At 41.9% G+C, this 72,089-nt stretch overlaps 2 protein-coding genes across 3 annotated transcripts in view; both read right to left on the bottom strand.

Annotated features, from left to right (window-relative positions):
- LOC136452751 (lipid phosphate phosphatase 2-like) overlaps positions 1-4,804 on the bottom strand; it is a 6,469-nt gene extending 1,665 nt beyond the window's left edge. The window contains exons 1-8 of one of the 2 annotated variants that reach the window (XM_066453350.1): positions 4,480-4,804; positions 4,193-4,398; positions 3,438-3,684; positions 3,267-3,354; positions 3,077-3,186; positions 2,871-2,964; positions 742-930; positions 544-603 (exon numbers count right to left, since the gene is read on the bottom strand). In XM_066453350.1, coding sequence (XP_066309447.1) covers positions 544-603; positions 742-930; positions 2,871-2,964; positions 3,077-3,186; positions 3,267-3,354; positions 3,438-3,671 — 775 coding nt within the window. In that variant the 5' untranslated portion in view covers positions 3,672-3,684; positions 4,193-4,398; positions 4,480-4,804. The remainder of the gene's footprint in view (positions 1-543; positions 604-741; positions 931-2,870; positions 2,965-3,076; positions 3,187-3,266; positions 3,355-3,437; positions 3,685-4,192; positions 4,399-4,479) is intronic. The other variant, XM_066453351.1, reaches the window with a different exon arrangement.
- A 29,332-nt stretch (positions 4,805-34,136) lies between these two features.
- On the bottom strand, positions 34,137-35,062 carry LOC136452749 (uncharacterized). Its single transcript, XM_066453349.1, has one exon. The coding sequence runs from the start codon at positions 35,060-35,062 to the stop codon at positions 34,325-34,327; it is 738 nt and encodes a 245-aa protein (XP_066309446.1). The 3' UTR covers positions 34,137-34,324.
- Positions 35,063-72,089: the final 37,027 nt, after the last annotated feature.

Here is a 72,089-nt window from a genome sequence, read left to right as displayed (position 1 = left end):
CTGCCAAAGCAGGAGAATGCTAGATGCTACACACAAGTGTCCAATTCAGGAAGAGTTAAAAAGATCAAGGGACAGAAGAAAGACCCTAGGTGCAAGTTTTCCTGCAGGCAGAGTGGCAGGTTAAGAATAACTTCCATAAGTATTGTTACAACTGTTGAAATTGAAAATATCTATCAACGATACCCCCAATTATTTAGTTAAAAACATTCTTCAGGGATGTTAGTCCAGCTGCAGTAGGTTTATATCAAAAGGGGATTGTCATTTGATTAAAAATGAAACTCTTCCTTTCATAAACATTTGATCATTAGTTCACAGCATGATTGCCATCATTCACCAAACGTATGGCACCTCACAAATTATACATAAACATTGGGTGATTATTTATCTTTCAAGTCCAAGCTTGATTGTTTTTTCATTACTTGGAGACAACCTCAAGTAAACCCAGGATAGACACCCCCAACCAAGTATTCACTATAATTTGAGATCAGCAAATATGGACAGAACATTGAGCACAATTTATCAAGGACAGAGTTAGAAGCATACCTTTTTCATCAGATGGTAGTGGAAAAAACTGCAGGTAGCAAATGGAAGCAACCGTCAACCCTGCACATTGAAACAATAACTTAAACTTTGAGAATCGTATGTACATACATTTCATAAAAGAATCATATGTACATTAACGTTTCCATTTCTTTGTGGTGCCTGTGGAGGGAATGGGAGGGGGTATTACTTAAGACTTACCAAGTAATCCACCAGTACATACATCTTGCCAGTGATGCCAATAGTCATCAACTCGAGAAACTGCCACTAAGGCTGCAAGAAGCAGAGGGGAAAGGACAATGCATAGTTTTGCAACATGCCCTTTACGATCGAATACTTTGATTTTACCAGCCAGATACCATGAAAGGAAGCCAAGGCCAGCAAAAGACCCTAAGATAAACATAAATCTTTGAGTAATCCACCAAACAATAACAGCTGGAATGAAAAGCTCATATGACTCGAGAGAGAAGAATAACTTGTGCTATGAAATGTTAATGAACCTCCATGAGATTTTGAAACAGTTAGCAGGTAAATATGAACTGAGAACGAGATTGAGGCCACTGTATGGCTTGAGGGAATCAAATGGAACAGCATTACTACCACCAACGCGAACTAGCATGCCATAATATTTCAAGGTGGGGCCGGAAATAGTAAAGTACATTGAGCAGCCAAGTATAAACAAATAAACTGCTAATCTTACAATTACTAGGAACAGGACGCACAACACACTGGTACAAAACAGCTTGAGGGGAAGTACGACTCTGGAGACCAATTGGGTCCTCGGCGGTTGAGCTAGCCACTAACGCGGAGATGGAGCCTACCGGTCCTAGGGCCCCGGCTATGTGTGGAAATGATAGTTTAGCTTTTGTTTTACTGTCTCTTCTAGCAAGTGTTAATCTTATTATTACCAATTACTTATTCCTTTTTGAACCCCCATGTTAATTCTTACAAGACACGCTAGAAAATAAGATAAATCCTAGAAATTCTCACAAAAAATAGAAACAACTAGCCATCAATTCTATAGACTCCAATTATCATTGATAATAATAGACATTGGATCTATTTTGTTTTCTAAATAACTACTCATCTCCACCATTTTGAAAAATAGTGTAAAGTAACCCCTATAAAGGGCGTACCCAGTGCAGAGAGCTCCCGCTCTGTGCGGGGTCTGGGGAAGGGTGTCAGTGGCAAGCCTTACCCTCGCCTGTGCAATGCGAGGAGACCGCGACTTGAAAAATAGTGAAAAATAGTGTAAAGTAACCCCTATAGCTATATCTAAATTATCCACCTCTTTTCTTTCATTATGAAAAAATAACCTAAAATAACCCTCTAAATCTTCATCTTATGAGAAATAATCTAGTTCATATATAAAATAACTTTCTAAATCTGTTTCTAAATTACTTACCTTTGGCATTACTCACTTCTTCAATTGTTGATATAAAAAAACAAACACAAGGTATACTGCATAATGTGTGTCACAATGCAGACCGCGTATACATGTATGCAAGAAGCGATGAGTATAATTGATTTCCATGTTAAACACATAGCTCAAGCTAAGGATTTAACTAACCACATGTCAAATATGCATGGAAGTGCAATCCAAAGGGCAACGACTATGAATGGGGACAGAAAAACATATAGAGTAATTGGTAATTTTAGTTTATCACAATCACATAAAGATTACGAAGCACCTATACGAGTATTGATTTAGAATACGAGAATAAACGAGGGATAACAAAGATAAGCAACTTTTATTAGTCGTAGGTCCTAAATTTATCCACAAACTTGTAACACTTATGTTTATTAAAATTAATATCCATGCAAGAGCACGGGTTGATGGGCTACTTTGTCAATATATGTAGATTATGCTTATACAGCAAATTATCAGCATCACATTTTTATATTATCAAGATAATTCGTACTATCATTTGCAGCAGCAATCTTTTGTGTCGACTGACTTCAACTTTTAATTTGTACACTCAATGGAAGAGTGAAAGAAGAATGCAATATTTGACATAAAGGGCTAAGAGGATCACATGGACAGATAGAAATGGAAAAAACATCAATATATTTGTTTCTTGAGAACTCTATTAAAGAGACATTGTATACAAAACATATGAAACATCTTGTCCAATACTATTAGCTGATTAAGAAATATTCAGCAGTAGCTAAAACAAAGATTGGAACCTAGAAAAAGAGGCATCAATTATTATGTTCACTAAACTGCTGAGAAGGTAGTTAGCGCAATCATAAAATAGGACATTTCCCAAACCGTTAATTCTAGTAACATGGGGCTAATCCCTATATTTGTAAAGAATAATGTCACTTACATGAAGTATGACCACTTGGAAAGCTCTTATGACCTTCTTTAATAACACTCGCCTCGCCATGGCATATGGCGCCTATAGTAAAGTTGTTATAATCCTAAAGGCCAAGTAAATTCATAAGCTCTCTTATACAATTCACATGCAATGTAATTGCACAAGGGCTTCAAGCGAGTAATTATTAAGGTCTGGCTAGAAGTTATGAATCTTACAGGTATTCCATCAGGGAAGCAACGCCAGAAGAAATCTGGGCGTGGTCGCCCAACACCATCCTTGATCGCATCAGTTAAAACAGCAGTGATAAGCACTGAAAATAGGAGACCTGCCAGGACAAGCTAGATTTGAGAATAAGTAATAAATGGATAAACTAGCACGACGAATCAGGCAAGAAAGTGGGTGTACCTAGTATGGCATGATGCAGATCATATACATTTCTCTTCTTAAAGTATATCGCTGTTATGATAATGATAGGCCCAATGATACCAATTATCTGAATAAGTGTGATTGAAGAAAAGGTATTCAAGAGGTTCATCGGAATTGACAAGGTAACACTACAAGAGAACAGTATGTTACCGGCACAGCCCAAAATGGTACTGTATTGTCCTTCATGGGGTATCTGAGGTCTGTCATCATTTCTGATCCGACAAAGCGATGGAATGGCTCTATTATATTAAGAACTCCATCCAATACAGCTAGAAGAACTAGCACAATCCAGTCATACATGTGTAGGCGTGCAACTTTGGATCCATGAGATGTTATATAGGGAGTTGGAGCTCCCAGACTAATTGGTGGGGCTGGTGCTGGCATTGCCTCTTGAGTCCTGAAATTGTTAACCAACTGAATAAATTTACGAAATCCACTTGATAAATTAGAAATTCAATACACGATTTGTCACACACAACATGTATACTGTCAACTGTAAGGATTTCAGTTTCCTCATATCTAAGAGGTATTAAGGACTACTATAAACTAGCAGACAAGAGCTATTTGTGCCTTTATTTTCCTATAAACTAGCAGACAAGAGCTAAGGCTTTATTATCGTCTAGAGAGTAGTGCAATTTTAATTCATGGGAAAACAGTTGTGCAGTTTAACTAAATTCTTGTTAGATGCAGTAAGTATATTACTTATTATTTCACCCAAAACTTCATAATTGATATGCAATTCATCAAATACTCCTGAGGCATGTTCAGAAGCATTAACCAATTAAGAGTCTGTGATGGAAGCACGAAGCAGAGCAACATATCAAAACCAGAATGCCTAGACGGAAGCACATTAAGCAGCCGTTTAAAGAAGCAAGAGGAAGAGCAGGAAACTAATTATTGCCAACCTGTTCCACCAAAACGAGGACAAAGCTATCTATCCGGTGGCACCGAGACGCTAGCGCGTGCTCGATAGTCTGCCGCCGCCGAGGTCTTGCCGTCTTGGGCTCTTGGCAATTCGCGTGGAAGTTAATCACGACAACTCCACAAGATGCTTGGGCCCTTTGGCTCCGCGTGCTCTCCCCGGCCTCTTCTCCCGCAGCGCGGCTGCAGTCTGCAGATGACACAACCATGAGGAATCGACAGCAAGCGCAAACAAAAACAGCAATACCACAAATACGAATACATAAAGTACCAGCGTATGGCAACCTTTGCTTCCTCCGTCTCTCCTTCGGTCCTTGCCCTTCTCTTTTCTAGCCTCCTCCTCTTGGCTTGTGCAATGGCGCTATTGATACCATGAGAGAAACCGAGTATGCGACGCCATAGAGGAAACCGTCCACGCCGGGCAAAGAAAGTCGCATCTGGCAGGAGTTTCCCTGCGCTGTACGCATGCGAAAATTTTGCCGGGCCAGATGACCCCGCCCGGCCATCACCGGCGGCGCCGCCGGTAGAAGAATGGCCAAATATTCGGGCACGCGGGCACGCGGCCGTTGAAATATGACCGTGTCTGGTCCTGATCGAGGGGGATTTCGGCATTTCGCGGCTGCCTGGGGAAGGAGGTATCTGGACTGGGAGTTGGGACTTGGAGTTGGGAGGACTCACGCTCTCTGGCTACATCCCGATTTTTATTTCTTGCCTTTTTAAATGTAAGGCTGTAAAGTTTCGAAGTGTCACGTTAGTACGTATGATGTGTCGTACGAGGTGTTTGAATATTAATAAAAAAATAAATTATAGAATTCATCGATAATTTGTGAGACAAATTTATTAAACCTAATTAATCTGTTATTAGCATATGTGTTAATGTAGCACCACATTGTCAAATCACATACTAATTAGGCTTAAAAGATTCGTCTCGCAAATTAGTCGTAAACTGTACAATTAGTTATTTTTAGTCTATATTTAATACTCCATATATATATATCAAATATTCAATGAGATAGGAAATAAACTTTAGAAGCATAAATTAAGGGTGTGTTTAGTTGAGCTGTGGCTGTAGGGAAAAACTGCTATAGGCTGTGAGCTGTGGGAAAGCTGTTGTGGGTTGTAAACTATAGAAAAGCTAAAAGCTGTTTGGTTAAACAAGTATAAAATATACCTTCTATCTTTATCTCTCTTGAAACAACTATAGAAAAGTTTTTTATTCCACCAATTTTGAAAAGTAGAAAGCAAAAAACTAAAAGCAGGATCAAACTAGTTTTCAAAAATATACTATGAAAAAACAGTTGTTTCTAAAAAAACAGCCTCAAAAAATAGCCCCTTTAATTAAGCTTTTGACTTTTGAAACAAAAAAAAAAACCAAAGCCAAAAACAAGGCCTTCTTCTTCTTTTTAACGAGGGGAGAGGATATACCGATGTAGTGTTGGCGTCAGCTACTCTGGACCAAGGGGTTCGATCTGGCATTGGGCCGTGGTATGCATGGTTTGGGTACGCCCAGCTAGGTGCTAAAAAAAATCCATATTATCTCTCTTAACTTTTATGAAAATATGCTTTGAACCATCTCCTGAATTTTTAAAACCGTTCGTTTTACCTCCCCGACCGGTTATAAGCGGTTTTCAAAGATAGTTTTGTCTTTTTATTTATTATTTTTGGCTGAATCTTTGAAAAATCATAGTAAGTCACAAAAAATCATAAAATAAAAATCTATTTTTTTGGACTTCACATGAGTATATCTACACAGTGAACACATAATATGGTATGCTTTAGTACAATTTTTTTGCTGTAGCTTTATATCTATGCTTTTCTGTAATTAATTCATAGCTGTAGTTTCTATGGTCTGATTGGTGAAATTTTTATGATGGGCTAATTATTATCTCCCAGCTCTCCATTGAATGTTTAAAATGACCTACAAAACCTAGGGTGATTATCATTGGTCTCTGAAAGTGCATTTGCCCCCTATGTGGGTTTTGGTGTATTGATGACATCCAAATTAGGGACTAATGTGATCTTAATGAGATATGTTGCAGCTATTAGTCCCATGAAAGATTCAAAGAGTTGATAAAAATGAAATGGTATCCCTCAATTCTTGAAGTTGTAAAGGCGGACGAATTCAAAACGATCTCCAAAGGTTTTAATTTTGTTTTTGAGTTTAGGATCCGCCGCACTATAAAGAGGGATGCAAGTTTAGTTGGTCTGAGGAAGATAGAGTGCTCAAGCATTTAAATAAAATCAATAGTGTGTCACTCTAGCACTTCACGAGCACATAGAATATTTTTCTGTGACTTTCGGTGTCGGAAGTCCTGACGTAAGTCGGAACTCCCGACAGTCGGAAGTCCCGACCTAAGCCAGGAGTCCCGGCACCTGTGCTTCTGACTGCTCGCTGTCTGTGCACGTCGGAAGTCCCGACATTCGCCGGGAGTTCCGACCGTCGGAAGTCCCGACGTCCGCCGGAAGTTCCGACACTGACCTGACCCAAGCCGGGAGTCCTGGCCTCAGCAGTGCTGGCTGTTTGTTTAACTGTGCACGTCGGAAGTCCCGACGATCGTCGGGAGTTCCGACCGTCGGAAGTCCCGATGTTTGCCGGGAGTTCCGACACTGACTTTCACCCGTGGACTTCTGACTCGATGTGAACAGTGTTTTCTGTTGTAGTCGGAACTCCCGGGATCTGCGTCGGGACTTCCGACGTAGATCTGAACGGTTGGATTTTCACTCGGAGTATAAATACTCCTCTCTTCACTTCTAACCGTTACGGACTCATTTTACAGTTGACTCACTTCGTGCTGAACAGCTCCCAAGCAACTAAAGCACCCCTCTCCTTCCCCCTTTGCTCCAATCTTCGATTCCCTTAGTTTTTGAGTAAAAGGAGAGTGGATTAAGTGAGAGCATCACTTTGGAAAGCTTGAGCACTTGATTTCTTCGTCAAGCCGGTTGATTTTGCGTCTATTACTCTTGGGGCTTTGCCCCTAGCCGGCTAGGCGTTGCCCTAGAGCTTCCATCTTGTGGAAGAGCCTTGGGAAGTTTATATCACCCTTCGATTTCTTAGTGGAAAGCTCAAGTGACCTTTGTGGTCGCTTTGAGAGAGGCAAGGAGGTGGAAAAGACTCCGACCTTAGTGGTCACCTCAACAACGAGGACGTAGGAGCTCCTTTGTGGGGTTGCCGAACCTCGGGATAAATCCTTGTGTCCCGCGTGCTTGTTGTTGTTGTGATTGCTTGAGATTACTTGTTTGTGTTTGTCTCCTTGTCTCCAAAATCTCCATTTTAGGGTTTGGACTCGATCTACGGTTTGGAGGCTTTACGGCGTCAAGGGAGTGACCCAATATCTTCACCAAACCACTAGGAAGTGAGGTTGTAAGTTTATTTATCCGCAAAGTTAAATTTGGCACTGCTTTTGTAGTTCACATAGGCGTCGGAACTGCTGACGTTTGCGCCGGAACTTCTGACAACGTCGGGAGTTCCGACCCAAATGTCGGGACTTCCGACAGTGGCTGACAGATTTGAACTTAGCGTTTGCAGTAAATTTTTAGATACGCCTATTCACCCCCCCTCTAGGCATTGTTAGATCCTTTCAATTGGTATCGGAGCGAGGTCTTCTCTTTGTGTTTCACCACGTGAGAAGAAATAATGTCGGAGACCGACAAGATGCAAGCTGTTGCCGTCGAAATGGCCAAGAAGATAGCTGAAGAGTTGATGAGTACTCAAGTCAAGCTCTTTCAAGATGAAATGAAAAAGATGCAAGATGAGATGAGCAAGTTGAAGGAAGAATTAAGCAAGAAGGTTGATGATGCAATAAGTGGCAAGAATGATATTAGTGACAAGATGCCGCTAGTGATATTGGAGCCGGTGAGCATGCTCATGGAAAAGGTATATATTCACACATGAGTTTTGACTATGGACAAATCATGAAAAATTCAACACTCCATACTCCGTCCGTCAATATTGGCAAGCCACCTCACTTTGATGGAACAAGATACACCGATTGGTCTTACAAGATGAAGATGCATCTAATAGCCGCAAGACTTTGGGAAGTTGTGGATGTTGGTGTGATGATTCCTACCGATGAAGATAGAGAGATAACTCCGGAAGAAGTGCACAACCTTCATCAAAATGCACAAGCCGTAGCATTGCTTGTGTCAAGCTTAGCTCCAGATGAGTTTAGAAAAGTAAATGGAATGGAAAGTGCAAAGCAAATTTGGGATACTTTGAAAGTATCATTTGAAGGAGATATAAGTGTGAGGAAAGGCAACATAGAGTTACTTCATGGTGAATTGGAAAGATTTGTATTCTTGCAAAATGAAACAACACAATCCATGTTTGATAGGCTCATGGCATTGGTCAACCGCATAAGAGCTCTTGGTAGCAACGAATGGGATGACAACAAAGTTGCTAGAAAGATGTTGAGAACCTATAGAGCCAAGAACAACATGCTAGCGTCCGTGATCATGGAAAGGCCCGGTTATGATGAGATGACACCTCAAGAAGTTCTTTCAAAGCTCAAGCATCATGAGTGTCTAGATGAAGATGCAATCAATGCTCACAATCAAAATCCTAATGCAATGGGATTCAACAAGAGTGTCGCCCTTAAAGCAACTCAACAACATGAAAGTCAAGTTTCAAGTCAAGAAAAGAAGAAGAAAGTGAAGGATGATTCCTCAAGTGGAGAAGAAGATTCCGATGCGGAGGTTGCATTTGTGATTAGAAATCTTAGAAAGTTTATGAAGAAGAAAAGCAATCGCAAGACCTATGGTGATGGTAAGAGAAGGTTCAAAAAGAGATTTTGCTATGGATGTGGTCAAGTTGGTCACTTCATAGCCGATTGTCCTAATGAGAAAAAGAAGCACAAGCATGACAAGGATGAAGATAAGAAGAACAAAAGCAAGAAGAGAGGTGAAGCTCATATTGGGGAAGAATGGGAGTCAAGTGATAGTAACTCAAGTGATGATGAGAAGAAGAAGAAGGGAGCCGCAAACATCGCCATCCACCACTCTTCTTCACCGACCATGATCCTCCCCGACTCAACTTCACCACCAAAGCTCTTCGCCAACCTATCTTCACCACCGAGGCTCTTCTCCAACCTCATTGACAACGACTACTACACTCCAACTTGTCTCATGGCAAAAGGGGAGAAGGTACATACTACACCCGTTTCCTCTAGTGATGAGTATGATAGTTGTGATGATAACATAGAAGAAATTGAAGCAACCATGATAAAGAAATTTGGTAAAAAGGCATTCACTAAAATAAAAATGCTAATGAAGAAATTAGAGAAGAGGGATAGATGCTTAGAGTTGCAAGGAGATATAATTACTCAAGAGAGAGAGAAAAACCTTGCACTTGAAGCATCTATCGCCGAGGAAAAGATGAAGGTTGAGAAGTTAACCGTTGAATTGTCTTTAGCCAATGACTCAATTGGGAAATTGACTAAGGAACATTCCTCGGTTAATGATCAAATAGCTAGCCTTAAGAATGAAAAGCGTATAGCTCAAGAAAGCCTCACAAGCTTGAAAGAAAAATATCAAAATCTTGAGCTAAACTATAGTACTCTTTGGGCTAGCACTTCAACTTCTCCTAAGGCAACCAAAGTCTCTAATGTCTCCACTAGTGATGGTTGTAAAAGATGCTATAAAATTGATGTAAATGCATATGCAACTAACCTTGTTGAGTTAGAGAAGAAAAACAAGGAGATTCATAGGTTGGAGATGATATTGAAGAATGGGTGTAAGTGTCAAGAGCAATCTAACAAGACTATATACAAGTCATCAAGGCACCCATCAATCAAGGAAGGCATTGGCTACAATAGGTATGATGGAAAGGCAAATGGAAGGAATATAATAAATGGTGTGCCTTGTGTGAAGTTCAACAAGGGCGTTGCTCTTGATGAGCTTATATGCAAGGCCAACAACAAGGTATACATTCCAAAGATTCAACCTACAAATACCAAGACAATCAAGACAAAGCAATCCTATGTCCTCAAGCCACAAGCACCACTTCCACGGTGCTATGCTAGTGACTATATGTGTTGTTGGGGCATGGATGGCAAGATTGTGGTTAAGTATGTTGGTGCCCAAAAGAGAAAGGAAATTATGAGAAGTGTTTGAGTGCCCAAGTTTTATGTGACTAACCCCTTAGGACCCAAATCTTTTTGGGTACCTAAAACAAAAGCATAATTTGTTTTTGTAGGAATATTCCTCCGGTGGAACAAGTTGGGTGTTGGATAGTGGATGCACCAATCATATGACCGGAGAGAAGGACATGTTCACATCATTTCAACCAAGTCATGATCAAAGTGGAAATATTGTGTTTGGTGACAATGGAAAAGGTGAAGTACTCGGTTTGGGTAAAATTGCAATATCAAATGATAATTCCATTTCCAATGTCTTACTTGTGAATTCGTTGAGATACAATTTGTTGTCCGTTTCACAACTTTGTGAGATGGGTTACAATTGTCTCTTTACGGATAAGGGTGTGGAAGTCTATAGAAGGGAGGATTCCTCTATTGCATTTACGGGTCATTTAAAGGGGAAACTCTATCTAGTTGATTTCACATCAAATAGAGTAAATCCCGAGACTTGTTTAATGGCAAAATCTAGCATGGGTTGGTTATGGCATCGCTGACTTGCCCATGTTGGGATGAGGAACTTGGCCAAACTTCAAAAAGGCGAACACATCCTTGGACTAACAAATGTTTCTTTTGAGAAAGATAGGATTTGTAGCGCATGCCAAGCGGGAAAACAAGTTGGAGCTAAACATCCCGCCAAGAATGTTGTGACAACCGAAAGGCCATTGGAATTGCTTCACATGGACATATTTGGACCCGTCGCTTATATAAGCATTGGTGGTAACAAATATGGTTTTGTAATTGTTGATGATTATTCTCGTTTCACTTGGGTATTCTTTTTGCGTGAAAAGAGTGAAGTCCAAGGAATCTTCAAGAAGTTTGCTAAAAGAGCCCAAAATGAGTTTGATGTCAAAATCAAGAGAGTTAGAAGTGACAACAGGACGGAGTTCAAGAACACCAACATTGAAGAGTTTCTTGATGTAGAAGGAGTCAAGCATGAGTTTTCGGTTCCATACACTCCACAACAAAATGGTGTTGTGGAGAGGAAGAACCGAACGCTCATAGAAGCCGCAAGAGCAATGTTGGATGAGTACAAGACCCCAACTAATTATTGGGCGGAAGCGGTCAACACGGCATGTCATGCCATCAACCGCTTATATCTTCACAAGATAAGAGAAAAGACCGCCTACGAACTTCTAACCGGTAAAAAGCCTAAGGTGCACTACTTTAGAGTTTTTGGATCCAAGTGTTTCATACTTAACAAGAAATCCAAAAGTTCTAAGTTTGCACCAAAGGTTGATGAAGGTTTCATGCTTGGTTATGGTACTAACGAACATGGATATCGTGTTTTCAATAAAACCACCGGTTTGATTGAAATTGTGGTAGACGTGACTTTTGATGAAACCGACGGCTCTCAAAAAGAGCAAGTCAATGTTGAGAATGTAGGTAATGAAGAAGCCCCACATGAAGCAATCAAGAAGCTTGCTATTGGTGAAGTGAAGCCCGTTGAAGACGAAGATGAAGACCATGTTGTGCGTAATGATCTTGATCCAACCATTCATCATGTTTCATCAAATGAACATGGTGAAGCCTTCGCAACAAGAAATAATCAAGATGGCAGATCAAATGAAGCACAAGGTCAATCTCATGAAGATGGTGTCAACAATGAGCGAGCTCAACCACAGCTCAACAATGAAGAAAGAAGTGAAGTCAACCCTCCGCAAGCTCATGATTGTGATCTTCCAATCAATCATGACCGTGATGATGATGATGATGATGGCCCTATCCAAAGATCAACTCAAGTGCCACATCCTAGAGTGCATCAATCCATTCAACGGGATCATCCCGTTGATAACATATTAGGGAGCATTCGACGAGGGGTAACTACACGTTCCCGTTTAGCAAGTTTTTGTGAATATTACTCGTTTGTTTCTCCTTTGGAACCTCGTAGGGTGGAAGAGGCACTTGATGATCTGGATTGGATGATAGCCATGCAAGAGGAGTTAAATAACTTCACTCGGAATGAAGTCTGGTCCTTGGTGGAAAGACCCAAGAAAAATGTGATTGGAACCAAGTGGGTTTTCCGCAACAAGCAAGATGAGCATGGCGTGGTAACAAGGAACAAGGCAAGGTTGGTGGCTCAAGGATTCACTCAAATTGAAGGCTTGGATTTTGGGGAGACCTATGCACCGGTGGCTAGGCTAGAATCAATTCGTATTCTACTTGCCTATGCCGCCCATCATGATTTCAAGTTATATCAAATGGACGTGAAGAGTGCATTTCTCAATGGCCCCCTATCCGAGTTGGTGTATGTGGAGCAACCACCGGGCTTTGAAGACCCCAAGTATCCAAACCACGTCTACAAGCTCGACAAGGCGCTCTATGGGCTCAAACAAGCCCCTAGAGCTTGGTATGATTGTTTAAAGGATTTCCTACTCAAACAAGGTTTTGAGATAGGAAAGGCCGATGCTACTTTGTTTACTCGCAAAGTCAATAATGATATCTTTGTTTGCCAAATATATGTCGATGACATAATATTTGGTAGTACTAATGTGGCTTTTTGTGAGGAATTTAGTAGGATTATGACAAATAGGTTCGAGATGTCCATGATGGGAGAGTTGAAGTTCTTTCTTGGATTTCAAATCAAGCAACTCAAGGATGGCACGTTCATAAGTCAAACCAAGTACACCAGTGACATGTTGAACAAGTTTAACTTGGACAAGGCCAAGCCCATCAAGACACCCATGCCAACCAATGGACATCTTGATCTTGATCAAGGAGGAAAGGACGTCGATCAAAAGGTATATCGCTCCATGATTGGATCACTCCTTTACCTTTGTGCATCTAGGCCCGATATTATGCTTAGCGTGTGCATGTGTGCAAGATTTCAAGCTAATCCGAAAGAATGTCATTTGATGGCCGTTAAGAGAATTTTTCGGTATTTAGTGCACACTCCTAATCTTGGCTTGTGGTATCCTAAGGGCTCCACTTTTGAGTTACTTGGCTATTCCGATTCGGATTATGCCGGTTGCAAAGTAACCCGAAAGAGTACTACCGGAACTTGCCAATTTATTGGTCGTTCCTTGGTGTCTTGGAGCTCTAAGAAGCAAAATTCCATTGCTTTGTCCACCGCCGAAGCCGAGTATGTGGCGGCCGGCGCTTGCTGTGCCCAACTACTTTGGATGAAGCAAACACTAAAGGACTTTGGATGTGAGTTAACCAAGATTCCACTTTTGTGTGACAACGAGAGTGCCATTAAGTTGGCAAACAACCCCGTAAACCACTCTCAAACAAAGCACATAGACATCCGGCATCATTTTTTGAGAGACCACGAAGCCAAAGGAGATATCGCCATTCATCATGTGAGCACCGAAAAATAATTAGCCGATATCTTCACCAAGCCTCTAGATGAGTCAAGATTTTGTGCTTTGAGGAGTGAACTAAATATCATTGATTCTCGTAACGTGGCTTGATTCCTTGCACACACATTTTGTTTCATCTAGTTAGGCGAAAAGACTTAGAAAACATTGTGTGTCATTTTCAAAATCTATTTTTGTAATTTTCATAAGTGACTATTGCTTTGTGATGGTTGAATGAAATCTAGTCCCTTATGAAAATGTGTGTGTCCATCGTATTTTTGCCCCACATAGCAGTGTGAGTGCAGGCTGAGGGTTTTTCTGTTTCTCCTGCGTCGGAAGTCCCGACATTCGCCGGAAGTCCCGACGGCCGGAAGTCCCGGCTAACGCCGGAAGTCCCGACCTCCGGAAGTCCCGACGTAAGCCAGGAGTTCCGACGCCGAGCAGATCTGCGTTTTTGACCACGCCTGTTGGTTGCCCGTTTCCTTTTTACCCGGCCCAGTCACTTATCCTCTCATTCACCCCGTCGCCCTCTTTCACCGCCGCCATCACTCCTCGCACCGCCGCCATCGCACCATCGCCCTCGCTCCTCCCCGCTCTGCCCTGCCGGTCCTCCTACCGGTAGTCCCGTCCGCCCCCTGTCCCGCTCCGCTCTCCACCCGCCCCTACCCCTCTCCACCGCCCTGTGCCCTTGTGTTTCCTCAGATCGGCTGTGGACTTGAAGTTGGTGTGGAGAAGATTCCCTTGGTGGAGGTGTTTGCGCTTGTGGATTGGTTCCTCGCCTGCGATTTCGTTCTTTTGCGTCTCCTCCGTTCTCGATCAAAGGTACTACCGTGGCGTCGAACCCTAACTCCAATGTACCTCTTGTTTTGCCTCTATTCTTTCTTCCTCTCTACTCCTCTATCTCCCTTGTTTGGATGTGTGTTGTGCTTTGAAGCCTCATGAATGGGATGGTCAATTTGGGCGTCGGAGGTCCCGGTGGCCGTCGGCGGTTCTGACCGTCGGTACTCCCGATGTCAGGCCGGGACTTCCGACTGTCGGAAGTCCCGACCTTAGCCGGAACTCCCGACCCTAGGATGACCTCTCCATTCATGTTTCTTCACTTCTCAATGCTCGTTCGCGTCTCCGTGTATTGTTTCTTAGTTCCCCTTCATATTCTTCGCAGCCATGGAGGGTGGTGGCAGTCCCTCGCGCCATCGGGAAAAGCGTTCCAAGAAGACTCAAGATCGTGCCGCTGTTCCCAAGCCGCCTGGCCGCACTAAGGCGTCTTACTCGCGTGGTGGTGCTGGTGTTTCCCGTGGCCGTGGCCGTGGCCGTGGTGACCAGGGGTCATCGGCTGCCGCTCCTCCTCCTGTAGCTGCCCCTCCTCCAGCTCCTGCTCCTGTTGGGGCTGAGCCGATGGTTGATGAAGAAGAGGAAGCGCTGGATCGTGCCAGACGCACCATTGCTGTTCCACCGCTTCGCACCCCGACTCGTGGTCCGCCGGGGACATTTCAGCTTGTTCCATTCACCGATGTGTCGCCGGTCATGAGGGAGCCCTCCATGGCTCCAAATCCGGCTGATGGATGGACGCCTCCCCTTCCAGTGGATTATCGTCACCGAGTCAAGGACATCCGGTACAATAGGGCAAGGAATCTATATGCAGAGGATGAGAAAGATCTCCGCCTTGAGTATCGTTTCTGGCACCCCTTCCATTATGATTTCTATGATTCCATTCTTTATCGGAAGTTTTTGAAGAAGAAGGAGCCACTTGTTCTTCAGATGAAGTGCATTGATGCATATTATCTTGGCAAGTACAAGGAACCCGAGCTGGAGCAGATGGTTCGAGATATACAATCAATGGGGCTGTCTTACCTACTAGCGTTTCGGAAGAATTGGAACAATGAGCTGATTTGTCAGTTTTATGCTTCTTATCATCATGAGAGAGACCAGACCGGTGCTGTGGACATTATTCACTGGACCACGGAAGGCAAGCACTATAAGGTGGACTTTGTCAATTTCTCTCGCCTTCTTGGTTTGGGTCACAGTGACCGGACTGCAAATCAGTTGACTGAGTATGAGGATCTTGCTTTGGAGGAATATCAACATATGTATCTTGAGGGCCACAGGGCTGATGGACAGACTGCTTTTCTAAAGCCATATTACTATGTTCTGAACAACATCCTAAGACAGATATTGTATCCGAAGGTAGGTGACTCCACCTTTCTTCGTGATGATTCACAGAAGGTGCTTCAGTGATTTGGAGATGAGTTTGAGAAGTTCTCCATCAGCCGCTATATATGGTATAAGATTCATGATGCTTCTGAGGATCCGGTGAAGCACCTGCCCTATGCACCGTACATCATGCATATCATAGAGCATGTATCTGGCATCCGTTTTCCCTATGATTCTGAGCATAAGGTCCTCAAGATATCCAACAAGACCTCTATCATTGCTGCTAGAGAACTAAAAGAAAAAGCTGAGGCAGCCTGTGCCCCAGGGAAAGGTCCTTCGGGCTCTCGCTCTCGCCGTGGTGCTGCCACCACTGCTGCTGCTGCTGCTGCTCGGTCATCCAGTGACGAGCCCCTCTCTTCGTCCTCCTTCGGAAAGAAGCCCAGCAAGTTCAAGTTTCTAATGACCTACATGTTTGGACAGTGTTGTGCTAGTGCTCAGCATGAGCATGACATGCAAGAGAGGCTATATCGATTGGAGCAACAAGCAGGAATTGTATCTTCTCCTCCGCCGCCATTTGTGCCTCCTCGTGATCCGTTGGCTTTATATGATGAGGCTTGTGCGGCGTACGACGATGATGCTTCTTCTCGCCCACATGGCAAGGGGAAAGCAACTGAAGACGATGAGGAATATCAAGAGGAAGAAGATGATGAAGACGACGACGATGGTGAGGAAGGTGACGAAGGCGATGATGATGACTACGATGATGAGTAGTTGGCTTCTCATGCGGCCTACCCCTTTTGGCACTTGTTGACAAAGGGGGAGTGTTAGGCTTTGATTTTTATTGTAATAAGTTAGTTGGTCTTTATGTTTTGGAACTTTAAAACCTTTAGCGTGTATGAACTATGTCGTGTGGTGGCAACCGTGTGATGGACAACTATCTATTTATATGTGTGTGATGGATGATTGTAGGATAAGTTATGTTTTAATCTATCTTATTTGCTTGTGCTTATCTCTACTTGTCATGATGAATGTTTTTTTTGTATGGCCATATGTTGCTTCAAGTTTCTACTTTGAAATCTTGGCCATCATACTTCTTTTTACTTGTTGTGTGAAATAACATGTCATATTGCATCTCCTTTCACCGATACTTATTTGTTCACACACACTTGTTGCACCCCACGGATTGCAAAATTTAGGGGGAGCTTTCGTCTCGGTGTATGCAAATCATGTATAGATGATTCTAATTGAAATTCAAATTCATGCATACATCAAGGGGGAGCTCTCCATAAATTTTGGGGTTCAAAAAGCTTTAAATTCTTTCATTCCTATAAATGCCTAAGTTGGTTGTAATCAATTACCAAAAAGGGGGAGATTGAAAGTGCATTTGCCCCCTATGTGGGTTTTGGTGTATTGATGACATCCAAATTAGGGACTAATGTGATCTTAATGAGATATGTTGCAGCTATTAGTCCCATGAAAGATTCAAAGAGTTGATAAAAATGAAATAGTATCCCTCAATTCTTGAAGTTGTAAAGGCGGACGAATTCAAAACGATCTCCAAAGGTTTTAATTTTGTTTTTGAGTTTAGGATCCGCCGCACTATAAAGAGGGATGCAAGTTTAGTTGGTCTGAGGAAGATAGAGTGCTCAAGCATTTAAATAAAATCAATAGTGTGTCACTCTAGCACTTCACGAGCACATAGAATATTTTTCTGTGACTTTCGGTGTCGGAAGTCCCGACGTAAGTCGGAACTCCCGACAGTCGGAAGTCCCGACCTAAGCCAGGAGTCCCGGCACCTGTGCTTCTGACTGCTCGCTGTCTGTGCACGTCGGAAGTCCCGACATTCACCGGGAGTTCCGACCGTCGGAAGTCCCGACGTCCGCCGGAAGTTCCGACACTGACCTGACCCAAGCCGGGAGTCCTAGCCTCAGCAGTGCTGGCTGTTTGTTTAACTGTGCACGTCGGAAGTCCCGACGATCGTCGGGAGTTCCGACCGTCGGAAGTCCCGATGTTTGCCGGGAGTTCCGACACTGACTTTCACCCGTGGACTTCTGACTCGATGTGAACAGTGTTTTCTATTGTAGTCGGAACTCCCGGGATCTGCGTCGGGACTTCCGACGTAGATCTGAACGGTTGGATTTTCACTCGGAGTATAAATACTCCTCTCTTCACTTCTAACCGTTACGGACTCATTTCACAGTTGACTCACTTCGTGCTGAACAGCTCCCAAGCAACTAAAGCACCCCTCTCCTTCCCCCTTTGCTCCAATCTTCGATTCCCTTAGTTTTTGAGTAAAAGGAGAGTGGATTAAGTGAGAGCATCACTTTGGAAAGCTTGAGCACTTGATTTCTTCGTCAAGCCGGTTGATTTTGCGTCTATTACTCTTGGGGCTTTGCCCCTAGCCGGCTAGGCGTTGCCCTAGAGCTTCCATCTTGTGGAAGAGCCTTGGGAAGTTTGTATCACCCTTCGATTTCTTAGTGGAAAGCTCAAGTGACCTTTGTGGTCGCTTTGAGAGAGGCAAGGAGGTGGAAAAGACTCCGACCTTAGTGGTCACCTCAACAACGAGGACGTAGGAGCTCCTTTGTGGGGTTGCCGAACCTCGGGATAAATCCTTGTGTCCCGCGTGCTTGTTGTTGTTGTGATTGCTTGAGATTACTTGTTTGTGTTTGTCTCCTTGTCTCCAAAATCTCCATTTTAGGGTTTGGACTCGATCTACGGTTTGGAGGCTTTACGGCGTCAAGGGAGTGACCCAACATCTTCACCAAACCACTAGGAAGTGAGGTTGTAAGTTTATTTATCCGCAAAGTTAAATTTGGCACTGCTTTTGTAGTTCACGTAGGCGTCGGAACTGCTGACGTTTGCGCCGGAACTTCTGACAACGTCGGGAGTTCCGACCCAAACGTCGGGACTTCCGACAGTGGCTGACAGATTTGAACTTAGCGTTTGCAGTAAATTTTTAGATACGCCTATTCACCCCCCCCTCTAGGCATTGTTAGATCCTTTCAGTCCCAAAAGGCAACTTTTCAATGCTCTACAAATATCTTCAAATTCTTTCAAAATTGCTATGAGACAATGAAGAGTTAGTTATTTATTTATCATCTGTTTGCAAAATATAAATGAAATAGAAAATACTTTTGAATTTGTAATGAAGAATTTTTCATAATATTTCTTCATCTTTCACCGAAACCATGTCAATTAAATAGACATGCAACTGTAGACGCAAGCTTCAAATTTTCATTTATTTTTTAACCATAGAGCATGATCTTAATGCAACTATTTCATAAGGCCACATCTTTATAACTGAAATATTTCCCACGAGGCCACGACAATTTATGTGAATTTCGTATAGAAAAACTTTGAGCGCTGTGAAATTTTAAGGAAACAAATCGATAAAATCAAGGATAAAAGAAAATAAAGCAACCAGAGGAAACATATATATACAGTGACATAAAAACATGCTCACTGCAGAGCATATACGAAGACCAACGAATAGTAAACATTACAACCAAGTGTAACAATAATGAAGCAAAAACTACGTTTTGTTATCATAGCATCTAGTCTCTTTTTCAACTGAAACTACTGGATCAACAAAACAACATACAACCTAGATCAAAATATATCGGATTGCTCACTGATGGAGAATAGAATTGGATTTCAATAGATTAGGTAGTTAAGTGAAGGAACATGTGTCTATTACACTCTACCTTAATTATTTTGTGAATGTCTAGAATACAATATTTCAGGATGGAGGGAGTAGATTTCAACTTCTATTGAGTGGATGAAAATTGCGGTATTTGTTGAATGTGATTAAGTTTTCACTAAATGGATGGTTTTTGAGCTTTGCATATGCTCTCGCAACAAGAATAACCAAGATTTGAGTAAATATCATATGAACTAATTGTTTTTTTAATAACAAAAAAGATGTCTCCTAGCTCTTCGTTGAATGTTTAAAATGACCTACAGAACCTAGGGTGATGATCATTGGTCCCAAAAAGCAACTTTTCCATGCTCTACAACAAATGTTTTCAAATACTTCAAAATTGCTATAAAACAATGAAGAGTTAGCTATTTATTTATCATTTGTTTGTGAAATAACAATGAAATAGAAAATACTTTCAAATTTATAACGAGACATCAAAGAATTTTTTTCATAATATTTTATCATCATTTTTACCAAAAGCATGTCCATTAAATAGACGCAAGCTTCAAGTTTTCATTTTTTAACCATGGAGCATGATCTTAATGCAACTACAATCTCCGTTCCAAATTATAAGTCACTTTGACTTTTTTGGTACATTTTCATTTTGTTATGCATCTAGATATAATAATATGTCTAGATACAAAGCAAAATGAATGAACCAAAAAAAGTCAAAACGACTTATAATTTGGAATGGAGGTATTTCATAATGCTACATCTTTATAACTAAAATATTTCCCTTGGCTATTTATGTGAAAAACTTTTGCTATGAAATTTTATGGAAACAAATCGATAAAATAAAGGATAAAAGAAAATAAAGCAACCGGAGGAAACATATATATACAGTGACATAAAAACATGCTCACCGCGGAGCATATATGAAGACCAACGAATAGTAAACATTACAACCAAGTGTAACAATAATGAAGCAAAAACTACGTTTTGTTATCATAGCATCTAGTCTCTTTTTCAACTGAAACTACTAGATCAACAAAACAACATACAACCTAGATCAAACTAAGGAGTTAGCCACGCTGGTCATGCAGTGACCGGACGCTGGGGTCCTGCGTCCGGTCAGTTGAAGCAGTGAAGACGTTGGCGTCGGTCTTCGATCGGACGCTAGGTCACTTAGTGACCGAACGCTGATGGGGTGCGTCCGGTCCTACTGACATGGCAGCACACAGTGAAGAGGGTGACTGACCGGACGCTAGGTGAGCCCGGTCAAGGTTGATTGGACGTGTCTAATCGTGAAAAAATGTCTTTGGATGCTTACTGGAAACGACCGGACACTGAGGTCATGCGTCCGGTCACTTCGAAGCAACACGTCCGGTCACAACTTAAATGTACTGATGAGCGTTGAGATTGGGCGATCAACGTTTGAAGCAGGGGCCATGTGGCGTGCATCACACGACCGGACGTTGAGGTCCAGCGTCCGGTCGATCTGACTGGCGTGTCCGGTCGCCCCGTATTCAGTGCAGTGAGGAGCCCAACGGCTCTATTCATGGAGGCTCTCTATTTAAGCCCCATGGCTGGCTCTAGCTCACTCTCTTGGTCATTTGCATTGACATAGCAACCTTGTGAGCTTAGCCAAAGCCCTCTCACTCATCTCCATCATAGATTCAACATCTTTGTGAGATTGGGAGTGAATCCAAGTGCATTGCTTGAGTGTTTGCATCTAGAGGTACTTGGTGTTTGTGTTTCGCTATGGGATTCGCTTGTTACTCTTAGTGGTTGCCACCACCTAGATGGCTTGGAGCAACAAGGATCATCAAGCAGAGGTTGGTGATTGTCTCCGGCTCTGATCGTGGTAATTGTGAGGGGTACTTGACCTTTCCCCGGCGGAGAATCAAAAGGTACTCTAGTGGATTGCTCGTGGCTTGTGTGATCCTCATCTTGTGTTAGTTGTGTGGCACCCTATTGAGAGTTTGGCGTGTGATGCCAATTAGCACGTGAACCTCCAAGTAAGTGAATCGCCACAACGAGGACTAGCTTACCGACAAGTAAGTGAACCTCGGTAAAAAATCATTATGTTATCATTTGATTCTGAGGTGATTGGTCTTCATTGTTATTCATTCTTGTGATTGATTGGCTCCTTCCTCGACATGGTGGTATAACCATCTTGCTCACTCTCTTTACATTACCGCATACTAGTTGTCAAGCTCTTTAGTGTAGCTAGTTGTGAAAGCTTGTTAGTTTGGTTAGTGTAGCTCTTTAGTTAGCTTTTGAGAGCATAATAACTTAGTGTAGTGACATAGCTATTGTGTGAATAGAAACTATATAAACTAGAATTATGGTAGGTAGCTTGCAATTTTAGTAGGCTAGCGCAACACATGCTTCGCCTCATAATTGTCTAATCGGTTTGTTAAGTGTTATTGTAGATTTTTTTAATAGGCTATTCACCCTCCCCCTAGCCATTAGGACCTTTCAAGTGGTATTAGAGCCGAGGTCACCGTGATTTGAGGATTAACAACCTTTGGTGTAAAAATAGCTCAAATTAACAACACCAAGAAACTACCCCAATTTGATAGCTCAAATTATCCCTATGGGAAAGCTAAGATGACAACTTATATCAAGTCAATCAATAGGAAGGTTTGGAATGCGGTAGAGATAAAGATTGAGATTGAAGATGAAGAGGCTCCCACCACCGCTGAAGAAATGCTGCTCCAAAATAATAACATTGCTCTTAGTGCCATCCATGATGATTTGGATGAAAGAACATTTGAGAAAATCAAGAACATTGAGAGAGCTCATGAGGCATGGAAGAAGTTGGAAGAATCATTTGAGGGCACTCAAGCTGTGAAGGGTGCAAAGGCATACATTCTTAAAGAAAAGTTTACAAGCTTCAAGATGAAGAAGGATGAGAATGTGCTGGAGATGTTTTATAGGCTTCAAGTGCTTGTCAATGATCTTAAAGCACTTGGAGAGGAGGTGAAGGATAATGACTTCTCCCATAAGTTTTTGGGATGTTTGCCTTCAAAATTTGGCACATTGGTCACTATTCTAGTGAGGAGTGGTTTGGATACCATGACATCAAACCAAGTGTTAGGAGATATAATGACCGATGATACATATAGAGATGATGATGAGAAGGAAGAAAAGAAGGAGAAGAAGGATGAGAAGAAGAAGAGCATGGCATTCAAGGCCACATCAACTAAGGGCAAGGCAAAGCAAGAAACATCAAGTAAAGATGATAGTTCATTTGATAAGATGGATGATGAAAAGATGGCTCTCTTTGTTAAAAGATTTGGCAAGTTCATGATAAAGAAGGGCTACCGTACTAGAACAAAGAAGTCTTCATCTAAGAACAAGAAAGAGTCAAGAAGGTGCTTCAATTGTGGAAGCAAAGATCATCTTATTGCTCAATGCCCATACAATAGCGATAAAGATTATGATAAGAAGAACAAGAAGGACAAGAAGGAAAAGAAATAGAAGAATGACAAGATGACATTCAAGAAGAAGAAGGATATGTAGTCACTTGGGATAGTGATGCTTCCTCAAGTGATGATGACAAGACCACCAAGAAGAAGGCACTTGCAAGCATTGCTATCAATGAGAAACCTTCTCTCTTCAACACTCCATCATGCTTCATGGCTAAGGCCACTAAGGTACAAATTTGTGATGATAGAAGTGATGAGGAACATGTTAATAAAAATGAAAATGAAAATGAAAGTGATGATAATAAACCTACTAAGGATAAACTATTTAACATGCTAGAAGATGCTAAAGAATACTTTGGCATTAAGAGAAGGGAATACAAAAGCTTGCGTAAGGAACTAAAAGCCCTTAAGCAAGCCTTTGATGAGCTCAATTCATCTCATGAGAGGCTAGAGGAAGCCTATGAAAAGTTTGGCAAGGCTCATTCCTCTTTGCTTGATAAGCAAAATAAAAAGAAGCATGTTAAGACTTGTAATATAGGCTTAACTTGTGATATAATTGATGAATCATTATCTATGCCTATCATTGTTGCTCCCGCTAACCCTTCTTGTAGTACTTCTACTTCCACCTCATCTAGTAGTGATGGTCTCACTTGTGATGCCTCACTAATGGTTGAGAACGGGAACCTCAAGAAGAAGGTCAATAAGCTCACTCACACCTTGGCTAAGACCAATGGTGGTGAGGACCGCTTACTTATGTGCTTGGGTAGCCAAAGAGCTTCTCTCTATAAAGAGGAATTGGGATATACCCCTAAGAAAGGTAAGGCGGCCTTTGCTCCTCACAAGACTAGTTTTGTGAAGAACAATGGTCGGTTTTGCACTAGTTGCAAGCAAGTTGGTCATAAAGAGCATGAATGCAACAGCAAGAGCAAAAATGCTAATATATCCTCCATTAAGCTTGATTCTTTCTATATGCTTACTAAGGGTATAAATGGTGTAAAGGCTAAGTTCATTGGTAAACCATGGATGGGCTCAAGGAAGAAAGCCATTTGGGTGCCAAAGAGCTTGGTCACTAACCTTCAAGGACCCAAGCAAATTTAGGTACCTAAAAAGAATTGATCTTCTTTTGTAGGTCAATTACAAAGCCGGAGGAAGGCATTGGGTTCTTGATAGTGGGTGCACTCAACACATGATCGGTGATGCAAGAATGTTTAACTCAATCAACACCAATGGTAATGATGGTTATGATAGTATCACATTTGGTGACAATGACAAAGGCAAGGTCAAGGAGCTTAATACGATTGCAATATCTAATGACATGAGCATTTCTAATGTATTGTTAGTAGAGAGTTTGAACTTAAATTTGCTATCCGTAGCTCAATTATGTGATCTTGGATTCAAATGCATATTTAGGGTAGATGATGTAGAGATCATAAGTGTAGATGGCTCTAATTTGATCTTCAAAGGCTTTAGATATGAGAATTTATACTTGGTTAATTTCAATGCTAGTGAAGCTAAATTATCTACATGTTTGTTCACTAAGTCTAGCATGGGTTGGTTATGGTATAGAAGGTTTGGTCATGTTATAATGAAACAATTGAATAGATTGGTTAAGTATGACTTGGTTAGAGGCTTTAAAGATGTGTTTGAAAAGGATAAGCTTTGTAGCTCTTGTCAAGCAGGCAAACAAGTTAGAAACACCCATCCTAAGAAAAACATGATGAGCACTAGTAAAGCATTTAAGTTATTGCACATGGACTTGTTTGGGCCCACACAATACACTAGCATCGGTGGTAATAAATATGGCTTTGTGATAGTGGATGATTACTAGATACACTTGGATATTCTTTCTAGTGGATAAAAGTGATATGTTTGCAATATTCAAAACATTTGTCAAGGGCATTCACAATGAGTTTGAAACAACCATCAAGAGAGTTAGAAGTGACAATGATAGTGAGTTCAAGAACACTAGAATTGATGAGTTGTGTGATAAATTTGGAATTAGACATCAATTCTTGGCCAAGTACACTACACAATTAAATGGGCTTGTTGAGAGGAAGAATAGAACACTCATTGATATGGCAAGGTCTATGCTTAGTGAGTACAATGTGAGTCAATTTTTTTGGGCTGAAGCTATCAACATGGCTTGCTATTATAGCAACCGCCTCTATTGTCACCCATTGAATAAGAAGACACCATATGAGCTAATGAATGGTAGAAAGCCCAACATTGCATATTTTTGGGTCTTTGGCACTGTTCGCCTACACGGCCGTGTAGCCCGTGTACACGCCGTGTACACGCTATACAGTGGTGCGCCGTTTCTGTTTAATCGTCCGTTTACCCCGTTTAATTGACTGTTTAGCCCGTTTAGTGGACCGTTTAGCCCGAATAATGGCTAAACGGTAGGTGACCGACTGTTTAGCGTTTAGGAAAACACTGGTCTTTGGTTGCAAATGCTATATCTTGAAGAAATATGCTAGATTGAGCAAGTTTGACAAGAAATATGATAAAGGATTCCTACTTGGTTATTCCACTACAAGCAAAGCATATAGAGTTTGGAATTTAGATAGTGATACTCTTAAGGAAGTTCATGATGTTGAATTTGATGAAACCAATGGTTCACAAGAAGAAAATGAGAACTTGGAAGATGTTAGAGGCATTCAACTTTCAAATGCCATGATGAACATGAATGTTGGTGAATTGAGGCCTAGGCAAGTGAATGATGATGAAGATGATCAAGTACAAGTGCTATCTAACTCAAATGTGCAAGATGATACAAATCAAGCTATTATAAGTGGATCTCATAATAATGAACAAGATCAAGTGGCTAGTACATCATCTCAAACCAATGATCAAGTAAATACAACCAATCAAGTTCCAATGCTCTAACCAACTAATATTGCAAGGGATCATTCATTGGACACTATCATTAGTGATATTTCAAGAGGTGTGCAAACTAGATCAAGATTGACTTCATTTTGTGCGCATTTCTCATTTGTGTCATCCATTGAACCAAAGAAGATAGGTGAAGCATTGAAGGATGTTGATTGGGTGAATGCTATGCATGAAGAATTGAATAATTTCAAAAGAAATCAAGTATGGGAATTAGTAGAGAGACCAAAGGGACACAATATGATTGGAACCAAATGGGTCTTTAGAAACAAGCAAGATCAAGATGGGATAGTAGTAAGGAACAAAGCAAGATTGGTAGCACAAGGATATACACAAGTTGAAGGTCTTGACTTTAGAGAAACATATGCCCCTGTTACTAGATTGGAAGCAATTAGAATCTTGCTAGCCTATGCTTGTGCCCACAACATCAAGCTCTATCAAATGGTTGTTAAGAGTATATTTCTCACTGGTTACATCAATGAAGAAGTATATGTTGAGCAACCTCCTGGTTTTGAAGATGACAAGAAGCCTGACCATATGTACAAGTTGAAGAAGGCATTGTATGGCTTGAAGCAAGCACCTAGAGCATTATATGATAGATTGAGGGACTTCCTACTCTCTAAAGGGTTCATGATGGGCAAAGTTGACACCACTTTTTCATCAAGAAGATTGAAAAAGATTTATTTGTGTTACAAATTTATGTTGATGATATCATATTTGGATCAACCAATCAAGACTTTTATGAAGAGTTTGAAAAGATGATGGCTAATGAGTTTGAGATGTCCATGATTAGAGAGTTGAGTTACTTCCTTGGTCTTCAAATCAAGCAATTGAAGAATGGTACATTTGTGAGTCAAGGCAAGTATATTAAGGATATGATTAAGAAGTTTGGCATGAGTGATAGCAAAGCCATTAGTACACCAATAGGAACAAATGGAAACTTGGATAGTGATGCAAGTAGAAATATGGTTGATAAAAAATTGTATCGGTCTATGATTGAAAGCCTACTCTATATGACTGCATTAAGGTCGGATGTCGTGTTTAGTGTATGCATGTGTGCAAGATTTCAAGCCTCACCAAGAAAAAGTCATTTGAATGCTACAAAGAGAATATTGAGGTACTTAAAGCATACACAAAATATTGGTTTGTGGTATCCTAAAGGAGAAAAGTTTGAGCTAGTTGGTTACTCCAACTCGGATTATGCGGGATGCAAGGTTGAAAGGAAGAGCACCTCGGGCACATGTCAATTGTTGGGAAGATCACTTATTTCATGGTGATCAAAGAAGTAAAATAGTGTTACATTATCAACCGTCGAAGCCGAATACATATCCGCTAGTAGTTGTTGTGCACAAATACTTTAGATGAAAGCCACTTTGAGTGATTTTGGAATCAAGTTCAAGAAAGTGCCATTGCTATGTGACAATGAGAGTGCAATCAAGTTAACCAATAATCTGATTCAACATGCAAGAACAAAGCACATTGATGTCCGTCACCATTTCATAAGAGATCACCAACAAAAAGGGGACATTTACATTGAGAGTGTAGGCACTGAAGATCAACTTATCGATATATTCACCAAGTCATTGGATGAGAAAAGGTTTTGCAAGCTAAGGAATGAGTTGAACATATTGGATTTCACAAATATGTGTTGATGCATCCCCCACTTATATGGCATGCCTCTCCTTCGAGCAATCCAAGATAAAAATTGATTGGCATGGCATACATCCTTACTAAGGACATGATTAGTGCATCTAGACATCTTTCATATTTAATAAGCTCATTCATGAAGATCAAATGAATTTAATGATTATATGGTACCACTATTGCTTCTATGCTTATTTTGGTCTAGTGGTAGCATATGACATGTTTGTGGGCTTGTAAACCTAGTATTTGATCTAGAAAATAAGCTCTAAGTGTTTAACTCAACATGGTACAAGATAACCCTTATTTGGAGGTGTGAAGAAGCTTGTCCTTGGATCAAACCAAGTTAAATATCTTTGACAAATATTCTAGTTTGAACCAAATTTGGGAATATGATCCTCACCCCCATTGATTAACATTGATAATCTCAATCTATCTATATTTTGAACCTTTGTGGTCATTGATGACAAAGTGGGAGAAAAACAAAGATATTAGTGCATGGGGAGAAAAACAAAGATATTAGTGTACTAAGATAATGAAAAACAACTAAGGGGGAGAACTTGACATAGGGAGAGAGATATGACAAAGGAAAGAGATCAATTAAAATTTTGAGCACACAAGTAGAGGGAGCAAGCCCATGGACTTATATGGTGTATTTAAATGTGCATTTCATATGTTTACTTTTATGGCACAAGTTTTAAATTTCAATACCCATGCTTGTTGTGGTGTATGCTAGTTGTAGGTTTGAATGATGAAATGAAAAACTAGCATGCATAGGTTATCTAGTGATTTCATTTTCAAGTGGTATCGAGCTAACCATGGTGCTAAGGATGGTATATTGGTGCACTCCGATTGGTATCACACTTCAAAGGTCCATCTTTTATACCTTAGCATCATTTGGTAGACATTGTTTCCTATATTTCCTATCTAAGCATATGTGCAAGCTTCAATCCAAACTCTTAGCACATATGTAGGGGGGAGCAATTGCTACCATATGGAGTTCATGAAACTTGTACATATCCTTTTATACATGGTAAATATGCTTGGGGAAGCAACATGGATTCAATTGAATTTCAATTCATATCTTTGTGAAAGGGTTGTCATCAATTACAAAAAAGGAGGAAATTGAAAGCTCTAGTTTGGTTTTGATAAATTGATGAAACCCTAAGTGCTAACCTAGTTTATTAAAGTGATCATGAGATATGTAGCACATTCCAAGTGGTGAAGCAAATGAAGATCATGACATGATGATGGTGATACCATGGTGATGATCAAGTGCCTAGACTTGAAAAGAAGAAAGAAAAAAGCAAAAGGCTCAAGGCAAAGGTATAAATGGTAGGAGCCATTTTGTTTTGGTAATCTAGACACTTAGTGAGTGTGATCATATTTAGGATCGATAGCCATACTATTAAGAGGGGTGAAACTCATATCGAAATACGGTTATCAAAGTGCCACTAGATGCTCTAACTCATTGCATATGCATTTAGGATCTAGTGGAGTGCTAACACCCTTGAAAATGTTTGTGAAAATATGCTAACACATGTGCACAAGGTGATACACTTGGTGGTTGGCACATTTGAGCAAGTGTGAAGAAGATAGAGTTGAAAAGAAGTTAGTCACGCTGGTCACGCAATGACCGGGCACTAGGGTCCTACGTCTGGTCAGTGAAAGCAGTGAAGACGCTGGCGTCGGTCTTTGACCGAACACTGGGTCACTTAGTGATTGGAAGCTGATGGAGTGCATCCGGTCCTGCTGACATGGCAGCACACAGTAAAGAGGGTGACTGACCGGACACTAGGTGAGGTCGGTCAAGGGTGACTGGACGCGTTCGATCGTGAAAAATTGTCTTTGGATGCTTACTAGAAACGACCAAATGCTGAGGTCCTGCGTCCGGTCACAACTTAAATGTACTGATGACTGTTGACATCAGGCGATTAACGTTTGAAGCAGGGGCCACGTGGCGTGCATCGCGTGACCGGACGCTGAGGTCTAGCGTCCGATCGATCTGACCAGCACATCCGGTCGCCCCATGTTCAGTGCAGTGAGGAGCCCAACAGCTCTTTTTATGGGGCTCTCTATTTAAGCCATATGGCCGGCTCTAGCTCACTCTCTTAGTCATTTTCATTGATATAGCAACCTTGTGAGCTTAGCCAAAGCCCTCCCACTCATCTCCATCATAGATTCAACATCTTTGTGAGATTAGGAGTAAATCCAAGTATATTGCTTGAGTGTTTGCATCTAGAGGCACTTGGTGTTAGTGTTTTGCTGCGGAGTTTGCTTGTTACTGTTGGTGGTTTTGCCACCTAGATGGCTTAGAGCAACGAGGATCATCGAGCGGAGGTTGGTGATTGTCTTTGGCTCCGATCGTGGTGATTGTGAGGGGTTATTAACCTTTCCTCGGTGGAGAGTCGAAAGGTACTTTAGTGGATTGCTCATGGCTTGTGTGATTCTCATCTTATGTTGGTTGTGTGGCACCCTATTGAGGGTTTGGCGTGCGATGCCAATTAGCACGTGAACCTCTAAGTGAGTGAATCGCCAGAACGAGGACTAGCTTGCCAGCAAGCAAGTGAACCTCGGTAAAAAATTAGTGTCTTCATTTGATTTCGAGGTGATTGGTCTTCATTGTTATTCATTCTTGTGATTGATTGGCTCCTTCCTCGACACGGCGGTATAACCATCTTGCTCACTCTATTTACGTTACAGCATACTAGTTATCAAGCTCTTTAGTGTAGCTAGTTGTGAGAGCTTGTTAGTTTGGTTAGTATGGCTCTTTAGTTAGCTTTTGAGAGCACACTAACTTAGTGTAGTGACATAGCTATTGTGTGGATAGAAACTATATAAACTAAAATTATGGTAGGTGGTTTGTAATTTTAGTAGGCTAGCGTAATACTTGCTTCGCCTCATAATTGTCTAACCGATTTGTTAAGTATTGTTGTAGAAATTTTTAATAGGCTATTCACCCCCTCTAGCCATTAGGATCTTTCAATTGAGTGGATGAAAATTGCGGTATTTGTTGAATGGGATTAAGTTTTCACTAAATGAACGGTTTTTGAGCTTTGCATGTGCTCTCGCAACAAGCTAACCACGATTTGAGTAACTATCATATGAACTAAATGTTTTTTAATAACAAAAAAGATATCTCCCAGCTCTCCGTTGAATCTTTAAAATGACCTACAGAACCTAGGGTGATGATCATTGGTCCCAAAACGCAACTTTTCCATGCTCTACAACAAATATTTTCAAATTCTTTCAAAATTGCTATGAAACAATGAAGAGCTAGCTATTTATTTATCGTTTGTTTATGAAATATCAATGAAATAGAAAATACTTTCAAATTTATAGTGAGGCATCGAAGAATTTTTTTTCATAATATTTTATCATAATTTTTACCAAAAGCATGTCCATTAAATAGACGTAAGCTTCAAGTTTTTATTTTTTAACCATGGAGCATGATCTTAATGCAACTACAACCTCCGTTCCAAATTATAAGTCGCTTTGACTTTTTTGGTACATTTTCATTTTGTTATGCATCTAGATATAAAAATATGTCTAGATATATAGCAAAATAAATGAACCAAAAAAAAGTCAAAGTGACTTATAATTTGGAATGGAGGTATTTCATAAGGCCACATCTTTATAACTGAAATATTTCCCAAGGCTATTTATGTGAAAAACTTTCGCAATGAAATTTTAAGGAAACAAATCGATAAAATCAAGGATAAAAGAAAATAAAGCAACCGGAGGAAACATAAATATACAGAGACATAAAAACATGCTCACTGCGGAGCTTATATGAAGACCAACAAATAGTAAACATTACAACCAAGTGTAACAATAATGAAGCAAAAACTACATTTTGTTATCATAGAATCTAGTCTCTTTTTCAACTAAAACTACTGGATCAATAAAACAACAAACAACCTAGATCAAAATATATCGGATTGCTCACTGATGGAGAATAGAATCGAATTTCAATAGATTAGGTAGTTAAGTGAAGGAACATGCGTCTATTACACTCTACCTTAATTATTTTGTGAATGTCTAGAATACAATATTTCAGGATGGAGGGAGTAGATTTCAACTTCTGTTGAGTGGATGAAAATTATGGTATTTATTGGATGGGATTAAGTTTTCACTAAATGAACGGTTTTTGAGCTTTGTATGTGCTCTCGCAACAAGAATAACCAAGATTTGTGTAAATATCAGATGAACTAAATATTTTTTTAATAACAAAAAAGATGTCTCCCAGCTCTCCGTTGAATGTTTAAAATGACCTGCAGAACCTAGGGTGATGATCATTGGTCCTAGAAAGCAACTTTTCCATGCTCTACAACAAATATTTTCAAATTCTTTCAAAATTGCTATGAAACAATGAAGAGTTAACTATTTATTTATCATTTGTTTATGAAATATCAATGAAATAGAAAATACTTTCAAATTTATAGTGAGGCATCAAAGAATTTTTTTCATAATATTTTATCATAATTTTTACCAAAAGCATGTCCATTAAATAGACGCAAGCTTCAAGTTTTTATTTTTTTTAACCATGGAACATGATCTTAATGCAACTACAACCTCCATTCCAAATTATAGGTCGCTTTAACTTTTTTGGTATATTTTTATTTTGTTATGTACCTAGATATAATAATATGTCTACATACACAGCAAAATGAATGAACCATAAAATGTCAAAGCGACTTATAATTTGGAATGAAGGGATTTCATAAGGCCACATCTTTATAACTAAAATATTTCCCATGGCTATTTATGTGAAAAACTTTCGCTATGAAATTTTAAGGAAACAAATCGATAAAATCAAGGATAAAAGAAAATAAAGCAACCGGAGGAAACATATATATACAGAGACATAAAAACATGCTCACTGCGAAGCATATATGAAGACCAACGAATAGTAAACGTTACAACCAAGTGTAACAATAATGAAGCAAAAACTACGTTTTGTTATCATAGAATCTAGTCTCTTTTTCAACTGAAACTACTAGATCGACAAAACAACATACAACCTAGATCAAAATATATCGGATTGCTCACTGATGGAGAATAGAATTGGATTTGAATAGATTAGGTAGTTAAGTGATGAAACATGCATCTATTACACTCTACCTTAATTATTTTGTGAATGTATAGAATACAATATTTTAGGATGGAGGGAGTAGATTTCAACTTCTATTGAGTGGATGAAAGTTATGGTATTTGTTGGATGGGATTAAGTTTTCACTAAATGGACGGTTTTTGAGCTTTGCATGTGCTCTCGCAACAAGAATAACCAAGATTTGAGTAAATATCATATGAACTAAATGTTTTTAATAACAAAAAAGATGTCTCCCAGCTCTCCATTGAATGTTTAAAATGACCTACAGAACCTACGGTGATGATCATTGGTCCCAAAAAGCAACTTTTCCATGCACTACAACAAATATTTTCAAATTCTTTCAAAATTGCTATGAAACAATGAAGCGTTAGCTATTTATTTATCATTTGTTTATGAAATATCAATGAAATTTTAAGGAAACAAATCGATAAAATCATGGATAAAAGAAAATAAAGCAACCGGAGGAAACATATATATATAGTGACATAAAAACATGCTCACTGCAGAGCATATATGAAGACCAACAAATAGTAAACGTTGCAACCAAGTGTAACAATAATGAAGCAAAAACTACGTTTTGTTATCATAGCATCTAGTCTCTTTTTCAACTGAAACTACTGGATCAACAAAACAACATACAACCTAGATCAAAATATATCGGATTGCTCACTGATGGAGAATAGAATCAGATTTCAATAGATTAGGTAGTTAAGTGAAGGAACATGCGTCTATTACACTCTACCTTAATTATTTTGTGAATGTCTAGAATACAATATTTCAGGATGGAGGGATTAGATTTCAACTTCTATTGAGTGAATGAAAATTGTGGTATATGTTGAATGGGATTAAGTTTTCACTAAATGGATGGTTTTTGAGCTTTGCATGTGCTCTCGCAACAAGAATAACCAAGATTTGATTAAATATCATATGAACTAAATGTTTTTAATAACAAAGAAGATGTCTCCCAGCTCTCCGTTGAATGCTTAAAATGACCTACAGAACCTAGGGTGATGATCATTGCTCCCAAAAAGCAACTTTTCCATGCTCTACAACAAATATTTTCATATTCTTTCAAAATTGCTATGAAACAATGAAGAGTTAGCTATTTATTTATCATTTGTTTGTGAAATATCTATGAAATAGAAAACACTTTCAAATTTATAATGAGCATCAAAGAATTTTTTTCATAATATTTTATCATCATTTTTACCAAAAGCATGTCCATTAAATCGACGCAAGCTTCAAGTTTTCATTTTTTTAACCATGGAGCTTGATCTTAATGCAACTACAACCTCCGTTCTAAATTATAAGTCGCTTTGACTTTTTTGGTATATTTTCATTTTGTTATGCATCTGGATATAATAATATGGCTAGATACATAGCAAAATGAATGAACAAAAAAAGTCAAAGCAACTTATAATTTGGAATGGGGATATTTCATAAGGCCACATCTTTATAACTAAAATATTTTCCATGGCTATTTATGTGAAAAACTTTTGCTATGAAATTTTATGGAAACAAATCGATAAAATAATCGACAAAAGAAAATAGGGTAACAGAGGAAACATATACTGTGACATAAAAGGCATGCCCGCTACAGAGCATATATTAAGACCAACGAATAGTAAACGTACAACCAAGTGTACCAATAATGAAGCAAACACTACGTTTCGTTATCATAGCCGCATCTAGCATCTTTTTCAACTGAAACTACTGGATCAACAAAACAACGTACAACCTAGATCAAAATATATCGGATTGCTCACTGATACATAGATAATCTAGATGCGCATCAGGATAATTTTACCAGTCTAGCACCATTCAATCAAACGGCAAAAGCTGGTTGGACATCTCAATATACGCATAATAAATCACCCTGTTCTTGGCGCCGGTGCGGTGTCGTCCGTTCTTCATGCAGAAGTACTTGAGTTGCTCCAGCGTGCAGCAGCCGATCATCTGACCCAGGAAGAGGAAGAGCCAGTTGATCTCGTGCTTGTCGGCGGCGATCTCCGGCCACATGGCGCCCTTGTGCCCGCACGCGTCGCAGTCCGGCAGCGCCGGGAACTCCCATGCCTTGGGCGCGCGGTCGTACATGGCGTGACGGTTGGCGACGATGTACTCGCACACCTCCCGGAACTTGGACTCCAGGTCGTAGGCGATGGCCTTCCTGCCGCCGCAGCGCTTGCAACGCGCCTGGCCCTCGACGGACGTGACGCCCCGACGCAGCAAGCTCTGCAGGGTGCCGTGCTGCGCGGGCCGCTCAGTCGCCCATGGGAACGGCGGCGCCTGGACAAGGTCGCCGGCGTCGGCGCGTGGGTTGACGCGGTGGACGAGGCGGCGGACGGCGCGCGTAGCAACCGGCGGCAGAGGAGGTGGCGGCGGTGAAGCTGGAGCAGCGGCGGCGTAGATGGGTGCCGAGCCATTGTTGAGGCGGCGGCGTTGGGTGGCGCGCGGTGGTGAGGCTGGAGCGACGGCGGCGGCGGCGTAGATGGACCCGAGGGTGAGGGCGAGGGGGTCCAGCTCGTCGGCGTGGCGGCTCGCCGCTGCTTTGCCTTCCATTGTCACCGAGCAGCGCTTGCTTGCTCTGGCTGCTTTGTTGCTGACGGCTGGGCTGTTTATAGGGTTTTAAGGAGCGGATGTCGTAGGCTGGTTGTTGCCGGATGCCGGCTTATCCTGGCCGATCGCGAGCTTATCCTGGGCGCCGATCTTGCTAGCTCCGACGAAGCTGGAGCGTCCGATGCGATCTCACGAGGTGGTTCAGTTCTAACATACACCACGGCGAGTCTCCGGGAAGGACGGCTAGGAGAATCTTTTTCTCTGGGCATGATTGGCCTTTTCCGACCATTACTATCTCTTGCCGTTAATGCCATCTGTCTTTGCCATGCCGTGATTATCTGACTGGGGTTGTTCGGATCGTCTTCCAAAGATCGAATGACCATTTTGGTATGGCGACCGGGCTAATGCGAGATCTTACATGTTTTCATGTCTGAGTCTGACCGATATATCTGACTGTGTCCGAAGTCAAGGCGCTGGACGAGCTCTTCCCGGCCGTTGGAAAGACACCGTCCAGGCAGCCGCCAAGGCGTAAGGCCACCTAGGCCACAAAACTGTGTCAATATTGGTTGTTTCCTTTTATGTAATATTGAAACATGAGGTCTTTTGCTAGGATAGTCCAGCTTCGACTGTGTTAGGTCGACTTTCTTCGGCACTCGATAGAAGCGTGTCGTATGTTTCTTTAAACTCTTCTCCTTAATACAATGATACGTAAATCTTTTACGTATTCCAGAAAAAAAAGTCTGGCCGATATATGTTCAAGTCGATCCGTATTTGCCGTGAATGAACCGATTGTCCTGGAGAGGTTGCGATTGAAATTTCAAAGTTTCCTTATACAAGAAATAAAGATCGCAATGAGCCAAGAATAATAAGCCAGACACCTCATATGGTGATCTCCCATTCTCTCCTCCCTAAGGCCTTGTTCCATCTCTACCCCAAACCAAGGGGGTTGGAGGAGATTAGGAGGATTTAACCCCCTATAGTAAAAAAAACCCCTAGGGATTTAGTCCCCTATAAGTCAAAATTTCCCTCAATCTCCTCCACCCCTCTTGTTTGATGTAGAAACGAACAAGGCTAAAGAGGTGGGAGAGAAATGGTGATGGAGGGTTAGGTGGGAACAAGGCCTAAAAGGGGTGGGGGAGAAATGGTGATGGAGGGTTAGGTGGGTTGGCTACTTCTAGTTCCAATAGTTGGAAGATTTTAGTGAACGATCCAACGTTCCTTAAAGGTACAGGTGTATTTCAGCTGGCGGGCTTAATTAAATGGACCCATATAGTTAGCGGGTATTTTTTCCGGCTAACACATGTACTGTAGGTCAGCATTTGCAATCCAGACATGCAAAACTAAATACTGTCCATGACAAAAACTTGGATACAACCAAAACAGGCAAACTATACAGTGCAAACCCAAAGGCAAGTGTAAACATGCAAACTTTTTCAAAAAGCATACATCCGTGATTTGTAAAATTTTGAAACAATGCATATTCATAGTGCATTCATATATGTACTTTATTTCAAAGTTTGAGATTCAAACTCAATCTAGAAAAATTCATGCAAAAATGATAAAATTGGAGTCCATGTGCACTAGAAGACGAAAGTCCTAAATATTTGTCTTGTAGTGCATATGCACCTGAGTTTTGTCATTTCTGCGTGATAATTTTTATATGGACTTTGAATCTCAACTTTTTCAACAAATTACACATATGGGTAAACTGGATATCCATTGTTTCAAAAAAATTTGGATCATGGAAGCATGCTTTTTTTTTAAAAAAAAAGTATATATGTTTACACCTACCTTATATATTTTCCCACCAAAAGTGCGAGAGCCAGGATCTAGAGATTGAAGAGTTGCCGACGATATGGATATGATCTCATGTGAAAACGACCAGAAATGTGCGTTATCGGCTCTAAATCAGGATTTTATGGGGTTTATATGTCATAAAGGAACTAGTTGTTTGGATCGAGGCCAAGCAAGTTTAAGGGCCGAGAGAATTTGGCAAGAAACAATACTTTTTGGAGTTATGTCAAAAATTGGTAAAGTTTGTGCCCATGAGGCCATGACACGTAGAATGCACAATACCATTGATTTTATATTACATTGAAATATAGCTGACATGCAGTGGTGGAGCTTTATCGGGGCCAAAGGAGGCCATGGCCACCCCTCCATTTGAGCAATTTGTTAAGAAAACTAGCGATTTCAAACCATTTTGTTGGTGAATAACCATAGAATTGTTATGTTTGACCTGTCTTCTTCATCATTGGCCCCTCCTGAGATTTCAAGCAAGCTCCGCCACTGCTAACATGGATCCTGTTTTGTGGACAATGGATTTTTATGGTGAAGTCGGATTACTGATTTGATTAGTTTTGGAAATACCGTTGTTTCTTCTAAGCTCATTAAAAGCACTAGGTACCTCCGTACGTACCTGCCAGTCTGCCACAGTGCCACCTCATCCATGTCTCCGTTGCCCGTGTTCAGTCCTCGCTGCCGCAGTGCCGCATGCGTTGTAGCTGCCCAATGCCAAATTCTATTTGGCTTGCCAACGGTAGTTAGGCTTTTCGGTGGCATGAACTAAAGGTAAGAAAAAATTTAGGGACTATCAAATTTTGGTTAGGCTTTTCGGTGGCATGAACCAAACGTAAAAAAATATAGTTTTCAAACCTAGTATTTGTGTTTCTTACAGCAAGAGCTTTGGAACAATCCCCTTATTGGATGATTTCAAATACCATTTTTCTCGTAAAGTTGAAACTTTTTTTTTACAACAAGGTTGAAACTTTTATGAATTGAGCAGAACATGTTGGTTTGATCTCCCAACCACAGTGGCCCAATGGCCACTTGGGCCTTGACCTCGCGCCCTGATTGGGGGCGCCCAGTCCATCTATGGCTGGCGGGCCCCTGTCACACTGCGCATTAAATAGAGGTGGGGTCGGCGGCTCTCAGAACGAGGTTCGCCTGAGCCGTACGCCCCACCTAGAAACCCTACTCCGATCTAATAGAGGGGCGCAGCCAGTGACGGGAAGCACCGCCGCCGCCACTGCACTGCGCCACAACGGTCTTCACTGTGTCTCTCTCTCTTCTCCGACCGTCGCTGCCTAGCGCAGAACTTCACCGATGAACCTGATGGCCGGATCCCCTACTCAATGGATGGTCAGTGCCTAACCCTAGCTCTTCCTCTCCCTCTCTGTCCCTCTCCGTTCACACCATTACTACGAGAAACCCAATGAAACCCTACTGATCCACTACTAGATGATCCAAAGAGATTTAACAATGGTATCAGAGCCAGTTTTAGTATGTGGATCTGGATCGGGGAAAGAAAAGCAAATTAAACCCTAACCCTAGTTGGGGTACGGGAAAAGTGGGGATGAGATTGAAACACGGTTTCAACAAAGAACCCTAACCCTAAAATCCCCAGTCTAGTTCGTACATCTAGATCGGGGACAGAAAAAAAAAGAAAGAAAGATTGACCGATCCGGATCGGATCGGGAAAGAACAGACAGTAACCCTAACCCTAACTGTGATCTCGAATCAAGAAAGAAAGGACGGATTGGAAGGGGTCTTCTCCTCCCTGGGGATCCCCTGCGCCGTCACCACCTCCTGCCGTTGCACTGGACGTCGCGTGGGGAAGAAGAACAGTCTCTAACCCTAACTGGGTGAAGTTGGAACCCTAAACCCGCGACCAGATCTCGGGGAAAGAAATAGAAAGAAAAGAGAGAAGAAGGTGATTCAAATCGATTCGAAATTTCACCCAACCCTAACCCTAGAATCCCCAAATCCCAGCAAAGATGAGAACGAACACAGGGTCCTACCTGGGCCTTCATCCCGCCGCTGGCATCGCCACCGTGCGGGAAAAAGACTACGGCGTCAGCTTTCGTCGGCGTGCGGGAAGACGGCCGAGCTACGCCACCGCGCGGGCTCGGTCTGCAAAGGGCACCACCGTGGCTCTCCTCGACGGTGCTGCGCGTGGCTCTAGCCGCACGCGCGCGCCGACGAGAGGTGCCGCGGCGGCGCCGCCACCTCCACTTCCTCCTCTGGACGCCATGCGCAGCTACTGGCTGCACTCGGCGCGAATGAGAGAGAAGGGGAGGGAGAGAATGAGGCTAGGGTTACAAGGGGAAGCGTCGGCCCGGTGGTTTTGTTCGCCCTAGATGCGCGCTCGGCCATCGGATGCGCACGGACGGCCGAGATCTAGCGGGCTGCATCACGGCCCAGGCGGGGCGCGCGACCGCGGCGCTTTGCCAGCCCAGGCCCACGTTGCGGCCTGGGTGGTAGAGCGGGCGCGCGAGGGAGCAAGGCCGGGCTAGATGCCGATTTGGGCCGAGCCAGCTTCTGCTGTCTTGGGCCGAGAAAAGAAAAGAATGAGCCCGGGCCGTATCTCCGGTTGGGCCGAATGCACAGTGGTGATTAAGAGTTGTTTTATTATTTTTCAGAAGCAAATTTTGATGATTTCATTCAAAGAATGATTTAAAATCTCTAATAATTTTTGCACCAACGTGTTAGAATTTTCAAAGAGTAGAGAAAAATGCTTCTGAAAAGTAGGAAAAGAAACTTTGTCAAGTTTTCGTTGCAAAGTTAAAGGTTTATTGTCTTCTAATTTGAAGAGCAGTTATAGTTATTCAATAATTGATGGAAAATTTATCCTCCAGTTAAAATTAGAACCAGCTGAAAAAAATTTAATTGGAGGAATAGTCGGTTGATAGTTAAGATAAATTATAATATTGTTATTTTCTGACCAACGTTGATGATAACAATTTTATAAGTTTAAGTTTAAAGTTAAATTATGGTATTGTTATTTTCTGACCAACGTTGATGATAACAATATTATAATTCTATGAGTTTTATGTTTAAAGTTTAAATCTCTGATGAATTTTGCATCAAAGTGACCAATTTTTCAGAGAAAAGATAAAGATCAAGGAATGCTCTTAAACTAGAGAAATGTATTTTCATGTTTCCGCTGCAATGAAGTTAATTATCTTCTAATTAAATTCAAACCAATGGGAGAATTTAATTTTGAGGAGCAATTCTATGTTTTCAAGATTATTGAATTTCTATACGTTAATTCCATTTCTGCCTAATGGTGATGTGGAATTAATGTAGAAGAATAATGTTTTATTCTATTTCTGCCCAACAGTGATATAGAATAGAACATAAAGTTTTCAAAGTTTAATGAGCATTATTGTTGAATATTTTTTAGACAAAAGACCTCCATGCTTTCATTCTTGAAGGCAGAAAGAGAAATGAGCTGGGTACTTGTGACTCAGATGATGAAATGCCTAAGGGCAAGTTATGTATGAAAGAATGCCATTGGTTAAGGGACTATGTTCTCTTTAAAGAATGGCTTCAAAAGAAAAGAATTCTAGGATATTGATCCAAGAAAAGAGATAGATCAATGAGAGTCTTCATTGAGAAATGTCTTTTATATACTCTCTGTGGAGAAGAATTTATTTTTAGTTTCACTTATGAGAGTTGTAAAAGTCATATACATATTTAATTTGACTAACATTGGATTAAACATGTGTGTTAAAAGAATATTTGGATTTATTTCTGAATTTGATGATTGAACACGAGCCAATCCTGACAATTATGTCCGTTAAAAGGAATATCTCGCATGGCGGGAAAAAGTTTATGATAGCACCCGCATGGCGGGAAAAGTTTGAGAAAATACCCGCATGGCGGGGTAAAGTTGGCATAGTACATATGTTAACCAATCCTGCATGGCGGGAGAGTTTGGCATAGTACTTATCTCGCATGGCGGGAGAAGGATGTGATGACTCATGTGCTCTAAGTGTATCCCGCACATGGAGAGAAGTTTGAGGTAGCTTTTATGCTATCCTAGTATTGACCGTACACTCTGATTGTGTCATGGTCATTAAGTACTCAATGAGTTTAAGAACAAAAGAAAGTTGCATGTGAACCAAAAGATAAGAATGATATGCAAGCATGACTTGCAGAAGTATTGATAATAATAGACTATGTTGAGTTTTGAAGTGTAATGAGAAAAATATACTCCCATACGAATTTTGTTTGCATGATGTAATCATGTGGATGAAGTAAGTAATCAAAGTTTCCTCATTCACAAGAGTTCTGAATGTTTCAAAATTGTGGTAGAAAAGTTCATACCACATTTCAAAACATTCAGAACTCTTGTGAATGAGGAAACTTTGATTACTTACTTCATCCACATGATTACATCATGCAAACAAAATTCGTATGGGAGTACATTTTTCTCATTACACTTCAAAACTCAACATAGTCTGTTATTATCAATACTTCTGCAAGTCATGCTTGCATATCATTCTTATCTTTTGGTTCACATGCAACTTTCTTTTATTCTTAAACTCATTGAGTACTTAATGACCATGACACAATCAGAGTGTACGGTCAATACTAGGATAGCATAAAAGCTACCTCAAACTTCTCTCCATGTGCGGGATACACTTAGAGCACATGAGTCATCACATCCTTCTCCCGCCATGCGGGATAAGTACTATGCCAAACTCTCCTGCCATGCAGGATTGGTTAACATATGTACTATCATACCACATTTCGAGGGGGAGAAATGTAAGATTAATTAAGAAAGATACTTCCCCATACTTCAGATAATGCAATGCATACTATGCATTGAAGGTAAAAGTGATCTATAAAAGATGATTGTGATCGTTGAGGGAGTAAGACGGTCATAATAACGATACCCCTAAAGTAAAGAAATAGCTAAATTCCTGGACCTTTTTATAGTTTTAATAGGAAGATAGCATAGTTGGCTAGTATTTATACTTGACGAGTTCAGAGTTATCAAAGCGGTGCTAAACGCGCCGTATGAGTTTTTTAGCAGATTAAACCCAAAATAAGAAATTTGAAGATACACCATCTTTACAAAAGATGGAGTAATCCGGGGGAGCATGGTATGTAGATACCTAAGGCTTGAATAGAAGTGGGATTACATATCCACTACAGTGTTTTTAGAGCAACAAATTGCTTAATACATGTTGATGTTGTATGGGTATACAACACCTGATGTTAGCTCTTAAAGAAGATGAATAAGTAAAGAAGAATCTTATAATACAGGAGGCTATAGAACAATTGCCTTTTGGCAATGAAGAGTAACAATAGCTCCATATGAAAGAAGTGCCATGAGGCCCCAGAAGGTCTCAAAGAATAAGAAAATCAGATATTTCTGGTGACTAAGAAGTCAATGTTAAGAAAGAAATTCAAATAGAGGATAATTTCATCTCATTTGAAAAAGCCATGAGAGGCGTTCACTCATCTAAATGGCAAGAAACAAAGGAAGATGAAATGAAATCGATAAATACCAATGATGTTTGGGACTTAGAAATAATTCCCAATGGAGCCAACATAGTAGGCTGTAATGGGTCTACAAGACAAATGTGACTCCAAAGGAAATATGAAAAGCTATAAAGCGCCACTTGTGGTGAAATGATTTACACAAAGAGAAGGAATAGATTATAATAAGCTTGCAAGGATTCTTTTATAATCATAATGGTATTAGTGGCACATTACTATTTACAGTTACATCAGAAGGATGTAAAGACACATTCCTCAACGAGGATTTGTATGGAAATGTTTACATGGCATAACTCAAAAGGTTTTGTCGTGGAAGGAAAAGAACGTAAAGGGATGTTGCCTAAAGAAATCCATTTATGGATTAAAGCAAGCTTCAAGATAGTGGTTCTTGAAGTTTGACAGTACAATAAGAAAGTTTGGGTTTTAAAGAGAATGTAGAGGATAATTGTATTTATGCAAAGTTTAAACATGGGAAATTTATTTTCCTAATCCTGCATGTGGGTAGCACCTTACTCGCTAGTAGTGGTGTTAATCTACTGTTGGAGAAGAAGCAGTTCTTGTCCTCAAGTTTCAATGAGAATGGTCTTGGTAAAGCATCATTCGTTCCAAGAATTGGAACTTACCGAGATAAAAGGAAAAGGGGTATTAGAACTATCTCAAGTGCATACTTAGAGAAGATTCTAAAGAAATAAAGTATATATGTGAATAAACCTGCGCCTGTTCCTATAGTCAAGGGTAATAGTTTTTAGAACTTTCAGTGTTCCAAGAATAAATGTGAGATCGATCAAATGGACGTCCTATATGCTTCAACTGTTGGAAGCTTACTGAATGCTTATAAGCAAGAACTTACCCTTACACAGTTTATGTATCCGGGATGTTTTTGGCAGAAGTCCAGTCCAGATGTAGATCACTGGAATGGAGTTGAGAATGTTTTGCAATTATGCAAAAATTTATAGGCCTCATGGTGAGTAAGAAAGAATAAGTACTCTCAAATAGTTGTGGGTACAAAAGTTAAATTTTGACGAGATGTTTAGTGAAACCCACATAGTAGCTAACACTCGCAGTTGGAGTTTTATTATGGAAAAGCTCCAAAGAAACAGTTATGGTGTCATCAAAGATGCATAACCATGGTATAGCTTGTTATGAGGCTTAAGGACAGGCGAAGTGGTTAAAAAACTTACACCCAGAATTGATAATGGTATACAACAGCAATAACCATTTAAGTAGTTCGCTCCCATAACAACAGGTCAAGTGTGCTGCCAAACACATTGACGTTAAAGTTGTACGTTGTGAAGGAGAAAGTCCGGAATCATACTAAAAGTATTGAACATATAAGTAACAAGCAAGTGCTTACGGATCCGCATACAAAAGGCTTACCACCCAGTGTGTTTGGAGAACACACAGTCGACATGGGTTTATGGTATAGCCTATGATTTCCGGATAATAAAGGGCCTAAAGTTAAAGAATCTATTTCAGAACAGAGATGTGTATTGTAGCTGTTAAGTCTATCGGCGATTGACCGTGACGATGAAGCATGCTCTATGCACTAATCTGTGATGGAACAAATAAAAGTGAAAAGGATTAAAGTCAAAGTTTAAAGTTAAAGTATGAGTTGAGATCAAGGGGGAGAATGTTGGTTTGATCTTCCAACCACAGTGGCCCAACGGCCACTTGGGCCTTGACCTCGCGCCCTGATCGGGGGCGCCCAGTCCATCTATGGCTGGCGGGCCCCCGTCACACTACGCATTAAATAGAGGTGAGGTCGGTGGCTCTCAGAACGAGGTTCGCCTGAGCCGTACGCCCCACCTAGAAACCCTACTCCGATCTAACAGAGGGGCGCAGCTAGTGACGGGAAGCACCGCCGCTGCCACTGTACTGCGCCACCACGGTCTTCACTGTGTCGCTCTCTCTTCTCCGACCGTCGCTGCCTAGCGCAGAACTTCACCGATGAACCTGATGGCCAGATCCCCTACTCAATGGATGGTCAGTGCCTAACCCTAGCTCTTCCTCTCCCTCTCTGTCCCTCTCCGTTCACACCATTACTACGAGAAACCCAATGAAACCCGACTGATCCACTACTAGATGATCCAAAGAGATTTAACAGAACAATGTTCCATATTGATGAGAAAGTTGATCCAAGTGCAGGAGAACAATGTTTTAAATAAAGTTAATAGAAATACTCTCTTCGTTCTAAATTATAAGTCGTTTTGACTTTTTGTTACATCCATTTTACTATGCATCTAGATATAATATTATGTCTAGATACATACCAAAATGGATGAACCAAAAAAATCAAAACGATTTATAATTTGGAACGGAGGGAGTACGTTGCAGCTTCGTGTGGAAATATTCTTGGTTGACGAGGGAAAAATCCAACTTCATGACAAAATGTTCCAAGTTGAAAAGAAAAATTTCCAGCTTCACAGTAAGTATTCTGAGGCCAAGATAGCAGCATGTTCTAGATTTAGAAGAAAATCAGATGTTCTAGAGCATTCTACTCATAAATATTCTAGTTTCATGAGAAAATGGTTGTAGTTTTACGAGAAAAATGAAACATTCTAGCTTCACTAGAAAATGTTAAATCTTTAGGAGAAAAATGTTCTGATTCAAGAAGACTATGTTGCGGATCTATGAGAAAAATGTTCTAGATTGAAACGAAGAATGTTATAAGTTCACAAAAAATGTTTCATGTTCAGTTCACAACAATAATGTTCTAGAACTAGAGGAAAAATGATCTGGTTTTATGAGAAGAATGCTCTATTTGGAAAAAGAAAAATGTTGTGAATAACACAATGTTATAGCTTTATGAGAAAAATGTTCTATCTTTATGCAAAAATGTTCTAAGTTCACTGAATGAATGTTCGTACTGTTGAAAACATAAATAGAGTCAAATAAATTAAAGAGTAGAAGATTCAATACACAAAATGAAGACATAATGAAAAAGAAAGAAACCAAAGAAACATATAAACGGGACTATTGTCTCTCTTCTTGGACAAAAAATGTAAAAAGAAATGGTCTGACCATGTAAAACTTAACTTCCACCTGGCCAGGGCCTGGCTGCCGGGGGGGGGCGTGGAGCCAAAAATTTCTCCGTGCGGGGCCTATACGCTTCTCGGAACAGTATTTCTAAATATCTTCTAGCATATTTCTTACCTTATTCTCTTCCACTTTTATGTGGTTTAGACGTCCTGCTCGCTTGACTAATAAGTCATGGCTGAAAGTACTATTGACTAATTTGTTGTGAGAGAAAAATAATGTTCGTTGTCTAAAAAAGTACGGCTTATCTCCTATAACTAAAAAGAACAAAGCGTGAACATCTTTTGGTGCAACATTTATTTTGGTTCGTCCGTCTGTCCACCCCGTGCGATACCCCACGCGATAGAAAAAGAAACTTCCATCCCTACGATCCCCGCCTGCTTTGAAGAAAATAAATCGATCACCTAAGGCCACATACATGGAAGAAAACAATAATCATGTATGGAAGGAAACAATAATCATGTATGGAAGGAAACAATAATGATGCATGGAAGAAAATAATAATACATAGAAGGAAACAATAATCATTTTCTTTTTAGTTGTAGGAGATAGTGGTCTTTATTTCAGAGCCCTTCATGTAGTTTAATAATAAATAGAGAGCTAGGCTTGCGAGAACTTACTCTTAATTGGGTTGTGAGCTAGGGATATAGCACTTCAATGAGTGTCTTGGTTGAGTTCTACAATTGCTAAAAATAATGGTGCTGATAAGATTGACAATCCTGTAACTCTGTAGTATCTTTCTTTTTTCAAAAAAAAGAGGACAAATGCTACTTATGGTTGAATCTATGTTTTTTTGTTGTTTTGATTTGATACCCACAACCACAGCCCACATGTTAACTTTCAGATGTGTTTGTAAAGAATTAAAAGGAGTTGGCCTAATGTCAATCTTTCTTATCTTCTTTTTCATTCTTTATATTTATGCTAGGTAGCGTGTTCGTGCGTTGCTATGGAATAACTAATAATTTATACTAAAAACACACGGATTGCACGATAAAATAACAATACTGTAAAAATTAAATACCAACGTTAAATTGACATTTAATCCAAAAAGCAAAGTTTATGAATTTAGCACAGTCACGGATTGCGCGGCGTCGTAGGCTCACAAACTCTACTTTATATACCTTTTCGTGATGCGGCTAAAATAATGTTTTATATTGACAGGAAGAAATCTCTGATATCTATTTCTTTCATTGTAATCTATTTATCTGAACAATGTTTGAGGTGAGGGCACAGTTACAGTTTTTAGTAGTTTTGCGATATTGTCCGAAGCTATGAGATGATTGATGTCTTGCAACGGTCCTTTCATTAATTTAATTTCCTATCTATGTTTAATTGTTTATTCAGTCTATTTTATAGGCACGCCGATAGATAATGGATGATAAAATTCAAGCATCCATAATTTATCTCTTTAACTTTGAGCATGAGTTTTGTTTTTATTTTTTAATTGATATATTGTCCTTTTGTTTTTACCGTAGCGTTAGCACGGGTATGCATGAAAAATGAAGATGTCTATACACTGTAGAAATCTTTCAAGAAGATCATGCATAGATTATTCTTGTATTAAATATTATATATATACAATCACCTAAATATTTTAATTAAACTACAAAATTTTGAATTCGGATACGAGGTAAGACATGCAAACAGATATTTCAAAACTACTTGTAGAGTCTAAAGAACTTAATAAATAAATCATTCTGGAGGCAATGCAAATTCTCTCTAATCTTTCATTTGGTGTAGTTAGTGTTATCATAGTACCCTTATGTATTCATGGGAAATAAATCGTGGATAAAATGTGGATACTTTTTGGTGTGATATTCCAACATAAAGGATGAGAGTCCCTCTATAAGATTGTTCACAAGAGACTCAAACTTATATCTGATCATGGTAATGTTGAATTGCTTTGCATCAAAAGCATCGGCAATGATAAACGAGGACATAGGTTTTAGTATGCATAGTAGAGGAAAACTCAATCTTGGCCTTCTCAGCAGCTTTTTTGAGCCTTTATAGTGCTAACTTGTCCTTAATTGAATAGTCAAGAGGTGCACCATAAAATTATGCACCACTAAAAAAAGTGTCACCATTGGTTGCCTTTACCTAAAAAAAATATGTCGAAATTAAGAATTACAACACCTAATTCAACATCTTGGAACAGACACTCAAGTGGATATCTTATTCTACAATATATGTCTGTGTGGAATAGTCCTAAAACCACACATATTTATACGGTGAGTATAACATACTTTGTTTTAAAATTTTATGAGAGATTTTTTAAGACACGCAGTATTATCCATGTGACAGGCACTAATATTTACATATATACTCGAACCTGTGTGTACATGATTATATGGAGATACAGCGGAACTTATTCATAGATTTATTAGCACATGAAAGAAATGGATATTGAAGAATTTTTTCTGCCGATATAAAATATTATCTTAGCCATATCACAAAAAAGTCTATACAGTAGAGTTTGTGAGCCTGCGACGCCGCGCTCTCCGTGACTGTGTTAATTTCACGAACTTTGTTTTTTTGAATTAAATATTACTTTAACGTCGGTATTTAATTTAACAGTATTGTTATCTTATCGTGCGATCCATATATTTTTAGTAAAAAAAAATTAGTTATCCCTCAGCGGACACGCTGTCTAGTAAACCAAAAGAACAGGACACGTATCTTTGCTGAGATTCTTATTAATAGCGCGTACGCGCGCACGGCGCATCAACCTTTCGAAGCCCTATGCTCGGTGGGCCGTGGGCCACCAAGTGATGCCCGTGAGCCGCACCACGGATGGCCGGATGGGTGTGGCTCGGTCGATCCTGCGGTCCTGCCCGTCAGCGTGATGGAGCCAGAAATGTGGTTCTTTTTTAGGGCCCTGAAATATAATTTTTTAGAAAAAAAATAGTTAAATTTTAAATTTTCAGTGGAAAATTTTCAGCTGTATGAATTAACCAGACGAATTGAATAACCTGCGTGGTGCCATGCCCCTGTCCATTCGTGCAGTCTACACATGCATCTGTTGACTCTACACTGTCATTTTTTTTTGTCATTTCAGATTTTAATTTTCTATTGTAATCTGTTTCTATTGGCTGGATATGTGTTGTAAATGTGATGTCTTTTTTTTTGTCATTCCTCATTTTGATTTTCTGTTGTAAGCTGCCTATTGGTTGGATACGTGTTGTTATTTTCTTTTTGTCATTCTAGATTTTTGATTTTCTGAATGTGAAAGATAACAAACATAAAAAATCTCCCGGAAGCTGTCATGTGACGTATATGTGTGTTATTTTCGTTTTATCTTTTTTTTAATCACATATGATGTGGCAACTTTTGATTTGCTGAAAAAGTGGAAGACAACAAACATAAAAATCTTATAGAAGATATGTAGTCAGTCCATTCCACCTCCCAAGCCGAGCTCACCGATCGAAACAGGCTGAATGCCTGGATCCATCAGCATCTCGTCGCGGCATCGCGGGCCGGCCTACACCGAGGGCTCGGCCGCTGCGCCAACCAGAAAACGTACGGTGGGTGTGCCAGCCTGCAGCGGCCCAACACTCCGGGCCGCCGGGCGCAGGCGCAACTGCTCAAGCGAGCAAGCAAAGCGATAGCCTTGCCGTGGCCGGCTGGCCGCCGCGCGTTGGCAGAGGAGCAGGGGCAGGGCCCTGGGGAGGCAGCACCAGCACGGGTCTTCGTTCGACTCCGACTTCGAGCCGTGCGCCCGCCGCGGCTGCCTCCCAACTGACGGCTGGCACGCACCGTTTTTTGGCAGGACGTGGCCACGCCAGATGCGGCCGTGCCGGCTTTCTCAGAGCGCAAACAGTGGCAAGTACACAGTGGGGTGCTTTCGTGCTACTCGACCATCTTGCATGCATAATGCTCCTTCAAACGCGTTTTTCAATTTTCAGGCATGCTTGGTCGACACCTGTGTAAAAGAACATGCCAGCAGAGTAGTAAGACCGATGTGTTTCATCTCGTTCGGCTGGTACACAACACTACTGTGTACTCGCTTGTTCCGGCTGATTTTAACTGATTTAATAGTGTTCTGTGAGAGAGAATAAGTTGAAACAAGTTGAGACAAGCCGGGCCGAACACATTGTTCGTACATACGAAGTACAGAGAAAAAATAAACAATTCCATTTGCACCATAAATCTATTTTTTGAAACAATTTGCACCATAACTCTAGTGCCGTTGTAGCCCGTATTGTACACTACACACGGAATACTATCTGTTGTTTTTTTGGGCATGTCATACCACAATTTCTGAAGAAACAGACAATATATGCGAAAAGGGTTTCGGAGGCTCTCAAAGATGTATTGCAACAAAACAAAAGCAGAGGAGGCATGTAAACGCATACTTACGCCCCATCATTTTGTTCAAGAGTACTGTGCATGATGAACCAAGTCAAGTCATTGCCCAGACCACCTCGACCGTCTTTAATCATTCTGCGCGTTTCGCCCATGCTTTTGTTTCCTTGTCTTGCCTCTTCTTTGGAACGAAGCATCACTGTTCTGATGGAAATTTGTATAGACCTACACACGTCTCAGCGTCACTGTTCTGATGGAAATTTGCACGACAAAAACAAATGTCGAGAGAGCAAGCGCGACATTCGTCGTCGTCACGTCGGTCTCTCTTGTCATGACCCGATAATAAACGCGTATGTAAACATGCGCGATCGCAACGGTTTTGTCGTTGACGTAGAGGTCCCCCCCCCCCCCCCCTACGTGCAGTACCTGTAAGCCTGGGCGTTCGGGTTACCCGATTTTTTCGGATCGGGTAATTCGGGTAATGAAAATTGCTACCCGATATTACCCCCGAAAAAACACTACCCGCAGATTCGGGTACCCGATAATTCGGGTTCGGGTTCGGGTATTACCCGATATACCCAAATTTACAGAAAACAACCAACTACACTAAATTTCAGTAGCGATCTATACATAATTTCAGCAGCAATTTGTATAGAATTTCAATAGCAATTTGTAGAGAATAATATATTACAGTCACTCATTCAAATAGAGAGAATTATATTCTAATAAAGTGATAAGTTAAATGGTTCAGCTAACAACACATGATAAATACAAAGACAAAAACAAATCTTTGGGTAGTTCGGGTAGTTTGGGTACCGGGGGATATTACCCGAATTACCCAAACTAATTTCGGGTAATCAAAATCGCTATCCGAATTTGGGATCGGGTACCTCGGGTTCGGGTAATTCGGGTCCGGGTTCGGGTAATTCGGGTACGGGTAATGGGTATCGGGTATTTTGCCCAGGCTTAAGTACCTGTACGCGTGATGATCCGATAGGGATGTTGCCTGCCATTTTTTTTTAATTTTAACGCTTTTAAAAAACTAATTTTAAATCTAACATGGTCGGTTTTTTTAAAAAAAACTAACACTTTTGGCCGCGCCTATTACCCTAGCGCGGCTAAATGCCTGTGCCGCGCCATGCATGGTGGCGCGACAGAGGGCTGACGTGGCGGCGACCGGAATCGCTGACCGCTGACGGGGCAGGGCCTGCCGCGCCACCAATCTTGCGCGCGGCAGTGCCGCGCCATGGAGCATGGCGCGGCGGGGCCAAATAAATATCACGAGCGAGCCCCCCGCTCGCACGCACCCCTGCCCGCCCGCCCGCCGCCGCGTCCTCCGCCAGCCGCACAGCGCCCCGCCGCCAGCCACACGAATATCGGCGTCCGAAACTTGCGGGGTTATTTGGTTATGTTATGTCAAACTTATGTCAAATCAATGAAAATGTTATGCGGCAACTTGTCAACTTGTGCACGGACTTCATTTATTTGCTTCATATTCGTTTCTATGCGTCGCAGTAGCACTGCCGGCGAGATTAAGTAGCAACTAGTTCGGGAACCGGCAGTCCCGCCGCATCTCGACGCCGGTGGCCGGCGTCGAGCGCGAGGGGTCGAGGAAGCCAGGGTCCATGGTCGTGTCGCCGCCGATCCTACAATATGGGGGCCAAAAAGCCCAAGAAATAACTTCCCTTAAAAAAATATTCGTTTCAATCTGATCTAATTTTTCGTAATCGATTAGTTAACATGGTTAACCGTATTATGAAAGACGGAAAAAATCGTTGCCTTATCAAATTCTCTATTTGGCCGTAAAACTAATTCAACAAAAGACAGAAACAAATCCACTATTGATTTTACGTCAAGCAATACTTAGAATAACTCCCACTATCGGCGCGACGCGTTCCGATTAAACTGTCCAGGTACCGCCGGGCGGGCGGCGGGCGCGGCGGCCAGGCGGGCTTGCTGCTCAGGCAGGCGGGACTGGCCGCGGGGTTTTATTTGGCTCTGTCGCGCAACGGCTCAAGACGCGTCACTACCGCACCAAGGTCGATGGCGTGGCAGGCCGTACCCCGTCAGCGGTCAGCGATTCCGGTCGCCGCCACGTCAGCCCTCTGCCGCGCGGCACAGGCGTTTGACCGCGTCAGGGCAATAGACACGGCAAAAAGTGTTAGTTTAAAAAAAACTGACCATGTTTGATTTAAATTTAGTTTTTTTAAAGTGTTAAAATTAAAAAAAAAAATCTTGCCTGCATCATGTATGTTTTGGGACCTGCAACTGCAAGGCATCATGTTGCGCTAGCTGGACAGGCTTTTTGAGTTTGTTTTTATGACTTTTTTTGGAAATGGTTTATTTCAATACAACATGAGCATTATTCCTCTGAGCGTGACTAGTTTATTTAATCTGCGGGGACGCCAGACAAAATGGTACCCGTCACCAATCGACCTCTCTCTCTATCTGATCCTGTCTTGTGTCCCAGCCTGCGTACATGTATTTAAACGTGTTATGTCGTTTGAGGAAAAGAACGGCTCCGTCGTTTCGCTGAAAAAAAAAACTGAAATACTATTTCGACTGGTTTATTACGAGAGAAAACATCGTTTCAGCTAAAAACAAACTAAAAAAATATGGATTATAAGACAAGCGAACAGGGTCGTCGATGATCTACTTCATACTCTCGTCCACCAGCATGGTCATGATTTGAATTCTGTGCCGATGATGATCCGCTAGCAGATTTTTTAGCATATCTGCCGATGCTACGAGCGACAAATGTTTTTAAATAATCGGCGTGTTCGTTGGTTGGTTTCTGGACTGGTTTGAGCTGGCTGGTGCTGATTTGTTGAGAGAGAAAAATACTGTTGACTAATTGAATAAGTCTGACTGAACTAACATGCGAAAAAGGTGAATGCGACTTGGAATCGAAATTTTGCAGTGCAGATAAGCCAGGGTGAATGCAACTTGGAATCGAAATTTTACAGTGCAGATACCCCTGAGACAGCGTTGTTCTGTCCAGGGTCACTTGCTATTCCATCAACGTCGGCAGCCGCAGCCGCGCGCTAATTACCGACGCCATTTTCCGTGGACGGCGGAGCGTCCACCGTTTGCTTGGTCGCCTGTCCAACACGAAGCGGAGAGACGCGCCCAGGAAAGCTCAACCCTAGCTACCGCTCTATCTACTTAACTCCGGCCCTCTTGGATTCTGATCTGATGCTCCTCTTCCATATATCCATCCTCGAGCAAACAGCATCTGTCAGTTTCTGTGACACTAGTTGAATATCTAGGCCTGGTTCACTTTGCAAAAAAAAATTTTAACTCGATGAATAGTACAACTTTCGTCTTATTTGACAAATATTATCCAATCGTGGACCAACTAGGCTCAAAAGATTCATCTCGTGATTTCCAACTAAACTGTGTAATTAGTTATTTTTTTACTATATTTAATACTCCATACAAGCGGCTAAAAATTGATACGATGGAGAGAGTGAAAAAACTTGAAATTTGAATGACATCTAAACAAGGCCCTAGGCTTTTGTTGTGCTTTTGATTTTGCTAAATGTTGGAATAATATCTAGCTTGCAGGAAGAGGCAAATAACGTCCTTTTGTACTGTGTGTGGAATGACATGTGACAGACGTGAGTGATAGCTAGCTGAAACGAACCCTCCCCTGCCCATAAATGTCAGCACTAGATATGGTGTACGTGTTGGTTAGGCAGCGTCATCACCCTCATTAGGCACTAGATACGATCGTTTACTACCAGGCACAACCAAATGAAGGCTTGCCAATCGATTCGATCATCCTGTTCTCTGCCCTCAATAATAAATGAAAGCGGGTAGATGGACCTGGACGAACCTACGTACACAGGATAGATCTACCTCTGTTTGCAGTTTGCACGCACGGGATCTACCTCTGTTCGCGCGCGGGATCTACCTCTGTTCGCGCGCTGTGAACTTTAAGGCCGAATGGCCGACTGCCCGCTAGGGCCGTGTTTGGGACTGCGTATTCCGCGGTGACGGTGGAAAGAATCGAAATAAAGCGCCAAACGCTCTGCGGCCGCGACGATTCTTTCAACCGCACTCGGCACGGGAGTCGCGAAAATAAACTAGCAGCTCGCGGTGCTCGCGTTTACGCCACCATAACTCGGAGCTCGCGGTGCCCATACCGCACCGCGCGGTCGACGACCGCGGTCCCAAACACGCCCTAGTTAGGCTGCAAATTGCTGGGTCAAAGTTGATCAGTTAAGATTATTCAGCGGTGCACCGCTAGTGTCGTCCCAGATTAGACATGAATGTTACATTTGGATGCTATGTCTCGGGCACGTACTCTTCCTAGCTTGCTTGTTTGTATTTGCTTTGTCACAAAGACGGGTCGTCGTTGGGCGGCGATATATAGATATTCTTCTACGTATATAACGGGATAAAAAAAAAGATGTAGCTGAAAAGCGAGACACTATCATGTTTTTTTGTTTGATAGAAAAGTACACGCACTAATGAGAAGCATTCATTATTAGCAGGGTAAGGAAACACATCAGGCATGGACATGAAGCGATGAAAGCTCGATTTGTCTTGTCGTCCGTTCTAAGGGCATGTTTGATGCTGCTTTGGAGAGTAGCTGTCTGGATTGGACGCTGCCTATGATATGTCTGTACTTTATTTAGTTGCAACCCTGAACTTCGATCCTGTTGCCTGGCCTGGTGGTAATTAGTGTTGGGCCTCGTTTAGATGCCATCCAAATTCCAAGTTTTTTCACTCTCTCTATCACATCAATTTTTAGCCGCTTGCATGGAGTATTAAATGTAGGTAAAAAAATAACTAATTACACAGTTTAGTTGGAAATCATGAGATTAATCTTTTGAGCCTAGTTGGTCTACGATTGGACAATATTTGCCAAATAAGACGAAAGTAGTACTATTCATAAGTTTGATTTTTTTTTGCAATCTAAACGAGGCGTTGGTTGCCTGGCTCCGGCACATGTTTCTGGACGTCTGGCCACAGGCAACCGTATTTGTCTAGCATTAATAGAAGTGATTAGCACCATTCGGTCTTTCTTTTTCTTTCTTTTTTTCTTTTCAAAATAACAGACAACGTTGTGACAACACAAATCAATTATCTGATTTAAATATGTATAATTCTCTATGAATAGTTATAGCAATATACAAGACTAATATGCGATATGTCTTAATTAGTGTTCCCAGGCACATGTCTCTAACCAAACACATACTCCACCGGTTCTCTAAAACAAGTTGTTTTGGACATCGACATGGTCTTTAAGAAACGACTTTGACTGTAACTTTTTGCTATAAAATATTTATAAAATATAGTCAATATATATTTTTATGAAACTATATTTCGAGATGAATCTACTTACATCACTTTTATATTTTTAAACTCAACCCAAAAGAAGTTATTTGTAGTCAAAGTTTAAAATATTTAAGACAACATTAATACGACTTGCTTGAGATAACCGAAGGGACTATCGTTTAAAGTTGCCTCACCAGGCAAAAACCATCGAATTTCTATACAACTATCGGACACCACTTTTTACGAGGCAAGTTGTCCTGGTCTCCAATCAAATGAGCCCGCTTGTCTTAAAAATGGCTTGTTCGGCTTCTTTTTTCAGCCGGAACAGTGTTTTTCTCTCACAACAATTCAGCCGGAACAGTATTTTTCAGCCAGTTTCAGCCAAATTTCAAACCAACAAACGGGGCCTAAAAGCGACGGTGCTCCTATGGTCAGTGGACGGTTCAGGCGTTCAGCAATGGCTGGCTTTCTTTAGGTACGAAAACACAGCAGAGTCAGCAGGGATGAGAGAAGCTCTCTGCTGACGCTGCAGGAGTGTCTGTAAACACTACTAGTCTACTACGCCATGGAATAAGGAAGGAAATGTTGCGACGACACGAAGGCCCCGTTCGCTTGTCTTAAATTTGACTTGTTCGGCTTGTTTTTTTAGCCAGAACAGTGTTTTTCTTTTACAATAATTCAGCGGGAACAGTGTTTTTCAGCCAGTTTCAGCCAAAATTCAGACCAGCGAACGGGGCCGAACAGGGTTGCATTGCAGGAATGATACTTTACCCCACTCGCTCTCCTTCCTGGCCTCTCTCTCCACGACCCACAGGCCCACCACAGGTCTACAGTGCAGCTGCATCCTCTGCCCATGCAGCAAGGACGTGATTGGTTGCTTTGGTGATGAGGAGCCGGGATGGAGAGGCAGTCTAGGATTGTGAGATGTATGCTCAAATCGTGCACCCAGTCATGTTTGATTGTTTTTGTTGTTGATCCAGTACGAGATCTGATCTTGTTTGGTTGTATGCATGGATAAGAGTTTTGAACGTGTGACACATGGACCCTTATGTCATAGGTGCATCGTGTCGTTCTGCATCGCGAGGAAAGTAGAAATTGAGAAGACAGAGCCGTACGGAATGGTGGAGGGCAGCAGAATGAAACGAAAGAAGCAAAGCGTGCACGATGAAGAACCAAACACGACAGACAAATAAGTTGAAGCAGCCAAAAGGTGCATGGCCTGATTCGAGTAACCAATCAGCCCCTAAAAGCAGCTTGGCGAGCACTGCATGGCACTTGGGTGCCTGCCAAAAGCCCCCCGCGGACTCTCTCGTCTGTAGCGTGCGCGTCCACTAGCAACAGCAAAAGCGAAGAATATTTCACCTGGAGAAGGGCGCTCCGCCGTTGGACTTTCGCCGTCTCGGCTCACGTCTCATCTGGTGATGGCCACGGCGAGAGCCAAGAGGGGGGCCAAAACCAAAGAGGACAAGGGCAAGCCGGCAAGTGGCGACTCGGCAGGCACGAGTAGTAGCGTAGAGTACCCCAGCTCCCGTGAGAGCGGAGGAGATCAGGGGATGATACAGGTAAAACTGCTCGCGATCGCGAAATCACGCGCGCCAATTCAGAGCCATTTTCATCGAGTATACTCACTCCCTAAAAAAAATGGACGTTATTGGATGCGTACGAGTTAAACTTTATCAATTTTAGCTAGATTTATAAAAAATACGTGTAATATTTATATCTTTAAATAAATTTATTATAAAAATATATTCAACGATCTATTTAATGATATTAATTATATACTATAAATATTAATATTTTTTATATATAGTTAGTTAAAGTTAAAAGAAGTTGACTTCTTAGAAAACGAGAATAACTTCTATTTTGGGACGTAAGAATAAGAGTAGATAGGTGCCCTGGCAGGAAACTTTGAGAGTCATCCACTTGCGACGTCAGAGGATTCGGGAGGGGTGGATTTTGCGGCTGGTGAAGGGTGACTCATCAGATTCGCAGACCGGAGATTTGTTTCGTTCGAGTAGGAAACGTACAGATTCTCCTGTTAACGGGGACCTCGTCTTCTCTCCGCATGCATGATACTCCTTCTGTAAAAAAAAACGTAATTATAGGTTTCAAACCTTATCTCGAAAAGAATATAAATGTAAACTTTAAATCAACTTTTTCAATAGAACTCACCTATTAAAAATATCACTACATATATAAAAACTATCATATTCTATTCATCCGTGAGAAGAACATTTCAGAATGTAATCATTGGGCTTGTTCGGCAGGACTGAAAAATAAACCAAAATATTGTTTTGGCTGGTTTATTGTGAGAGAAAAATACTGTTCCAGCTGAAAGACACTGTTTAGGTGAACAGTACCTGCGTGAGTGTCAAAGCCAGCCTCAGCCAGCCATCCAGCCAGCCGAACACGCTCATTTTTTAGTTTCTAGAATGATAGAGTAGGGGTAAATACGTAATTCGGCACCTACACTAATCTTACCTCAAAAAGTAAGATTTAGGATGGAGGGAGTATGGTCTCGTTTGCTTCGCTGAAAAAACAAGCCGAAACATTGTTTTGACTAATTTGTTGTGAGAGAAAAATACTGTTCTAACTAAAAAACAGCTGAAAAGTACGGATTATAAGGCCTATAATTATATATACATATACAAAGCCTGTTCGGCTGACTGGGCTGAATCATGAATTATTTACTGCTGGCTGATTTGGTATAAGAGAAAAATCATATTCCAACTTATAATTCACGATCGTTTACGCCTGCCCAACAGGAAAAAAAAATATAGGAGGAGAGGCGGACGAAAAAGGAGGAGCAACTTGAGGACTTGCCAGCTGAGCATTTGTTTCCTTTGACTGACTAGAGTAGTTTATTTATTTATGTTAATGCTGCATGCATCTCTATTTTTTTATATTACTGCGCACAGCAAATGAGCAAACTGGCAGCATCGCAGGATCCAAGGCGGACGACGATTGTGCGGAGCCGCAAGCTGCCACCGCGCCACCGCCCGTGTTGACACTACTGCTACTACCAGCTCCCTTGCCTGCTGGGCTTGCTCTGATTGTGATGGCCTCCTCTTGTTTCTTGTGATGGTTATCAAATGTTTTGGGTACTCATGCCCCCGTGCCAGTGTGTTGACAGCACAGTGCGTCAGTGACTGTTTAAAATGAATCGGGACAAGACAAGGATGGCCCCAACCGAGCTTGCACAAGCGTCACCCCCGAGCCAAAAGATTTTTTTTTAATTTTAACCCCTTTTTAAATATAATTTTAAATCTAACACTGTCGGTTTTTTTTTAAAACTAACACTTTGACCACGTCTATTGCCCTGGCGCGGCCAAATGCCTGTGTCACGTCATGCATGGTGGCGGGGCACAGGGCTGACGTAGCGTGGGACGGCCGGGGGGGGGGGGGGGGCGCTGACGTGGCGGGTCCTGCCGCGCCACTGACCATGGCGCGGCAGTGCCGCGCCCTGATCTGTGGCGCGGCAGGACCAGATATATACCGCGCACGAGCCCGTCCGCCCGACGCCCGAACGCCGCCGCCGCCAGCGCCCTGCCTGCGGCCGCCCGCGCACGCGCCCGCCCGGCCTCGCCTCGCCTCGCCCCGCCCACGCCCGCACGGCCCGGCCTCAGCCGCTCGCCCATGCCGCGCCTGGCCACTCCCGCCATGCAGCGCCCTAGCCGGCCGCGCCACGAACGCCGGCGCGTCAAGGCCGTCCGCTCTTAAGGTACCTCCCTCTCGATTTCATATTTTTATTATTATTATGTAGTATAGTTAGTATTTTTTTATATACTATTAGCGTCTTTGACCAAATTTATATAATAGCGTACTAATATTTATGATACATAATAAGTACTATTACATTAAGCATGGAGTATACTTTCGTAATAAACTTATTAGGAGATAGAAATATTGATACCGTTTTTTTAGTTTTGATCAAACTTAAACATATTTGACTACTCGAGAAGCAAGATATGTATTTATTTTAAGACGGAGAGATTACTTGTAATTTTAGAACTAAAGTTTTATATGAATTGATTATGTATTTATTATCTAGTATAGTTAGGATTTTAGGTTTAGAGATTTAGGTTAGTTAGGTTAGTGAATTTGTTTGTGAACTTACTAATGTTAACTTGAATTTTGTTAATTTGAATACTCTAACGCTTTATTTATCAATTTGTAACAGGATGGCCCCTCCCACGCAGCACCCGTTGTACCATATTCTGGAGGTGGAGTACGACGACCAGCACCGAGCACACATCTTGAGTGACAACGATGCAGAGGTGTTCTTGCCTCCTTTGAGGCCCCGCACTCACACCAGGGCGCATCAGCAGGACGAGCGTTATACGTCGTACATACGGCGTGCTGGCTTCCTCGAGCTTATTCGTGTTATCAACCACGGTCTTCTGCCCCTTGATCCAGCACTACTTACTACAGTTGTAGACAGGTACGAGTGCATTCTTTGTACGTAAACTTTCTTGTAACAAATTTGAGGCAACTAACAGTCGTTTTATTCTTATAACAGGTGGAAGCCTGAGACCCACACGTTCCACCTACCTTGTGGTGAGATGACTTTGACGTTGCAGGACGTGAAGGCTATTTTAGGCCTTTGGTTGGGAGGACTTTCAGTGACAGGGATTGTAACACCTCGGGTGTTAGCCTTGCATAACTTGACTTGCATAACATGAGCATGAGCATCAAGCATTCATAAATCATCATTTACAATTGAAACATTTGATCGAAACATATGAAACATTGCTTGTTATCTCGTGTTTCTTGGAACATATGCCTATGATCATGTGCAAATGGATGCAAGTGGGTAATGTTGGTCACTAAAACACCTTAGCTATACTTAGGTTAACAAAAGGAACCTTGTTCATGAAGGCCACATTTCATGACCAAGCACTTAAGTGATATTTCATGTGATTACTTTCAATAGCTCTATGAGTGACTACTACATGAAATGTTTAAATGACCTTGCAAATTGTTTAAACATGCTTAGGATATCATTAGGAACAACTTTGGTATTTAGTGCTAGGGCTAGTTTGGTCATTTAGTCAAGGTTTGAGTATGTATCATGATTTCAAAGTGACATATTTGACTAAAGTTGAACTAGGTGTTAGAGACCTTGCATGGAGGAGTTCACTAAAGCAAAGTTGTAGTGTTTGACATAAGGAACAACTTTTATTTTTATGTTATGGACTGATTTAGCTTCTAACATGTTTGAATTGGACTCACAAAAATCAGCTTTTCACTGTTTTCAGCACTTCAAAAATTTTCTAAGTGTTTGCTCGACTGACAGCCTGACGAGCCGACTTTGATCATGATTTTACTCGGTTTACGATAAGAATTGGAACACGATCATTGAACAACAATTGTAACTGGTACTTAGGTCTACAAAGTCGGTTTAGTAACCTAGCGCTAATTCGTCACGGATTGGAAGTTAAGTCATCGCCAAAACTCGCTGTCAGGCTGTTCCGATCGTGTCTGACGAACTGAATCGACGTTCGAATGGCCGACCGGTTTCAGAATCCACGCGCCGCGTGTCCCCGGTGACGGCCACGCGTCGCCAGCGCTCTGTCCGCGCAGGCCACGCCGCGCCCGAGCGCGCCTTCATCACGCCAGTGCCCGCCCGAGCCATCCCGCGCCTCCATTTGCTTCGCCTCGGCTTTTCTCCCCGCTGCAGCAGCCGCCGAGCGCCCGCAGCTCTGCCGTCGCCATAGCCGCGCGCAGCCCGCGCCTAGCCACTCCAGCACCACCACCAAAGCTTCACCGTCTTCTCAGCGACCCACTGCTCCCTCCCGTGCTCGCTGACCAAGCTTGGTAAGCCATCGCCGCGCGTTTAAGCTCGCCGGAGTTCCGCCGTGAGCTCCGTCTCCATGGCCACGTCACCACCGTCCATCCCAGGCCGCGTTAGGGCACTAGGTAGCTCCGCCGTAGCTCGGTGATGCTCGGCACAGCGTCTGTTCGAGCCACCGTAGCCCACACCGGCGTTTCACCATCGACCCGCACCTCCACCCCGCCATGGCCGCCGCCGTAGCCGCTAGCTCTGACGAGAAGGCCACCCACGTAGCTCAATCGATGCGCGAAGTCGAGTAGATCATCGTGTGATGATGTCACCGCCGGCGAGTTCGCCGTCGGCGAGCTCTGGCCGCGCCCGCAGCGTACAGCGCCGCCACTCTGCTTCGGTGTCGATGACATGTGGGGTCCCCTGACCAGCGGGTCCCACCTGTCAGCGACAGCAGTAGTGAAGGCTAACTCATTTTGAATCTAGTTTTTGATTTGTTTTGGGAAATTTGTATCTTCAGTTTGGTAGCTCCAAAAATTGTGAAACAAATATGATTGTGTTGCTTAGGAAGTGTAGTATTTAGTAAAAATATGTTCTTGGCTTCAACAGTAGAAATTTCTGGCGATTTAAATAAGGATTTGAAATGTGCTTTTGAATGCATTCAAATTTGTTTATTTTATATCTAGAGTTCCTGTGCTCCAAAAATTATGAAATTTTTGTGGTAAGCTAGTCTTAGCATATATGAGCTTGGATAAAAATTTGAAGACCAGTGCATGTGTAGATCTATAGTTATAGATTTTTCTTTTATAAATAGTTAATCCTTGCATGAATTTTTATAAATTAATTATGAGTCCAAAATTCATGAAATTTGTTGGAGGTGATACTAGTACCATATGGGTGTTAGGAAAAATAAGAAATCTGTTGCTTGACACTTTTCAATAGGATTTTCCATTTATGCTATTTCAAGCCTTGCTTCCTTATCATTTTTGTATAGGATGTTCTACTTAGTAAAATAATATGAAATTTTTATAGTAGTCCTTTGATAGCATTAGTAAGGCTCTGTAAAATTTTGAGAATTTATTAAGCACATCTGATATATATTTATTATTTAACCTAGATATCTAAATAAAATAATAAAGGCAATTTAATAAATAGTTTGGGCTTCACCATTATATTATCTTAACTATATTTGGTATGCTTAAACTGTTGGTAGGTTCTAGGTTGTCAAATTTTGAATGATTACATAAAGTAGAGGTGTTATTACTTTATATTGCATGTTAAATCATTTCCAGACTAATTCTAGAGTGTGAGGAGTTACATGTTGAAACTGATGTAGACTGTAAAAATGGTGAATAACAAAGTCGTAGAAAATTTGATATGCTTTCTAGAAAGTCCAGGATCATTGCTTTTGGATTGTAGAACTCCAGTTATGAGTAAAACAAGTAGCTACTAATTGTGGCCTAGTCGATGCATTGTAGAAGTAGTTAAGTAGTAATCGAGAAGAGATATGCACCTACTCAAACAACATGATGCACTTGTTAACATATATGCATTCGTAGTACTTATACCATACTCATGCATCTAGGATCAGAGGAAGAGATCACGTTGCTGGAATTCGAAGAAGCAGAGGAAGGGAACCCGCAGGAGGATCCGCAAGCCGCAGCTCCCGAAGGCGTGGAGCAGAACCCTGAAGAGCTTCCGGAGTGCCCTGACCATCGCCCTACTTCCTTTCTGCGAGGTAAGCCCCGGAGCATTATAAGTCTCCCAGTAATTTACAAATGTTTACTTACGTACTTATGATTGATGCATTATGTTATAAGAGTTGAATGAAACCACTTGATGCATGTACAATCCTTGTCCAGATATTATCCCTTTAACCGGTACAGGTCCAGGATCGAATATATATGCTTAGCCATGCTTAGACCGGTAGAAGTCGGGTGATGTCCTGTCACCTGCGAGATATAGGTGGATACCGGAGCACGGTTGGCTATATCTGCTATCGTGGAACAGAACCATGAGGTAAAAGTAAATTGAGACCGGACGGGAGGTCGATAGGGAAGCAACAGGGCATGGAGGTCTTGGGTGTGAACTTATCCCCGTCCGTGTCAATTAAGGACCGTACCATTGTTGGCGCTTCTGACAAGATTGAACGCATGCCTCTCACTTAGCTGGCCGGATAACTCGTTCCGACCGCGAAGCCGAGTAATTCAACTCAGGCCGGGAACCGTTCTGTTGTGCGCTCCTTCCGGGGAACGATCAGACTGAGCCCAAGGGCAGGTTTGGCCTGAGCATCCTGGCATCTGGTGTTCCAGATTGTGCGGCGCGGTACGGACCCGCGAAATGTGTACTTGAGTTGTACCAAAGGTGACCTAAGACTATCGTGGCTGGTAGATCTGGGTTTGTGTTAGGAATAAATTCCCAGCTGGTTGAAAATCGATTCGAATCACCGTCTCTCCCGGATAGTGAGAAACTTGGCTAGTCCCAACATCGTAGCAGCTATATTATGAAACGTGATGGTTTAGATGAATATGGAATTACAATACCTGCTATGGTTACTACTGTATGCTTCTAAATGATATACTACATGTTTGGCACAGGATAGTTGCAAACCTAGAAATGGATAGTTATAATTAACTTGATAAAGGAATCATAATTGTACAACGGGTAAATTGCCTTTTACGAAAAATGTTGTCAAGTTACGTCCACTTATACAGCCTTGCATAATCCTTGGAGTCCTTTTATTTCTGGTTCATGACGGGTAAGTCTAGCTGAGTACCTTCTCGTACTCAGGGTTTATTTTCCTATTGTTGCAGATGGCACTGTGTATCATGGTTATTGCAAGAGTTACTTCTATCCCGCTGTGGATGAGGAGTAAGCCTTGGGCAGGCTTCCTTAGTAATTCCTATCTTTGCTTTTGTGGACCGTGATCTGGTTTGGCACTGTATCAAACTATGTTGGAAACTTTATCTTTGAACTTATTTGCTTCCGCTTTAATTATCAAACTCGGTTTGTAATAACTTTTTATTCGTACTCTGATGATGAAAGGTATCTGTGAACTTTATGTAATATGTGGCATGTATGTTGAATCCTGTACGATCTTGGTTGTTGTAAATCGTTTATCGAGACCCGTCGCGGTACTCGACGGACTACCGGGTTTATATGGGTTCAAGTATAACAGTGCGACCGCTTGTGGATTGCCATTGTATTTGTATTCTTATAAATTGGTCGGTTCTGCGACAGCTGGCATCAGAGCAAGATTTAACGTTAATTGTCACAAGTGTATTTAAAAACAAAAGTTTTTGTTTTCCAAAAACCCTTCTCTAGCAACTATTAGTTATATAATAGGTATTTGAAACCTAAAGTGTGCCAATGATCACTTTCCTTATGCCCAAATTAAGGACTATTAGGTGGCTATTTAAGTACTAACATGGGGGTTTTTGCTTCGTCGTCCATACGGCGTGCTATAGTATGGATGCCATTCACTTGAGTGATAATGTATGGATCAAATGCCTCTACGCCAAGGTAAGATGAGAGTATGACCGCAAGATGTGAGCGTGCGGTCGGGAAGAGTTAGCTTGGTACGGCTATGTATACATGCTTGCATGTGTATATGGTACGTATTTAATTGTGGGTTTAAATTCTTGTCGAGTAGATTGATACGGAAGTATATGTATGGGTATACATATATGAAAGTATTTACAATTACATTCTGCGTAATTCATTATGGGTTTAGGGCTGAAATGAAATTTTATGCAGGTACACTAACAACGAAACATGTAGCTCGACTAGTTACGCTATGTATGAGAGAACGTATGTATGCCACCGTGTCTACCGTTAGAAACAAATTTTTCCTAAGTTTATAAGGACGTACGGCATGAGCATGCATCATGTTAAATTACCATTCACATAACTACATTATTCCTCCCCTTATAAAATTCTTACTCGGTTATGTAACTCTTATCCATTATGGCTTTGTCTCACCAAAGGTACATATTAATGGTGCAGATGGCACGCACCAAGTAGACTGCTCGCAAGTCCACCGGAGGCAAAGCTCCTAGCCGTCAGCTTGCTCCACGTACCCGTCAACGTCACACGTTCCTTGGAGAGTTTGGGATGCCTACACTCTTGTGGAGAGTGCTCAGCTATGTAGGTTATCCTGGTGGAATGGAACCCCGCTACTTCTGGGCGAATGAGCGGTTGGGAGAAGGTCTCTTAGTTACTGTGGAGGCCGTTGTTCGTCCCCGAGGTGACGATTCTGAATGGACAGGCTGGTGTTATGAGTCAACTGGTAGGACTGCTGAAGAAGCAGCTGGTAGGGCAGCTTTTGGGATCTTGAGGAATATCATGGATCGTTTTCCTCAGGAGCTGGCAGCCGCTTTGGTTGGAGTCTTTCCAAGAGGTAATCCCTCCACTGACTCATGGCAGCAGGCAAGAGGAAGACCCTTGGAAATTGGTGCAGCAGAAGGGCAGAACAGTGATAACCCTACAATGAGCGCCATGTTCGCAATGATGAGAGTGTTAAATGGAGTTGAAGGTAGCCTCAGACGTGTGTCTGGTGCTCTTAGTCATGCCCGTGATGACCGACGTCAGCTTCAGAGGGAGCACGACGCCGAGATTGAAAGGCTCACCGAAGAGATGACTAGGTTAACTCACCAGCGAAATGCAGCTTGGTCCAGGGAAGATGTCCTGAGGGCTCGACAGTTTGAACTAGGACAGCAGCTGGCCAATGCAGAAGAATACAACGATAATCTGCATGAAGAGGTTCATCTACTACACAATCAGCTCCACCCTTATGTCCCACCTAGAGCCGCAGAAATGGATCTAGAAGGATACAAGGAAGGTGAAGAAGAAGTGGCACCGGGAGAAGAAGTAGAACCTGAGGAAGGAGATGATTCTGCGTCTGACCTTGATAGTGATCATGATGAGGATTAGATCGCTTCGCATTTAGTGGAAGGACTAATGTATCACCTCTATTTATGTAATGGACATGTAGTTTGAAGTTGGCATTAGTAACCAGACTATCATGTAATGTTAATCGCACGTTTAGAGGAACGTCAATGCAATTCCAGTTCTTTGTCGGTAATCACGCTTTAAAATTGCATGCGTTATGCGCGCGATAAGTGGTCAAATTGGTGATGTCATGTTGCAAAAATGGATTGTTATGCCTCTATTTTTATTGTGTTTTTGAGAATTTTCTCCAGTAATTTCAGTTTGGCATGAGTACCAAATTCATCTGCAATCTCTTGGCATCAACCAATAATCACTTATTGTTGTAAATTCGCAGATGACGCGCACCCGTGCAGGAGCTAGTAGCAGGCAGGATGGCAACCACGATGACTTGCCACCCCCACCGCCGCCGTCTGCTCAGGAATTCTTTGCCCAGTTCCTAGGGAGCCAGAGGACAATAGAAGAAGCTTTGCGCCTTATCACGCAAAACACTGCTCGTGGCCACCCACAGCAACCAGGGGCCGAGCCAAATCAGCACAGTTCATTCAAGGAATTTCTGGACACAAAGCCACCGATCTTCAAGGTGGCTGAGGAACCACTGCAGGCCGATGAGTGGCTGAATACCATCGAGCAGAAATTTCGTCTGCTAAGGGTCACAGAGCACCTGAAAGCAGAATATGCTTCTCATCAATTGCAAGGACCAGCAGGAATCTGGTGGACGCACTTTCTGTCGTCTCTGCCTGCTAATGCGAGAGTGACCTGGGATTAATCCAAGTTGGCTTTTAGGGGACACCATATTCCCCCGGGCCTGATGCGCATGAAAGCAGCAGAATTTATGAGGCTCACTCAGGGAACAAAGTCACTCACAGAATATATGCACGCATTCAACAACTTGTTAAGATATGCTCCAAGTTTCGTGGATACTGAAGAGAAAAAGATTGAGAGTTTCAAGTGAGGTCTGGGTACCAAATTAATGAAGACTATGGCAAACTCTCGATGTGCCATGTACAATGAGTTTATTAGTGATGCCTTGACCCAAGAAAACCACAACAACATGCATGCAGTTGCTAAAGGTCGCAAGAGGGCCTATGAGGCCGGTGCATCCGGATCTTTCTAGTCAAAAGCGCCTATCACAGCTAGGCCACAATTCCGTCCACCTGCACCCAAGTTCAGGCCAACACCACCAAAAGCTCAGAATAATAGGCCACAGAAACCCTTTCGTAAGGCGTTCACTATTGCCTTACCAAAAGGAAATGGCAATCAGGACAGCTCCACAGGACTCAGAAGTAATCAACCATGTTTCAACTGCAACCAACTGGGTCATTGGTCCAAGGAGTGCCCCCACCCCAAGAGGAATGGCAACCCAAATCAGAACAATCAGAGGCAGGTGAATGCCAGGGCACGTCAGGGACAAGTACATTACACCGCTGTGGAGGAAGTGCCCACCGGAGAAGTTGTCACGGCCGGTATGTTTCTTGTCAACAAGCATCCCGCTGTTGTTTTATTTGATTCGGGAGCTTCTCATTCATTTATGAGTCAAGCATTTGCATCTAGACATGATCAAGAAATAATAGAAGTAAGTAAAGGGGGTTTTAACATAAGTTCAGCAGGGGGAACTGTTATTACCAAAAAGATAGTAAAAAATGTACTCATCTTGATACAAGGGAGGGAGTACACAACAGATTTGATAATATTGCCGGGATTATCGATAAGTGTAATCTTAGGCATGAATTGGATGAAGGATCATGGTGCTCTTATTGACACTAGCACCCGTACCATTATGTTGAGAGAACCCACGGGAGGGAATGCTTTTCTAGTTCCACTCTTCCGCGAATTCGAACCCCAACATTTAGCCTATGCTATCCAAGCCACCACCATGTGTGATATTCCAGTGGTTTGTGAGTTTCCGGATGTATTTCCAGAGGAGTTACCAGGTCTCCCACCGGATAGGGACGTGGAATTTAAGATCGAATTAGTGCCAGGTACCACACCCATATCCAGAAGGCCCTATAGAATGCCACCCAATGAGTTAGCAGAACTCAAGGTTCAATTGCAAGATCTATTAGACAAAGGTCTTATCCAACCTAGCTCATCTCCGTGGGGATGCCCAGCATTGTTTGTAAAAAAGAAGGATAAGTCGCTGAGGATGTGTGTAGATTACAGACCACTCAATGATGTGACCATCAAGAACAAATATCCGTTACCCCGCATCGACATCTTGTTCGATCAGCTAGCGAAGGCAAAGATATTCTCCAAAATTGACTTGAAATCAGGTTACCATCAGATAAAGATCAGACCGAAGGATATACCTAAAACTGCTTTCTCTACTAGGTACGGCTTATACGAGTATTTGGTTATGTCTTTCGGACTAACAAATGCTCCAGCCTACTTTATGTACCTAATGAACTCGGTATTCATGCCCGAACTTGATAAGTTCGTGGTCGTGTTTATCGATGACATATTGATTTATTCAGAAAATGAGTCAGATCATGAAGAGCATCTGAGGATTGTCCTATCCAGACTGAGGGAGCATAAGCTATATGCCAAGTTTAGCAAATGTGAATTTTGGATGAGCAAAGTACCATTTTAGGTCACATTTTATCGAGAGATGGAATCTCAGTAGACCCATCAAAAGTACAAGAGGTCATGGATTGGAAAGCCCCAACTTCGGTGCATGAAGTTCGGAGTTTTCTTGGGTTAGCAGGATACTATCGCCGGTTTATTCCAGACTTCTCAAAGATAGCTAAGCCTATGACCAGACTACTTCAGAAAGATGAGAAATACAAGTGGACACCAGAATGTGAAACAGCTTTTCACACCCTCAGAACTTTGTTGACTACAGCGCCAGTGCTAGCACAACCAGACATTGAGAAGCCTTTTGATGTATTTTGTGATGCATCAGGAATAGGTTTGGGATGTGTACTTATGCAAGAAGGGAGAGTAATTGCATATGCCTCTCGGCAATTGAGGAAACATGAAGTCAACTACCCTACACATGATTTGGAACTTGCAGCCGTTGTCCATGCATTAAAGATATGGAGACATTACTTGTTGGGCAATGTATGTCATATATATACTGACCACAAAAGCCTCAAGTATATCTTTACTCAGCCAGAACTGAACATGAGACAACGTAGATGGTTGGAATTGATTAAGGACTATAATTTGGAAGTGCATTACCATCCGGGTAAAGCTAATATAGTAGCCGATGCACTTAGTCGAAAGTCCCATTGCAACACTATGGAAGCGCTATTGGAAGATGGGTTCAACTTGCTACATCCTACTGTACTACACAATATCACAATCAGTTGTTCGCTTGAGGGCAAAATCATAGAGCTACAGCAGACTGATGTAGGAATAAGTCACATAAAGAGAAAAATGCAAGAGCAAGAAACAAAACACTTTAGATTGGACGAAAGAGGTGTATTATGGTTTGAGGACCGACTAGTGGTGCCGAAAGACCGTGAGCTAAGGAATCAAATTTTAGAAGAAGCTCACTCGTCCAAATTGTCTATCCACCTGGGTAGTAGTAAAATGTATCAAGATCTAAGAACCCATTTTTGGTGGACTAAGATGAAGAAAGAGATCGCAGCCTATGTTGCTAGGTGTGATAACTACAGTAGAGTGAAAGCCGTCCATATGAAAACCACTGGATTACTTCAGCCACTGCCTATTCCAGGATGGAAATGGGAAGAGATCAGTATGGACTTTATTACAGGCCTTCCAACAACACCACAAGGTCACGATTCAATCTGGGTCATTGTTGATCGTCTTACCAAGTCAGCACACTTTATACCCGTGAACACGTGGTATATAGTTGGGAAATACGCTGGAATATATGTTGCCCAAATCGTGAGATTGCATGGAGTACCTAGGACCATAATCTCAGATAGAGGACCACAGTTCATAGCTCGTTTCTGGGAGCACTTACACCAAGCTTTGGGAACCAAGCTAATCAGAAGTTCAGCTTATCATCCGCAAACTTCAGGACAGACAGAGCGAGTGAACCAAATCCTAGAAGATTTACTTAGGGCTTGTGTTATATCTTCAAAAGGTTCATGGGAGAAATGGTTACCTTTAGCTGAATTCTCCTATAACAACAGTTATCAAGCAAGTATCAAAATGGCTCCATTTGAAGCCTTGTATGGCAGAAAGTGCAGAACTCCACTGAATTGGATTGAGCCCGGTGAAAGGAGATATTTTGGTATTGATTTTGTCAATGAAGCCGAAGAACAAGTACGTATCATCCAACAACACATGAAGGTAGCTCAATCAAGACAGAAAAGTTATGCCGACAGGAGAAGAAGACCACTGACTTTTGAAGTGGGTGACTATGTATACTTGAGAGTATCACCCATGAAAGGTGTGAAGAGATTTGGGATGAAAAAGAAGCTTTCACCAAGATATGTAGGGCCATACAAAATTTTGGAACGAAAAGGAAATGTTGCGTACAAGCTACAACTACCACCAGAGATGAGTGCAATCTTTGATGTGTTCCATGTTTCGCAGCTAAAGAAATATCTTCGAGTACCGGAAGAATCTATTGCACCCACCAACGTGCAGCTTCAATCGGATTTGACCTATGAAGAAAAGCCAATTCGAGTATTAGAAGAGATGGAGAGAGTGACAAGGAGTAAGATTATTAAGTTTCTATAAGGTGGTGTGGAACAATCATAGTGAACAAGATGCTACATGGGAAAGAGAAGATTATCTGCAAGAAGTTTATCCCGCCTTTTTCCAAGAATGGTAGGTCTTGCAAATCTCGGGATGAGATTTTTATAAGGGGGAGGGGCTGTAACACCTCGGGTGTTAGCCTTGCATAACTTGACTTGCATAACATGAGCATGAGCATCAAGCATTCATAAATCATCATTTACAATTGAAACATTTGATCGAAACATATGAAACATTGCTTGTTATCTCGTGTTTCTTGGAACATATGCCTATGATCATGTGCAAATGGATGCAAGTGGGTAATGTTGGTCACTAAAACACCTTAGCTATACTTAGGTTAACAAAAGGAACCTTGTTCATGAAGGCCACATTTCATGACCAAGCACTTAAGTGATATTTCATGTGATTACTTTCAATAGCTCTATGAGTGACTACTACATGAAATGCTTAAATGACCTTGCAAATTGTTTAAACATGCTTAGGATATCATTAGGAACAACTTTGGTATTTAGTGCTAGGGCTAGTTTGGTCATTTAGTCAAGGTTTGAGTATGTATCATGATTTCAAAGTGACATGTTTGACTAAAGTTAAACTAGGTGTTAGAGACCTTGCATGGAGGAGTTTCACTAAAGCAAAGTTGTAGTGTTTGACATAAGGAACAACTTTTATTTTTATGTCATGGACTGATTTAGCTTCTAACATGTTTGAATTGGACTCACAAAAATCAGCTTTTCACTGTTTTCAGCACTTCAAAAATTTTCTAAGTGTTTGCTCGACTGACAGCCTGACGAGCCGACTTTGATCATGATTTTACTCGGTTTACGATAAGAATTGGAACACGATCATTGAACAACAATTGTAACTAGTACTTAGGTCTACAAAGTCGGTTTAGTAACCTTAGCGCTAATTCGTCACGGATTGGAAGTTAAGTCATCGCCAAAACTCGCTGTCAGGCTGTTCCGATCGTGTCTGACGAACTGAATCGACGTTCGAATGGCCGACCGGTTTCAGAATCCGTGCACCGCGTGTCCTCGGCGACGGCCGCGCGTCGCCAGCGCTCTGTCCGCGCAGGCCACGCCGCGCCCGAGCGCGCCTTCATCACGCCAGCGCCCGCCCGAGCCATCCCGCGCCTCCATTTGCTTCGCCTCGGCTTTTCTCCCCGCTGCAGCAGCCGCCGAGCGCCCGCAGCTCCGCCGTCGCCATAGCCGCGCGCAGCCCGCGCCTAGCCACTCCAGCACCACCACCAAAGCTTCACCGTCTTCTCAGCGACCCACTGCTCCCTCCCGTGCTCGCTGACCAAGCTTGGTAAGCCATCGCCGTGCGTTTAAGCTCGTCGGAGTTCCGCCGTGAGCTCCGTCTCCGTGGCCACGTCACCACCGTCCATCCCAGGCCGCGTTAGGGCACTAGGTGGCTCCGCCGTAGCTCAGTGATGCTCGGCACAGCGTCTGTTCGAGCCACCGTAGCCCACACCGGCGTTTCACCATTGACCCGCACCTCCACCCCGCCATGGCCGCCGCCGTAGCCGCTAGCTCCGACAAGAAGGCCACCCACGTAGCTCAATCGATGCGCGAAGTCGAGTAGATCATCGTGTGATGATGTCACCGCCGGCGAGTTCGCCATCGGCGAGCTCTGGCCGCGCCCGCAGCGTACAGCGCTGCCACTCTGCTTCGGTGTCGATGACATGTGGGGTCCCCTGACCAGCGGGTCCCA

This window comes from Miscanthus floridulus, chromosome 5 (assembly GCF_019320115.1).
Source record: "Miscanthus floridulus cultivar M001 chromosome 5, ASM1932011v1, whole genome shotgun sequence".
Classification (NCBI taxonomy): Eukaryota; Viridiplantae; Streptophyta; class Magnoliopsida; order Poales; family Poaceae; genus Miscanthus; species Miscanthus floridulus.
The sequence above is the reverse complement of the archived record's forward strand: the minus strand, read 5'-3'. Positions and strand labels throughout refer to the sequence as shown.

Excerpts from the sequence above, each read along its gene's own strand:
- LOC136452749 (XM_066453349.1), bottom strand. The coding sequence starts at position 35,062 with ATGGAAGGCAAAGCAGCGGCGAGCCGCCACGCCGACGAGCTGGACCCC.